The sequence below is a fragment of the Tachyglossus aculeatus genome, chromosome 5, assembly GCF_015852505.1.
Source record: "Tachyglossus aculeatus isolate mTacAcu1 chromosome 5, mTacAcu1.pri, whole genome shotgun sequence".
Taxonomy (NCBI): domain Eukaryota; kingdom Metazoa; phylum Chordata; class Mammalia; order Monotremata; family Tachyglossidae; genus Tachyglossus; species Tachyglossus aculeatus.
In genome coordinates this window covers 14,716,296-14,788,384 of record NC_052070.1, presented here as the reverse complement: position 1 = coordinate 14,788,384, position 72,089 = coordinate 14,716,296, and the positions used below count along the sequence as shown (strand labels likewise).

General features: G+C 47.1%; 1 protein-coding gene across 2 annotated transcripts; it reads left to right on the top strand.

Annotated features, from left to right (window-relative positions):
• Window positions 1–21,597: 21,597 nt before the first annotated feature.
• On the top strand, window positions 21,598–49,518 carry ZBTB14 (zinc finger and BTB domain containing 14). 2 transcript variants are annotated; one of them, XM_038747471.1, is made up of 4 exons: window positions 21,598–21,683; window positions 46,117–46,199; window positions 47,531–47,599; window positions 48,118–49,518. In XM_038747471.1, exons 3-4 carry the CDS (start codon window positions 47,558–47,560, stop codon window positions 49,459–49,461), a joined length of 1,386 nt encoding a protein of 461 aa, XP_038603399.1. In that variant the 5' UTR covers window positions 21,598–21,683; window positions 46,117–46,199; window positions 47,531–47,557; the 3' UTR covers window positions 49,462–49,518. The 2 variants fall into 2 exon arrangements, with proteins under 2 accessions (XP_038603399.1, XP_038603400.1); XM_038747472.1 differs by lacking the exon at window positions 47,531–47,599.
• The last annotated feature ends 22,571 nt before the right edge of the window (window positions 49,519–72,089 follow it).

The following is a 72,089-nucleotide window of genomic DNA, read 5'->3' as shown; positions in this document are numbered from 1 at the left end:
ATAAATACTATCAATCGTTTGATTGGCGAGTCTTTCTCCTTTTTCTTATTTAAAGTGAGATGGGTGTGGCAGGAAACAGGTTTTTTGGGCTGTCGCTAGCAAGCCTTTTTTTCTTTTTTAAAACAGGAAGAAAGGGACAATATAATTTTGATTAATGCTTCAGTATTGTCAAAAGTGAAGAACGGGAAGAAAATGCAACTGTACATTGAAGAATAATGTTAACATTCTGTCTCGTCTGTCATTTTTATTGCTCTGTATTTTGAATGTAGCAGCAGCAGCAGCAGCAACCCAACTGATTCATTTGAATCTTTGCTTGGCACAGTTTTTGCCATGAATTCCTGAATTTTATATTACTGAAAATTGTTTTCAGCTCTACTGCTTAAGGTGCTCTTTTAAGAGTTATAAAATGTGGCATTCATCGCTGGGAAGTTATAGGGCTGAATAAATTTAAGAGAATTACAGCAAACACCTGTTTGCTTCCATGGCAGCTCTTGGGTGGAAGGGGCGTGGGGAGGACACGGGACTTCCTGGTGAAGTTATTTCAGCTTGGTTTTCTGCTTTAGCAGATTTGGTAGGTAGAAAAACACACTCTGCTCCCTCTCCTCCCCAGTTCCTAATGTAGCTGTCCTGCCCCTCCTCTCTGCAGAAAGAACAGGAAGAGTTCAGGAAGAGTTCCCCTGACCCGCCAAACTTCCCTCATTCATTCATTTAATCGCAGTTATTGAGCTCTTTCTGTGTGCAGAGCACTGTACTAAGCGCCTGGGGAATACAAGTCGGACACATATAGAGACGGTCCCTACCCAACAACGGGCTCACAGTCTGGAAGGGGGAGACAGACAACAAAACAAAACATGTAGACAGGTGTCAAAATCGTCAGAACAAATAGAATTAAAGCTATGAGCACATCATTAACAAAATAAATAGAATAGTAGATATGTACAACCTCCTTATGAACTTACGAACTTACCTCCTTCTCTTCCCCACAGCACCTGTATATATATTTGTACACATTTATTACTCTATTTATTTTACTTGTACATATCTATTCTATTTATTTTATTTTGTTAATATGTTTGGTTTTGTTCTCTGCCTCCCCCTTCTAGACTGTGAGCCCACTGTTGGGTAGGGACTGTATATGTTGCCAACTTGTACTTCCCAAGCGCTTAGTACAGTGCTCTGCACACAGTAAGCGCTCAATAAATATGATTGATTGATTGACTGTACAAGTAAAATAGAATAATAGATCTGTACAAATATATATACAAGTGCTGAGGGGAGGGGAAGGAGGTAGGGCAGGAGGGGCGGGGAGGAGGAGAGGAAAAAGGAGGCTCAGTCTGGGAAGGCCTCCTGGAGGAGGTGAGCTCTCAGTAGGGCTTTGAAGGGAGGAAGAGAGCTAGTTTGGCAGAACCTCCTCACCATACTTTCTTTTTTTTTTTTCTTAAACTTTTTCTTCTTTTTTCCCTGGCTGGGCCACCCCAGGCCCCACGATTCACCTGGATTTTTAATTTTTTTTTCCTTTTAATTTAGTAGCCTCACACTGCCAGCACCATACTCCCATTCCCCCGCTTGGCAGCCACCCCCCCATCCCAGGGTGACGGGGTAGGACCAGGGTGGTGGTGGAAGTTGCGGGGGTGAGGAGGTTACCCTCTCCCAACTTTGGGCAAAGCACGGTGCGGGGAGCGTGGCAGGGCCGTGGGGTAGGTGGGAGGCAGGGACAGAGGTGGAAGAGTAGTCAAAATATGGGGATCGTAAATGGGCTGGCCTGGAGCAAGGACTACAGGAGGGCTGGTTGGAGTGGCCATGGATTGAGTTTTAGAAAAAAAAATGAGCAAAGGAGAAGCGGCAGGGAGACTGAGGCAAGGGGAGAGATGGGGCCAAGCAGAGAGCCGGGAATGGGACTTAAGTCCCGAGAAGTCCATTTGGCCCGATGGTGCAGAGGAAGTTGCCCTCTGCCCTGATGCCAGGCTCCAGCACTCGAAACAGTGCTTCGCACATAGTAAGCGCTTAACAAATTCCATCAATATTATTACTACCTAAGGAAAAGTCAAGAGAACACTTTTTTATGGTATTTGTTTGGCAGGGAGACTGAGGCAAGGGGAGAGATGGGGCCAAGCAGAGAGCTGGGAATGGGACTTAAGTCCCGAGAAGTCCATTTGTCCCGATGGTGCAGAGGAAGTTGCCCTCTGCCCTGATGCCAGGCTCCAGCACTTGAAACAGTGCTTCGCACATAGTAAGTGCTTAACAAATTCCATCAATATTATTACTACCTAAGGAAAAGTCAAGAGAATGCTTTTTTATGGTATTTGTTTAGCGCTTACTATGTGCCAGGCACTGTCCCGAGCACTGGGGTAGATACAAACTAATCGAGTAGGACATAACCCCACACGTGGCTCCTGGTTTTAATCCCTATTTGACAGATGAGGGAACCGAGGCACGGGGAACGATAATAATAATAATGATCATCATCATCAATCGTATTTATTGAGTGCTTACTGTGTGCCGAGCACTGTACTAAGCGCTTGGGAAGTCCAAGTTGGCCACATATAGAGACGGTCCCTACCCAACAGTGGGCTCACAGTCTAGAGGGGGGAGACAGAGAACGAAACCAAACATATTAACAAAATAAAATGAATAGACTAGATATGTACAGGTAAAATAAATAAATAAATCAATAGAGTAATAAATATGTACAAACATATATACATATATACAGGTTCTATGGGGAAGGGAAGGAGGTAAGATGGGGGGATGGAGAGGGGGAGGGGGAGAGAACACTTTTTTACGGTATTTGTTTAGCGCTTACTATGTGCCAGGCACTGTCCTGAGCACTGGGGTAGATACAAACTAATCGAGTAGCACATAATCCCACACGTGGCTCCTGGTTTTAAACCCTATTTGACAGATGAAGGAACCGAGGCACAGAGAACAATAATAATAATAATGATGATGATATTTGTTAAGCACTTACTATGTACAAAGCACTGTCCTAAGCGCTGGGGTAGATACAAGGTAATTAGGGTGTCACAAGTAGGGCTCACAGACTTGATCTTCATTTTCACAGATGAAGGAACTGAGACCCAAAGAAGTTAAGCCGTGTGACTGGCAGAGGCGTGATTAGAACCCACAACCTCTGATTCCGAAGCCCAGGCTCTTTCCACTAAGCCACGCTGCTTCTCCGAAGTGCCCAAGTTCAGCCAACAGACAAGTGGCAGGGCAGGGATTAGAACCCAGGTCCCAGGCTTCTGGTCTAGCAACTAGACCATGCTGCTTCTCTGGAGTTAGAGGCTTCCCAATGATCAATCAATCAATCGTATTTATTGAGCGCTTACTGTGTGCAGAGCACTGTACTAAGCGCTTGGGAAGTACAAGTTGGCAACATATAGAGACAGTCCCTACCCAACAGTGGGCTCACAGTCTAAAAGATGCTTCATCCAACCAGAGGCCTTCCCCAATTAAATCCTCTTTCCTCCCTGAATCCCCCTTCCTCGGCATCACCTATGCACTTGAATCGCTACCCTTTAAGCACTTGATACTCATAATAATAATACCGACGGCATTTATTAAGCGCTTATTATGTGCAAAGCACTGTTCTAAGCGCCAGGGAGGTAACAAGGTTGTGCCATGAGGGGCTCACGGTCTTCATTATGAGAAGCAGCGGGGCTCAGTGGAAAGAGCACAGGCTTTGGAGTCAGAGGTCATAGGCTCAAATGCCGACTCCGCTGACTGTCAGCTGTGGGACTTTGGGCAAGTCACTTCACTTCTCCGGGCCTCAGTTCCCTCATCTGTAAAATGGGGATTAAAACTGTGAGCCCCCCGTGGGACAACCTGATCACCTTGTAACCTCCCCCAGTGCTTAGAACAGTGCTTTGCACATAGTAAGTGCTTAACAAATACCATTATTATTATTATCCCCATTTTACAGATGAGGTAACTGAGGCCCAGAGAAGTGAAGTGACTTGCCCAAAGTCACACAGCTGACAATTGGCAGATCTGAATTAGAACCCATGACCTCTGACTCTAAAGCCTGTGCTCTTTCCACTGAGCCATGGTGCTTCTCCTACTCATCCCACCCTCAGCCCCACAGCACTTATATATAATCATTCATTCATTCAATCGTATTTATTGAGTGCTTACTGTGTGCAGAGCACTGTACTAAGCGCTTGGGAAGTACAAGTTGGCAACATATAGAGACGGTCCCTACCCAACAGTGGGCTCACAGTCCCTAAGTTATTTATTAGTTTCTGTCTCCCCACAAGATTGTACGCTTTGTCTTACTGTTCTCTCATTTATTCATTTGTATTTATTGTTAATAATAATAATAATAATGGCATTTGTTAAGCGCTTACTATGTGCAAAGCACTGTTCTAAGCGCTGGGGGCGGATACAAGGTGATCAGGTTGTCCCACGGGGGGCTCACAGTCTTAATCCCCATTTTACAGATGAGGGAACTGAGGCTCAGAGAAGTTAAGTGACTTACCCAAGGTCACACAGCAGACATGTGGTGGAGCTGGGATTCGAACCCACGACCTCTGACTCCAAAGCCCGTGCTCTTTCCAGTGAGCCACGCTGCTCGCTTACTGTGTGCAGAGCACTGTACTAAGCGCTTGGAAAGTACAATACAGCAATATTCATTCTTTTGCTGATGCTTAGTTCAGTACTCCGCACACAGTATGAACTCAATAATTGCGATTGATTGATGGATTTTTTTTTTTTTTAAATGGTATTTGTTAAGTTCTTGCTATGTGCCAGGCACTGTATTAAGCGCTGGGGTAAGAAACAGGCTAATCCGGTTGGACACCAACTTGTACTTCCCAAGCGCTTAGTACAGTGCTCTGCACACAGTAAGCGCTCAATAAATACGATTGATTGATTGACTGATTGACACACGGGGCTCACAGTCTTAATCCCCATTTTCCAGATGAGGTAATTGAGGCATGGAGAAGTGAAATAATAATAATAATAATAATTGGCATTTATTAAGCGCTTACTATGCGCAAAGCACTGTTCTAAGCGCTGGGGAGGATACAGGGTGATCAGGTTATCCCACGTGGGGCTAACAGTCTTAATCCCCATTTTACAGATGAGGTAACTGAGGCCCAGAGAAGTTAAGTGACTTGCCCGAGATCACACAGCAGACACGTGGCGGAGTCGGGATTCGAACCCATGACCTCTGACTCCAAAGCCCGTGCTCTTTCCACTGAGCCATGCTGAAATGACTTGCCCAAGATCCCACAGCAGACAAGTGGCAGAGTCGGGATGAGAACCCATGACCTTCTGGCTCCCAGGCTCCTGCTCTGTCCACTGTGCCCTGCTGTTTCGATAAATTCATTTATTTATTGAGCGCTTACTGTGTGCAGAACACTGTACTAAGCGCTTGGGAAGTCCAAGTTGGCAACATCTAGAGACGGTCCCTACCCACCAGTGGGCTCACAGTCTAGAACTAAAAATGACGGTATTTATCAAGCGCTTACTAGGGGCCAAGCGCTGTTCAAAGTGCCGGGGCTCGTCAGGTTGTCCCAAGTGGGGCTCACGGTCTTCATCCCCATTTTCCAGAGGAGGTAACTGAGGCCCAGAACAGCGAATTGGCTTCCCCAGGGTCACCCTTTTTATTTTGTTAATGTGTTTGGTTTTGTTCTCTGTCTCCCCCCTCTAGACTGTGAGCCCGCTGTTGGGTAGGGACCGTCTCTATATGGTGCCAACTTGTACTTCCCAAGCGCTTAGTACAGTGCTCTGCACACAGTAAGCGCTCAATAAATACGATTGATTGATTGATTGATTGAGTGACAGAGTCAGGATTAGAACCCAGGTCCTCTGACTCCTAGGCGTGTGCTCTATCCACCAGGCCAGTGCTTGGCCCACAGCACGCGCTTAACAAAACTGAGCCCTGACTGAGCCCCCTCCTTCCTCTCCCCCTCCGCATCCCCCGTATATATGTTTGTACAGATTTATTACTCTATTTATTAATTTATTTTACTTGTACACATTTATTCTATTTATTTTATTTTGTTAATATGTTTGGTTTTGTCGTCTGGCTCCCCCCTCTAGACTGTGAGCCCGCTGTTGGGTAGGGACCGTCTCTATACGGTGCCAACTTGTACTTCCCAAGCGCTTAGTACAGTGCTCTGCACACAGTAAGTGCTCAATAAATACGATTGATTGATTGATTGATTGAGTGGCGGAGTCAGGATTAGAACCCAGGTCCTCTGAGTCCTAGGCGTGTGCTCTATCCACCAGGCCAGTGCTTGGCCCACAGCACGCGCTTAACAAAACTGAGCCCAGACTGAGCCCCCTCCTTCCTTTTCCCCTCCGCATCCCCCGTATATATGTTTGTACATATTTATTACTCTATTTTTTAATTTATCTTACTTGTACACATTTATTCTACTTATTTTATTTTGTTAATATGTTTTGTTTTGTCATCTGTCTCCCCCCTCTAGACTGTGAACCCGCTGTTGGGTAGGGACCGTCTCTGTATGTTGCCAACTTGTACTTCCCAAGTGCTTAGTACAGTGCTCTGCACACAGTAAGCGCTCAGTAAATACGATTGATTGATTGATTGATTGATTGAGTGGCGGAGTCAGGATTAGAACCCAGGTCCTCTGAGTCCTAGGCGTGTGCTCTATCCACCAGGCCAGTGCTTGGCCCACAGCACGCGCTTAACAAAACTGACCCCAGACTGAGTCCCCTCCTTCCTCTCCCCCTCCGCATCCCCCGTATATATGTTTGTACAGATTTATTACTCTATTTTTTAATTTATCTTACTTGTACACATTTATTCTATTTATTTTATTTTGTTAATATGTTCGGTTTTGTCGTCTGCCTCCCCCCTCTAGACTGTGAGCCCGCTGTTGGGTAGGGACCGTCTCTATACGGTGCCAACTTGTACTTCCCAAGCGCTTAGTACAGTGCTCTGCACACAGTAAGCGCTCAGTAAATACGATTGATTGATTGATTGATTGATTGAGTGGCGGAGTCAGGATTAGAACCCAGGTCCTCTGAGTCCTAGGCGTGTGCTCTATCCACCAGGCCAGTGCTTGGCCCACAGCACGCGCTTAACAAAACTGAGCCCAGACTGAGCCCCCTCCTTCCTCTCCCCCTCCGCATCCCCCGTATATATGTTTGTACAGATTTATTACTCTATTTTTTAATTTATCTTACTTGTACACATTTATTCTATTTATTTTATTTTGTTAATATGTTTTGTTTTGTCATCTGTCTCCCCCCTCTAGACTGTGAACCTGCTGTTGGGTAGGGACCGTCTCTATATGTTGCCAACTTGTACTTCCCAAGCGCTTAGTCCAGTGCTCTGCACACAGTAAGCGCTCAATAAATACGATTGAATGAATTGAATGAATGAACAAGACCCCCTATTGCTTTTGTTGTTACTATTATTATTATTTCTATCATTTGGCCACCTCCCTGAAGTGAGCCATTTCCCTTCCACTGGTGACGCCTTGAAACAGAGCCCACTCGTCTAGACTGTGAGCCCACTGTTGGGTAGGGACCGTCTCTATATGCTGCCAACTTGTACTTCCCAAGCGCTTAGTACAGTGCTCTGCACACCGTAAGCGCTCAATAAATACGATTGATTGATTGAGAGTAGACCTACTCAATAGAGTCTATTTATTTTATTCTGTTAATATGTTTTGTTTTGTTGTCTGTCTCCCCCGTCCAGACTGTGAGCCCGCTGTTGGGTAGGGGCCGTCTCTATCTGTTGCCAATTTGTACTTCCCAAGCGCTTAGTACAGTGCTCTGTACACAGTAAGCGCTCAATAAATACGATTGAATGAATGAATGAGTCACATCTCCTCCAGAAATATCCCTTGACTAATTTCTCATCCCTCCATCCTACTTTTCCTCCCTACTGCTTCACCTGCGCACTTGAGTCTGTCCCCCATAATAATAACAATAATAATAATAATAATAATAATAATAATAATAATAATAATGGCATCTGTTAAGCGCTTACTTTGTGCGAAGTACTGTTCTAAGCGCTGGGGAGGATACAAGGTGATCAGGCTATCCCACGTGGGGCTCACAGTTTTAATCCACATTTTACAGATGAGGTAACTGAGGCCCAGAGAATAATAATAATAATAATGATGATGGCATTTATTAAGCACTTACTATGTGCAAAGCACTGTTCTAAGCACTGGGGGGGTACAAGGTGATCAGGTTGCCCCACGTGGGGCTCACAGTCTTCATCCCCATTTTACAGATGAGGTAACTGAGGCCCAGAGAATAATAATAATAATAATAATGATTATGGCATTTATTAAGCGCTTACTTTGTGCAAAGCACTGTTCTAAGCGCTGGGGGGGTACAAGGTGATCAGGTTGCCCCACGTGGGGCTCACAGTCTTCATCCCCATTTTACAGATGAGGGAACTGAGGCCCAGAGAAGTGAAGTGACTTGCCCGAAGTCACACAGCTGACTTCTAGCCTGTGAGCCCACTGTTGGGTAGGGATTGTCTCTATATGTTGCCAACCTGTACTTCCCAAGCGCTTAGTACAGTGCTCTGCACACAGTAAGCGCTCAATAAATACGATTGATTGATTGACAAGTGGCGGAGCCGGAATTAGAACCCATGACCTCTGGCTCCCAAGCCCGGGCTCTTTCCACTGAGCCACGCTGCTTCTCATAAGCTCTGCCCAAAACTCCTCCCCAGGCCCCTCCCTTCAGCGCTTAGTACAGTGCCCCCTCCTTCCTCAGCGCTTAGAACAGTGCTTTGCACATAGTAAGTGCTTAACAAATACCATTATTATTATTATTATTATTATTATTCCTCTCCCCCTCCTCCCCATCCCCCACCTTACCTCCTTCATCTCCCCACAGCACCCATATATATATATATATATATGTATATGTGTTTGTACATATTTATTACTCTATTTCACTTGTACATATTTATTCTATTTATTTTATTCTGTTAATACGTTTTGTTTTGTTATCTGTCTCCCCCTTCTAGACTGTGAGCCCGCTGTTGGGTACGAACCGTCTCTAGACGTTGCCAAGTTGTACTTCCCAAGTGCTTAGTACAGTGCTCTGCACACAGTAAGCGCTCAATAAATACGATTGAACGAATGAATGAATAAGCAGATAAGAGGTATTGATCCCCACCAACTCACCCTGTGGCCCTCCCTGTCTGCAGTTGATTTCATTGTCTGAACACCTTTTACCTTCTCACCTTATCCTCCCCCTGACTTTCTCGTCACTGTAGACAATCAATCGATCAATCAATCGTATTTATTGAGCGCTTACTGTGTGCAGAGCACTGTACTAAGCGCTTGGGAAGTACAAGTTGGCAACATATAGAGACGGTCCCTAACCCAACAGCGGGCTCACAGTCTAGAAGGGGGAGACGGAGAACAAAACAAAACATATTAATAAAATAAAATAAATAGAATAAATACGTACAAATTAAATAAATATAAAGTAATAAACATGTACAAACATATATCCATATATACAGGTGCTGTGGGGAGGGGAAGGAGGTAAGGTGGGGGGGATGGAGGAAGGAGGGGGCTCAGCCTAGGTCTAATCCTGGCTCTAGTCTTGGGCAAGTCACTTCACTTCTCTGGGCCTCAGTTCCCTCATCTGTAAAATGGGGATAAAGACTGTGAGCCCCCAGTGGGACAACCTGATCACCTTGTAACCTCCGCAGCGCTTAGAACAGTGCTTCGCACATTGTAAGTGCTTAATAAGTGCCATCATTATTATAGACTGTCCCACTGTTGGGTAGGGACTGTCTCTATATGTTGCCAACTTGTACTTCCTAAGCGCTTAGTACGGTGCTCTGCACATAGTAAGCGCTCAATAAATACGATTGATGAGGATGATGATGATGGTTATACATTCATTCATTCAATCGTATTTATTGAGCGCTTACTGTGTGCAGATCACTGTACTAAGGACTTCATTCATTCATTCATTCAATCGTATTTATTGAGCACTTACTGTGTTCAGAGCACTGTACTAAGCGCTTCATTCATTCATTCATTCATTCAATCGTATTTGTTGAGAGTTTACTGTGTGCAGAGCACTGTACTAAGCGCTTGGGAAGTACAAGTTGGTAACATATAGAGACGGTCCCTACCATATATACTCTCCCCCTCCTAGATTGTGAGCCCACTGTTGGGTAGGGACCGTCTCTATATGTTGCCAACTTGTACTTCCCAAGCGCTTAGTACAGTGCTCTGCACACAGTAAGCGCTCAATAAATACGATTGAATGAACGAATACATATATACAGTTGGTGGAGCTGGGACTGTTGCCACTGATTGATTGAGCCACACTGCTTCTCATGTGGGGCTACGTCCAACCCATTCATTCATTCATTCAATCGTATTTATTGAGCGCTTACTGTGTGCAGAGCACTGGACTAAGCGCTTGGGAAGCCCAAGATGGCAACACCTACCCAACAGCGGGCTCACAGTCTAGAAGGGGGAGACAGAGAACAAAAAAAAATTAACAAAACAAAATAAATATGTACAAATAGAGTAATAAATACGTACAAACATATGTACATATTTACAGGTGCTGTAGGGAGGGGAAGGAGGTAAGGCGGGGGAATGGGGAGGGGGAGGTTATTGAGAATAATAATAATGATGGCATTTATTAAGCGCTTACTATGTGCAAAGCACTGTTCTAAGCGCTGGGGGGCTACAAGGTGATCAGGTTGTCCCATGGGGGGCTCACAGTCTTCATCCCCATTTTACAGATGAGGGAACTGAGGCCCAGAAGCAGTGTGGCCCAGCTCTCAGTACAGTGGCTGGCACATAGTAAGCGCTCAACAACTCCCACAGTTATTATTGTCCTTTATTGTCCACACTGTCATCATCATCATCATCAGTCGTATCTATTGAGCGCTTACTATGTGCAGAGCACTGTACTAAGCGCTTGGGAAGTACAAATTGGCAACATATAGAGACGGTCCCTACCCAACAGTGGGCTCACAGTCTAAAAGGGGGAGACCAAGTACACGGTAAGGGCTCAATCAACGCGACGGAAAGAGTGTCTGAATGTGGTCAGAAAATGAATGGATGTCAGAAGGAATGAATGAATGTCAGAATGAATGAACATATCTATTCTATTCTATTAATTTTATTTTGTTAGTATGTTTGGTTTTGTCCTCTGTCTTCCCCTTTTAGACTGTGAGCCCACTGCTGGGTAGGGACCGTCTCTATATGTTGCCAATCATCATCATCAATCGTATTTATTGAGCGCTTACTGTGTGCAGAGCACTGTACTAAGCGCTTGGGAAGTACAAATTGGCAACATATAGAGACAGGCCCTACCCAACAGTGGGCTCACAGTCTAAAAGTTTATAATGATAGCATTCACTAAGCACTTACTATGTACTTCCCAAGCGCTTAGTACAGTGCTCTGCACATAGTAAGCGCTCAATAAATACGATTGATGAATGGATGAATGTCAGAATGAATGAATGAATGAATGAATGAATGAATGAATGAATGAATGAATGAAGGGTGGAGCGCCCCCCGGGGGACGCGGTCCGAAAGGCGCGTGCGCGGGAGCCGGCACGCACGCGCCGGCGCGGCCACGGCCCTGGCGCTCCCGCGCATGCGCGCACTCCCTGGGCCTGGAGCGGGCCTCTACGCGCATGCGCGAGCCCGCCTCACAGCATGGGTGGGAGGGGGCAGGAAGGGCGCGCGCGAGGAAGCGCCTTACCAAGCGCTTAGTACAGTGCTCTGCACACAGAAGCGTTCAATCAATCAATCAATCGTATTTATTGAGCGCTTACTATGTGCAGAGCACTGTACTAAGCGCTCGGGAAGCACAAATTGGCAACATATAGAGACAGTCCCTACCCAACAGTGGGCTCACAGTCTAAAAGTTTATAATGATAGCATTCACTAAGCACTTACTATGTACTTCCCAAGCGCTTAGTACAGTGCTCTGCACGTAGTAAGCGCTCAATAAATACGATTGATGAATGGATGAATGTCAGAATGAATGAATGAATGTCAGAATGAATGAATGAATGAATGAATGAAGGGTGGAGCGCCCCCTGGGGGACGCGGTCCGAAAGGCGCGTGCGCGGGAGCCGGCACGCACGCGCCGGCGCGGCCACGGCCCTGGCGCTCCCGCGCATGCGCGCACTCCCGGGGCCCGGAGCGGGCCTCTACGCGCATGCGCGAGCCCGCCTCACAGCATGGGTGGGAGGGGACAGGAAGGGCGCGCGCGAGGAAGGGCCTTACCAAGCGCTTAGTACAGTGCTCTGCACACAGAAGCGTTCAGTCAATCAATCAATCGTATTTATTGAGCGCTTACTATGTGCAGAGCACTGTACTAAGCGCTTGGGAAGCACAAATTGGCAACATATAGAGACAGTCCCTACCCAACAGTGGGCTCACAGTCTAAAAGAGTGGGCTCACAGTCCAGCTCTATACGTTGCCGATTTGTATTTTCCAAGCGCTTAGTCCAAAGTAAGCGCTCAGTCAATACGATTGAATGAATCGATATTGCTGTAATGTAGTTTCCAAGCGCTTAGTCCAGTGCCCCGCACACAGTAAGCGCTCAAAATATGAATGAATGACTGTTAAAAGCATTGTGGACAGGGATTGTCTCTCTTTAGAGAGGCAGCGTGGCTCAGTGGATAGAGCACGGGCTTTGGAGGTAGAGGTCATGGGTTCAAATGCCGGCTCTGCCAATTGCCAGCTGTGTGACTTTGGGCAAGTCACATAATAATAATAATAATAATGATGGCATTTGTTAAGCGCTTACTATGTGCAGAGCACTGTTCTAAGCGCTGGGGGGGATACAAGGTAATCAGGTTGCCCCTCGTGGGGCTCACAATCAATCTGCATTTTACAGAGGAGGTAACTGAGGCTCAGAGAAGTTAAGTGACTTGCCCAAGGTCACACAGCCATCGTATGGTGGAGTCGGGATTCGAACCCATGACCTCTGACTCCAAAGCCCGTGCTCTTTTCACTGAGCCATGCTGCTTCTCAATAATAATGATGATGATGACATTTGTTAAGCGCTTACTATGTGCAAAGCACCGTTCTAAGCACTGGGGGGCATACAAGGTGATCAGGTTGTCCCACATGGGGCTCACAGTCTTCATTCCCATTTTACAGATGAGGTAACTGAGGCACAGAAATTAAGTGACTTGCCCAAGGTCGCACAGCTAACTGGTGGAGTCAGGATTTGAACCCATGACCTCTGACTCCCAAGCCCTTGCTCTTTCCATTGAGCCACGCTGCATAACTTCTCTGTGCCTCAGTTCCCTCATCTGTAAAATGAGGATTAAGACTGTGAGCCCCCCGTGGGACAACCTGATCATGTTGTAACCTCCCCAGCGCTTAGAACAGTGCTTTGCACATAGTAAACACTTAATAAATGCCATTATTATTATTATTATTATTATTCTTGTGCTTTCCAAGCACTTAGTCCAGTGCTCTGCCCACAGTAAGCATTCAATAAATACGAGTGAAGGAATCAATGATTCTTAAACCCACTGTGGACAAGGACTGTCCCTCTTTATTGCTGTATTGTGCTTTCCAAGCGCTTAGTAGTGCTCTGCCCACAGTAAGCGCTCAATAAATACGTGTGAAGGAATAAATAAATGATTCTTAAACCCACTGTGGACAGGGATTGTCTGTATTGCTGCATTGTGCTTTCCAAGCGCTTAGTCCAGTGCTCTGCCCACAGTAAGGGCTCAATAAATAGGAGTGAAGGAATAAATTATGATTAAACCCATTGTGGACAAGGATTATCCCTCTTTATTGCTGTATTGTGCTTTTTAAGCACGTAGTACAGCGCTCTGCACAGTAAGCTCTCAATCAATCAATCAATCAATCGTATTTATTGAGCGCTTACTATACGAGTGAATGAATAAATGATTATTAAACCCATTGCGGACAGGGATTGTCTGTATTGCTGCATTGTGCTTTCCAAGCGTTTAGTCCAGCGCTCTGCCCACAGTAAGCGCTCAATAAATATGAGTGAAGGAATAAAAAATTCTTAAACCCATTGTGGACAAGGATTGTCCCTCTTTATTGCTGTATTGTGCTTTCCAAGAGCTTAGTCCAGTGTTCTGGCCACAGTAAGCGCTCAGTAAATAAAAGTGAATGAATAAATGATTATTAAACCCACTGTGGACAGGGATTGTCTGTATTGCTGCATTGTGCTTTCCAAGCGCTTAGTACAGGGCTCTGCCCACAGTAAGCTCTCAATAAATATGAGTGAATGACTAAATGATTACTAAACCCATTGTGGACAGAAATTGTCCCTCTTTATTGCTGTATTGTGCTTTTCAAGCGCGTAGTACAGCGCTCTGCACACAGTAAGCTCTCAATAAATACGAGTGAATGAATAAATGATTATTAAACCCATTGTGGACAGGGATTGTCTGTATTGCTGCATTGTGCTTTCCAAGCATTTAGTCCAGTGCTCTGCCCACAGTAAGCATTCATAAATTCGAGTGAAGGAATAAATGATTCTTAAACCCATTGTGGACAAGAATTGTCCCTCTTTATTGCTGCATTTTGCTTTCCAAGCACTTAGTCCAGTGCTCTGCCCACAGTAAGTGCTCAATAAATACGAGTGAATGAATAATAGTTATTAAACTCACTTTGGACAGGGATTGTCTGCATTGCTGCATTGTGCTTTCCAAGCGCCTAGTACAGTGCTCTGCCCACAGTAAGCTCTCAATAAATATGAGTGAATGACTAAATGATTACTAAACCCATTGTGGACAGGGATTGTCCCTCTTTATTGCTGTATTGTGCTTTTCAAGCACGTAGTACAGTGCTCTGCACACAGTAAGCTCTCAATAAATACGAGTGAATGAATAAATGATTATTAAACCCATTGTGGACAGGGATTGTCTGTATTGCTGCATTGTGCTTTCCAAGCTTTTAGTCCAGTAAGCGCTCAATAAATACGAGTGAAGGAATAAATGATGATTAAACCCGTTGTGGACAAGGATTGCCCTTCTTTATTGCTGTATTGTGCTTTCCAAGCGCTTAGTCCAGTGCTCTGCCCACAGTAAGCGCTCAATAAATACGTGTGAAGGAATAAATGATTCTTAAACCCACTGTAGAAAGGGATTGTCTGTATTGCTCCATTGTGCTTTCCAAGCAATTAGTCCAGTGCTCTGCCCACATTAAGCGCTCAATAAATACGAGTGAAGGAATAAATGATGATTAAACCCATTGTGGACAAGGATTGTCCCTCTTTATTGCTGTATTGTGCTTTCCAAGCGCTTAGTCCAGTGCTCTGCCCACAGTAAGCTCTTAATAAATACGAGTGAATGAATAAATGATTCTTATACCCACTGTGGACAGGGATTGTCTGTATTGCTGCATTGTGCTTTCCAAGCATTTAGTCCAGTAAGCGCTCAATAAATACGAGTGAAGGAATAATAATAATAATAATAGCATTTATTAAGCACTTACTATGTGCAAAGCACTGTTCTAAGCGCCAGGGAGGTTACAAGGTGATCAAGTTGTCCCACGAGGGGCTCACAGTCTTAATCCCCCCATTTTCCAGATGAGGGAACTGAGGCTCAGAGAAGGAAAGTGACTTGCCCAAAGTCACACAGCTGACAACTGGCGGAGCCAGGATTTGAACCCATGACCTCTGACTCCAAAGCCCGGGCTCTTTCCACTGAGCCACACTGCTTCTCAGGCCTGGAAAGGATTAGATCTGGAAAGGGTCCCAAAGTAACTCATCCAAATCAATCTGCAAAAAAGGAAAAACAAGCAGGGGTATGGGGACCATCTATCCCCCAACTAACTCTTTTTTATAATAATAATAATAATAATGATGGCATTTATTAAGTGCTTACTATGTGCAAAGCACTCCAGTAAGCGCTCAATAAATACGAGTGAAGGAATAAATGATGATTAAACCCATTGTGGACAAGGATTGTCCCTCTTTATTGCTGTATTGTGCTTTCCAAGCGCTTAGTCCAGTGCTCTGCCCACAGTAAGCGCTCAATAAATACGAGTGAAGGAAGAAATGACTATTAAACCCATTGTGGACAAGGATTGTCCCTCTTTATTGCTGCATCGTGCTTTCCAAGCGCTTAGTCCAGTGCTCTGCCCACAGTAAGCGTTCAGTAAATAAGTGAATGAATAAATGATGATTAACCCCATTGTGGACAAGGATTGTCCCTCTTTATTGCTGCAGTGTGCTTTCCAAGCGCTTAGTCCAGTGCTCTGCCCACAGTAAGTGCTCAATAAATGCGAGTGAAGGAATAAAAGATTCCTAAACCCACTGTGGACAAGGATTGTCCCTCTTTATTGCTGCATTGTGCTTTCCAAGCGCTTAGTCCAGTGCTCTGCCCACAGTAAGCGCTCAGTAAATAACAAGTGAATGAATAAATGATGATTAACCCCATTGTGGACAAGGATTGTCCCTCTTTATTGCTGTATTGTGCTTTCCAAGCGCTTAGTCCAGTGCTCTGCCCACAGAAAGCGCTCAATAAATGCGAGTGAAGGAATAAATGATTCTTAACCCCTTGTGGGCAAGAATTGTCCCTGTTTATTGCTGCATTTTGCTTTCCAAGTGCTTAGTCCAGTGCTCTGCCCACAGTAAGCGCTCAATAAATACGAGTGCAGGAATAAAGGATGATTAAACCCATTGTGGACAAGGATTGTCCCTCTTTATTGCTGTATTGTGCTTTCCAAGCGCTTAGTCCAGTGCTCTGCCCACAGAAAGCGCTCAATAAATACGAGTGAAGGAATAAATGATTATTAAACCCACTGTGGACAGGGATTGCCCCTCTTTATGGCTATATTCATTCATTCAATCAATCAATCGTATTTACTGAGCGCTTACTGTGTGCAGAGGACTGTACTAAGCGCTTTATTACTCTATTTATTTATTTATCTTGTACATTTCTATCCTATTTATTTTATTTTGTTGGTATGTTTGGTTCTGTTCTCTGTCTCCCCCTTTTAGACTGTGAGCCCACTGTTGGGTCGGGACTGTCTCTATGTGTTGCCAATTTGTACTTCCCAAGTGCTTAGTACAGTGCTCTGCACATAGTAAGCGCTCAATAAATACGATTGATTGATTGATTAGGAAGTACAAGGTATATTGTGCTTTTCAAGCGCGTAGCACAGCGGTCTGCCCCCAGTAAGCGCTCAATCAATACGAACGAATGCTGATTGAACCCACTGTGGAGACTGCCTGCCGCCTTGGGCTTTCGGGGCGGTTAGTACATAGGCGCCCCGCCCCCCAGTAAGCGCTCCCTACATAGGCCCTTCGGCCCGTCAGGCGGAGGCTCCCTCAGCTCCATGGGCGGCCGGCCGGCTGGCCGTTCGCGCGCTTTTCCCCTCAGCTTCCCGCGCGCGCCCTTTGGCGCGCACGCGCGGCGCGAGGCCCTATGTCCACCAGGGGCCGCCCACGTTACGTGCCCTTTAGCGCGCACGCGCGGCCTCCCTGGCGCGCCAGGGGCCGCCCCCCCCGCCCACGTAACGTGCCCTTTAGCGCGCACGCGCGGCCCTCCCGGCGCGCCAGGGGCCGCCCCCCGTCACGTGCTCTTTGGCGCGCACGCGCGGCCTTCCCTTCCCCACAGCACCTGTATATATGTCTATATATTTGTACATATTTATTACTCGATTTATTTTACTTGCACATATCTATTCCATTTATTTTATTTGGTTAGTCTGTTTGGTTTTGATCTCCGTCTCCCCCTTTTAGACTGTGAGCCCACCGTTGGGTAGGGACCGTCTCTATATGTTCCTGGCTTGTACTTCCCAAGCGCTTAGTACAGTGCTCTGCATCATCATCATCATCATCATCAATAGTATTTATTGAGCGCTTACTGTGTGCAGAGCACTGTACTAAGCGCTTGGGAAGTACAAGTCGGCAACATATAGAGACGGTCCCTACCCAACAGCGGGCTCACACTCTAGAAGAGGGAGACAGATAACAAAACAAAACGTGTAGACAGGTGTCAAAATCATCAGAAAAAAATAGAATTAAAGCTATATGCACATCATTAACTAAATAAACAGAACAGTAAATATATACAAGTAGAGTAATAAATCTGTACAAATATACATACAAGTGCTGTGGGGAAGGGAAGGAGGTAGGGCAGGGGGGAAGAGAGGAAAAAGGGGGCTCAGTCTGCGAAAGCCTCCTGGAGGAGGTGAGCTCTCAGTAGGGCTTTGAAGGGAGGAAGAGAGCTAGCTTGGCGGATGTTCGCATATGACAGAAGGAGGCCCAAAATGGAGCACCTCTATATCCAGACTTGAATAATCCTAATCTTTTCTGTCAGCCCTGACTATTTTTGCTGCTCTTCTCTGTCCCTGCCCCAGCCCTATTATATCCTTCATGACATGCAGCAGCAACCAATAGCGGACAGAGCAGTCTAGATGTGAGTATGTCATGCATTTATGTGAAGGTACATATGTGTCTCCATCTTGGCTCGGTTTGCTAGGTTCTTCCTGAAAGTGCCAGGGCTCTGGGCTAGCTCCTGCAGGTTGGATGGGTCGGTATTTGGGAGGAGGGAGTCAGGTAGTGGTTGAAGACATAGAAACAATGGGCCCCCACCACTTTCTCAACTGGACCCCGAGGCCTGAGCAGCCTAGGTTTCTGACAAGACCCAAGAGTTTCTATCCAGGGCCAAAAAGACTGAAAAAATAGTGGCTTTCTAGTCTAAAGGCTCTGAGAAGCCTGCTCTCCCCACCCAGTCCCTGCCCTCCAAAAATATCCCCGTCCCCCTCACAACCCCATGTTCATAATGAAAAGTTGGCACCTACAATCTGGGAATAAGGCAGGAGGCAGAAAAGGGAGGATCACTCATGCATACAAAATGGGTGCAGCTGAGGGCAAGAGCAGGGATGAGTGTGGCTGTGTGCAGCTCAAGGACAGAAGAGTGCCCCTCCAGCAAGGCCTGACCCACAGGGCAAGGTTAATGGCTTGGGAGAGAATTTCTGAGGGAAGAAGAGTTTTTGCATTGGCTGCACTGAATTCTCGGAGATCTGAGTGGGTATCTCTTTCCCAAGACAGGCAAGGATCTGCAATCCAGAGGGAGTCTTATAGACTTGTCCATAGGTGCCATTGCCAACCACTTCCACAAGCTCAAAAATCCCAGCAGGATCCCTCAAAGAAGAGAGGTCTATGTCCACCAGACTTTTCGCAGGAGAGTCGTTCGCCATCTTCCCTTCTTGCGGGAATCAAAAAAGGAAAAATCTCGATCACCGTGCCCACCCCCGCGCTCGGCTCCGGTCAGGCTGTGAGCCCCGCCGGGCCTGGCCGGCTCTTCATCGGGGGGGGGGGGGGTCCCCGCACCCTGCGGACGATCGCCGGCCTGCTCCGCCCTACAGGCCGCCGCTCACCGGTAGCGCTCAATAAATACGATTGGTGATGACGATGGTACATAGTAAGCGCTTAACAAATGCCGTCATTATTGTTGTCATTAGACCCGCAGGCATTGTCCTGGGCTGTAGCAAGGAGGCTTGGGGGTGAGCTCCCCTCCTCCAGGAGGCCTTCCCAGACTGAGCCCCTTCCTTCCTCTCCCCCTCGTCCCCCTCTCCATCCCCCCATCTTACCTCCTTCCCCTCCCCACCCCCCCATCTTACCTCCTTCCCCTCCCCACAGCACCTGTATATATGTATATATGTTTGTACATATTTATTACTCTATTTTACTTGTACATATCTATCCTATTTATTTTATTTTGTTAGTATGTTTGGTTTTGTTTTCTGTCTCCCCCTTTTAGACTGTGAGCCCACTGTTGGGTAGGGACTGTCTCTATATGTTGCCAATTTGTACTTCCCAAGCGCTTAGTACAGTGCTCTGCACACAGTAAGCGCTCAATAAATACGATTGACTGATTGATTGATTGACGCGCCAGGGGCCGCCCCCGCCCCCCCTCCCGTTACGTGCCCTTTGGCGCGCACGCGCAGCGCGCGGCCTTTTTGGCGCGCCAGTTCTGCCCCCCCCGTTACGTGCCCTTTGGCGCGCACGCGCAACGCGCGTCCTTCCTGGCGCGCCAAGGCCTGCCCCCCCCCCCCGTAACGTGCCCTTTGGCGCGCACGCGCAGCCTTTCTGGCGCCGCAGGCCCCCCCCCCCCCCGTTAGGTGCTCTTTGGCGAGCCAGGGGCCGCCCCCCCGTTAGATGATCTTTGGCGCGCACGCGCAGCGCGAGGCCTTCCTTGCGCGCCATGGCCCCCCCCCCCCCCAGTTACGTACCCTTTGGCGCGCACGCGCAGCGCGCGGCCTTTTTGGCGCGCCAGTTCTGCCCCCCCCGTTACGTGCCCTTTGGCGCGCACGCGCAACGCGCGTCCTTCCTGGCGCGCCAAGGCCTGCCCCCCCCCCGTAACGTGCCCTTTGGGGCGCACGCGCAGCCTTTCTGGCGCCGCAGGCCCCCCCCCCCCCCCGTTAGGTGCTCTTTGGCGAGCCAGGGGCCGCCCCCCCCGTTAGATGATCTTTGGCGCGCACGCGCAGCGCGAGGCCTTCCTTGCGCGCCAGGGCCCCCCCTCCCCCAGTTACGTACCCTTTGGCGCGCACGCGCAGCGCGCGGCCTTTTTGGCGCGCCAGTTCTGCCCCCCCCCGTTACGTGACCTTTGGCGCGCACGCGCAACGCGCGTCCTTCCTGGCGCGCCAAGGCCAGCCCCCCCCCCCCGTAACGTGCCCTTTGGCGCGCACGCGCAGCCTTTCTGGCGCCGCAGGGCCCCCCCCCCCCCCCCCCCCCCCCCGTTAGGTGCTCTTTGGCGAGCCAGGGGCCGCCCCCCCGTTAGATGATCTTTGGCGCGCACGCGCAGCGCGAGGCCTTCCTTGCGCGCCAGGGCCCCCCCCTCCCCCAGTTACGTGCCCTTTGGCGCGCACGCGCAGCGCGCGGCCTTTCTGGCGCGCCAGTTCTGCCCCCCCGTTACGTGCCCTTTGGCGCGCACGCGCGGCCTTCCTGGCGGGCCAGGGGCCGCCCCGCCCCCCCATTACGTGCCCTTTGGCGCGCACGCGCGGCGCTCGTCCTTCCTGTCGCGCCAAGGGCTGCCCCCCCCCCGTTACGTGCCTTTTGGCGCGCACGCGCAGCCTTTCTGGCGCGCCAGGGGCTCCTCCCCCGTTACGTGCCTTTTGGCGCGCACGCGCAGCTTTTCAGGCGCGCCAGGGGCTGCCCCCCCGTTACGTGCCTTTTGGCGCGCACGCGCGGCCTTCCCTGCGAGCAAAGCCTCCCCCCGGTTAGGTGCTCTTTGGCGAGCACGCGCAGCGCGCGGCCTCTCTGGGGCGCCAGGGCCGCCCCCCCCGTTAGGTGCTCTTTGGCGCGCACGCGCGGCGCGAGGCCTTCCTGGCGCGCCAGGGCCCGCCCCCTCCCCTAGTTACGTGCCCTTTGGCGCGCACGCGCAGCGCGCGGCCTTTCTGGCGCGCCAGTTCTGCCCCCCCCCCCTTACGTGCCCTTTGGCGCGCACGCGCGGCCTTCCTGGCGCGCCAGGGGCCGCCCCCGGCCCCCCCGTTACGTGCTCTCTGGCGCGCACGCGCGGCGCGCCCCCTCCCCCCCCGTTACGTGCCTGCGCGAGTCGGCGGCGCGCCCGCTCCCAGCCCGCACCGCGCATGCACGGGGCGGGCGCTCGCGGCCAGCTCGGCACTCGGGGCTCGTGCAGGAGGAGGGCGAGGGGCGCCGCCGACGCCGCCGGGGACCCGCACGGTGCCCCCCCCCCCCCCACTCTCATCCCGCCAAAAGGAGGCGCGGCCGGCCTGCAGGTAAGAGCCGGGGTCGGATGGGGTGAGGGGGGGGGGGGGTCGGGGGCGCGCGTGCGCGCGCCCTCTGCGTCGTCGTCCTCGTCCCTTTGTGTGGCGGCCCGGCGGGGGCGCGCCACCGCTCTCCCGCCCGCGCGCGTGCGCGCGCGTTTTCGCGCGCCCTCGCCCGGCCTGACGGCCGCCCCTCCTCCTTCTCCTCAGGAGAATAATGATGATAATTTGGGTAGTCATTAAGCGCTTACTACGGCCCCAGCACCGTTCTGAGCGCTGGGGGAGACGCAGGTTGTCCCCATGACGGGGCTCACAGGCTTCACCCCCATTTTCCAGATAATAGTAATAATAACGATGGCATTTGTTGTTTTTCCAGACAGTAATTATGATGATGGCATTTATTATGATTGATAATGACATTTATTAAGCGCTTGCGATGTCCCCAGCACCGTTCTGAGCGCTGGGGGTGATACAGGTTGTCCCATGACGGGGCTCACAGGCTTCACCCCCATTTTCCAGATGATGATAATAATAATAACGATGGCATTTATTATTTTTCCAGACAATAATTATAATGATGGTATTTATGATTATTATTAATAATAATGGCATTCATTAAGCGCTTACTATGGCCCCAGCACCGTTCTGAGCGCTGGGGGAGATGCAGGATGATCAGGTTGTCCCATGACGGGGCTCACAGGCTTCACCCCCATTTTCCAGGTAATAGTAGTAATAACGATGGCATTTATTATTTTTCCAGACAATAATTATAATAATGGTATGTATTGTTATTATTAATAATAATGGCATTTATTAAGCGCTTACTATGTGCCAAGCACCGTTCTTAGTACGGGGGGAGATGCAAGATAATCAGGTTGTCCCATGACGGGGCTCACAGGCTTCACCCCCATTTTCCAGATAATAGTAATAATAGCGATGGCATTTATTACTTTCCTAGACAATAATGGTAATGATGGTATTTATCATTATTATTATTAGTTATAATAATATATCAATTAATATTGTTAATATTATCAATATTATTATTATTATATTATTATTAGTTATAATAATAATAATGGCATTTATTAAGCGCTTACTATGTCCCCAGCACCGTTCTAAGCGCTGGGGGAGATACAAGTTGTCCCATGACGGGGCTCACAGGCTTCACCCCCATTTTCCAGATAATAGTAATAATAATGATGGCATTTATTATTTTTCTAGACAATAATTATAACGATGGTATTTATTATTATCATTATTGATGGCATTTATTAAGCGCTTGCGATGTCCTCAGCACCGTTCTAAGCGCTGGGGGAGATACAAGTTGTCCCATGACGGGGCTCACAGGCTTCACCCTCGTTTTCCAGATAATAGTAGTAATAATGATGGCATTTATTATTTTTCCAGACAATAATTATAATGATGGTATTATTATTATTACTAATGACGGCATTTATTAAGCGCTTACTATGGCCCCAGCACCGTTCTGAGCGCTGGGGGAGATGCAGGATGATCAGGTTGTCCCATGACAGGGCTCACAGGCTTCACCCCCATTTTCCAGATAATAGTAATAATAACGGTGGCATTTATTATTTTTCCAGCCAATAATTATAGTGATGGTATTTATGATTATTAATAATGATAATGGCATTTATTAAGCGCTTACTATGTCCCCAGCACCGTTCTAAGCGCTGGGGGAGATACAAGTTGTCCCATGACGGGGCCCACAGGCTTCACCCCCATTTTCCAGATAATAGTAATAATAACGATGGCATTCATTGTTTTTCCAGGCAATAATTATAATGATGGTATTTGTTGTTGTTACTAATAATAATGGCATTTATTAAGCGCTTACTATGTCCCAAGCACCATTCTGAGCGCTGGGGGAGATGCAAGATAATCAGGTTGTCCCATGACGGGGCTCACAGGCTTCACCCCCATTTTCCAGATAATAATAATAACGATGGCATTTATTGTTTTTCCAGACAATAATTATAATGATGGTATTTGTTGTTATTAATAATGATAATGGCATTTATTAAGCGCTTACTGTGGCCCCAGCACCGTTCTGAGCGCTGGGGGAGATGCAGGATAATCAGGTTGTCCCATGACGGGGCTCACAGGCTTCACCCCCATTTTCCAGATGATAATAATAATAACGATGGCATTTATTATTTTTCCAGGCAATAATTATAATGATGATATTTGTTGTTATTAATAATAATAATGGCATTCATTAAGCGCTTACGATGTCCCCAGGACCGTTCTAAGCGCTGGGGGAGATACAAGTTGTCCCATGACGGGGCTCACAGGCTTCACCCTCATTTTCCAGATAATAGTAGTAATAACGATGGCATTTATTATTTTTCCAGACAATAATTATAATGATGGTATTTATTGTTATTATTGGTAATGATAATGGTATTTATTAAGCGCTTACTATGTCCCCAGCACCGTTCTGAGCGCTGGGGGAGATGCAGGATAATCAGGTTGTCCCATGACGGGGCTCACAGGCTTCACCCCCATTTTCCAGATGATAGTAGTAATAACGATGGCATTTATTATTTTTCCAGACAATAATTATAATAATGGTATGTATTATTATTAATAATATTGGCATTTATTAAGCGCTTACTATGTCCCCAGCACCGTTCTGAGCGCTGGGGGAGATGCAGGATAATCAGGTTGTCCCATGACGGGGCTCACAGGCTTCACCCCCATTTTCCGGATAATAGTAATAATAACGATGGCATTTATTATTTTTCTAGACAATAATTATAACGATGGTATTTATTATTATTATTATTGATGGCATTTATTAAGCGCTTGCGATGTCCTCAGCACAGTTCTAAGCGCTGGGGGAGATACAAGTTGTCCCATGACGGGGCTCACAGGCTTCACCCCCATTTTCCAGATAATAGTAATAATAATGATGGCATTTATTGTTTTTCCAGACAATAATTATAATGATGGTATTTATTGTTATTAATAATAATAATGGCATTCATTAAGTGCTTACTATGGCCCCAGCACCGTTCTGAGCGCTGGGGGAGATGCAGGATGATCAGGTTGTCCCATGACGGGGCTCACAGGCTTCACCCCCATTTTCCAGATGATAATAATAATAACGATGGCATTTATTATTTTTCCAGACAATAATTATAATGATGGTATTTATTGTTATTAGTAATAATAATGGCATTTATTGAGCGCTTACTATGTCCCCAGCACCGTTCTAAGCGCTGGGGGAGATGCAGGATAATCAGGTTGTCCCATGACGGGGCTCACAGGCTTCACCCCCATTTTCCAGATGATGATAATAATAACGATGGCATTTATTATTTTTCCAGGCAATAATTATAATGGTGATATTTGTTGTTATTAATAATAATAATGGCATTCATTAAGCGCTTACGATGTCCCCAGCACCGTTCTAAGCGCTGGGGGAGATACAAGTTGTCCCATGACGGGGCTCACAGGCTTCACCCTCATTTTCCAGATAATAGTAGTAATAACGATGGCATTTATTATTTTTCCAGACAATAATTATAATGATGGTATTTATTGTTATTATTGGTAATGATAATGGCATTTATTAAGCGCTTACTATGTCCCCAGCACCGTTCTGAGCGCTGGGGGAGATGCAGGATAATCAGGTTGTCCCATGACGGGGCTCACAGGCTTCACCCCCATTTTCCAGATGATGATAATAATAACGATGGCATTTATTAGTTTTCCAGCCAATAATTATAATGATGGTATTTATGATTATTAGTAACAATAATGGCATTTATTAAGCGCTTACTGTGTCCCAGGCGCCTTTCTAACCACTGGGGGAGATGCAAGTTGTCCCATGATGGAGCTCACAGGCTTCACCCCCATTTTCCAGATAATAGTAATAATAACGATGGCATTTATAATTTTTTCCAGACAACAACTATAATGATGGTATTTATGATTATTATTAATAATAATCGCATTTATTAAGCGCTTACTATGCCCCCAGCACCGTTCTAAGCGCTGGGGTAGATACAAGTTGTCGGATAACGGGGCTCACAGGTTTCACCCCCATTTTCCAGATAATAGTAGTAATAACGATGGCATTTATTATTTTCCCAGACAATAATTATAATGAGGGTATTAATTGCTATTATTAATAATTATGGCATTTATTAAGCGCTTACTATGTCCCAAGCACCGTTCTGAGCGCTGGGGGAGATACAAGTTGTCCCATGACAGGGCTTACAGGCTTCACCCCCATTTTCCAGATAATAGTAATAATAACGATGGCATTTATTATTTTTTCCAGACAACAACTATAATGATGGTATTTATGATTATTATTATTAATAATAATGGCATTTATTAAGCGCTTACTATGTCCCCAGTACCGTTCTAAGCGCTTGGGGAGATACAGGTTGTCCCATGACGGGGCTCACAGGCTTCACCCCCATTTTCCAGATAATAGTAATAATAACGATGGCATTTATTATGTTTCCAGACAATAATTATAATGGTGGTGTTTATTGTTATTATTAATAATAATGGCATTTATTAAGCGCTTACTATGTGCCAAGCACTGTTCTAAGCCCTGGGGGAGATACAAGGTAATCAGGTTGTCCCATGATGGGGCCCACAGGCTTCATCTCATTTTCCAGATAATAATAATGATGGCATTTATTATTTCCAGATAATAATAATGATCATGGCATTTATTATGCGCTTACTATGTGCCAACACCGTTCTAAACGCTGGGGGAGTTACAAGGTAATCAGGTTGTCCCATGACGGGGCTCACAGGCTTCATCCCATTTTCCAGATAATAATAATGACAGCATTTATTATTTCCATATAATAATAACAATGATGATGGCATTTATTAGGCGCTTACTATGTACCAAGCACCATTCTAAGCGCTGGGGGAGATACAAGATAATCAGGTTGTCCCATGACGGGGCTCACAGGCTTCATCCCCATTTTCCAGATAATAATAATGATGGCATTTATTATTTTCAGATAATAATAATAATGATGGTATTTGTTAATAATAATAATAACGATGATGGCATTTATGAAGCACTTACTATGTGCCAAGCACCATTCTAAGCGCTGGGGGAGATACAAGGTGATCAGGTTGTCCCATGGCGGGGTTCACAGGCTTCATCCCCATTTTCCAGATAATAATAATGATGGCATTTATTATTTCCAGATAATAATGATGGCATTTATTAATAATAATAATAGTACTACTACTAATAATAATCATAATGACATTTATTAAGCACTTACTATGTGCCAACCACCGTTTTAAGCACTGGGGGAGATACAAGGTAATCAGGTTGTCCCATGGCGGGGCTCACAGGCTTCATCCCCATATTCCAGATAATAATAATAATAGTAATAATAATAATGGCATTTATTATTTTTCCAGGTAGTAATTATAATGATGGTATTTAATAATAATAATTATGGCATTTGTTAAGCGCTTACTATGTGCCAAGCACCGCTGGGGGAGATACAAGGTGATCAGGTTGTCCCATGGTGGGGCTCACAGGCTTCATCCCCGTTTTCATTCATTCATTCATTCATTCATTCATTCATATTTATTGAGCGCTTATAGTGTGCAGAGCACTGTACTAAGCGCTTGGGAAGGACAAGTTGACAACATATAGAGATGGTCCCTACCCAACAGTGGGCTCATAATAATAATGATGATGGCATTTATTAAGCACTTACTATGTGCCAAGCACCGTTCTAAGCACTGGGGGAGATACAGGGTAATCAGATTGTCCCATGGTGGGGCTCACAGGCTTCATCCCCATTTTCCAGATAATAGTAATAATAATGATAATAATAATAATGATGATGATGATGATGGCATTTATTAAAGCGCTTACTGTGTGCCAATCACCTTTCTAAGCACTGGGGGAGATACAAGGTGGTCGACCAGGTTGTCCCATGGTGGGGGGCTCACAGGCTTCATCCCCATATTCCAGATAATAATAATAATAATAATGTTGGCATTTATTAAGCGCTTACTATGTGCCAAGCACCGTTCTAAGCACTGGGGGATACAAGGTGGTCAGGTGGTCCAACGGGGGGCTCACAGTCTTAATCCCCATTTTACAGATGAGGGAACTGAGGCACAGAGAAGTGAGTCGGCTTTCCCAAAGTCACACAGCGGCTAAGTGCCCCTTCCTTCCTCTCCCCCTCCCCATCCCCCTCACCCTACCTCCTTCCCCTCCCCACAGCACCTGTATATATGTTTGTACAGATTTATTACCCTCTTTTACTTGTACGTATTTACTGTTCTATTTATTTTATTTTGTTAATATATTTTGTTGTCTGTCTCCCCGTTCTAGACTGTGAACCCATTGTTGGGTAGGGACCGTCTCTATATGTTGCCAACTTGTACTTCCCATGAGCTTAGTACAGTACTCTGCACACTGTAAGCGCTTAATAAATACGATTGAATGAAAGTGGCGGGGTCGGGATTAGAACCCGTGACCTCTGACCTCCTACTGAGAGCTCACCTCCCCCAGGAGGCCTTCCCAGACTGAGCCCCATTTTTCCTCTCCTCCTCCCCATTCCCCCCGCCCTACCTCCTTCCCCTCCCCACAGCACTTGAATATATATTTGTACAGCTCTATTATTCATTCATTCATTCAGTCGTATTTATTGAGCGCTTACTGTGTGCAGAGCACTGTACTAAGCGCTTGGGAAGCACAAGTCGGCAACAGATAGAGACGGCCCCTACCCAACAACGGGCTCACAATCTAGAAGGGGGAGACGCAACAAAACAAAACACGTGGACAGGTGTCAAAATCGTCAGAACAAATTATTACTCTGTTTTACTTGTACATATTTACTATTCTATTCATTTTGTTAATGATGTGCATATAGCGTTAATTCTATTTGTTCTGTCCAGTGCGCTGCACACAGTAAGCGCTCAATAAATACGATTGAATGAATGAATGAGCCCTAAGCCTGCGCTTTCCACTGAGCCTCGAATAATAATAATAATAATAATAACAATAGTAGTAATAATAATAATAGTATTTGTTAAGCGCTTACTATGTGCAAAGCACTGTTCTAAAGTAGCTGTGGTATTTGTTAAGTGCTTATTAGTCGCTTATTAGCGCATATAGTGTACTAAGCGCCGGGGTGGAGCCGAGCCCGTCCCGGCCCCCCTTCAGCCTCAACCACCCCATTCTCCGGATGAGGGAGCCGAGGCCCGGAAAATAATAATGGTGGTCTTTGTTAAAGCGCTTACCGTGCGACGTGCACTGTTCTAAGCGCTGGGGGAGGCGCGAGGTCGTCGGGTTGGCCCACGTGGGGGTCCTTCATCCATTTAATCGTATTTATTGAGCGCTGACTGTGTGCAGAGCACTGGACTAAGCGCTTGGGAAGTACAAGTCGGCGACACATAGAGACGGTCCCTACCGAACACCGGGCTCACAGTCTAGAAGGGGGAATCAGACAGCAAAACAAATATTCATTTATTCATTCACTCAGTCATATTTATTGAGCGCTTACTGCGTGCAGAGCACTGGGCTACGTGCTTGGAAAGCACAGTTTGGCAATAAAGAGAGACCGTCCCCGCCCACAACGGGCTCACAGTCTAGAAGGGGGAGACAGGCAACAAAACATGTGGATGGGATCACGGTCTTCATCCCCATTTTACAGATGAGGGAACTGAGGCCCAGAGAAGGGACTTGCCCGAGGTCCCACAGCGGACACGATTAGAACCCAGGACTGCCTGAGCTCAGACTGAGCCCCCCCTTTTTCTCTGCTCCTCCTCCCCATCGCCCCCACTCCTCCCTCTGCCCTACCCCCTTCCCCTCCCCGCAGCACTTGCGTGTATTTGTACATATTTATTATTCTGTTCATTTTATTACCGATATATATAAATCTACTTATCCCGGCTCTGCCAATTGTCAGCTGTGTGACCTTGGGCAAGTCACTTCCTCACTGTTCCTTGTTCTCTCCTGTCCCGCCGTTGACCCCCATCCCACATCCTTCCCCTGTCCCGGAAATCCCTCCCGCCACACATCCTCAAAGCTAGCTCTCTTCCTCCCTTCAAATAGTAATAATAGTAATAATAATGGCATTTATTAAGCGCTTACTATGTGCAAAGCACTGTTCTAAGCGCTGAGAGCTCACCTCCTCCAGGAGGCCTTCCCATTCTGAGCCCCCTTTTCCTTCTCCTCTTTCCCATGCCCCCCGCCCTACCTCCTTCTCCTCCCCACAGCACTTGTATATATTTGTACAGATTTATTAATCAATCAATCGTATTTATTGAGCGCTTACTATGTGCAGAGCACTGTACTAAGCACTTGGGAAGTACAAGTTGGCAACATATAGAGACAGTCCCTACCCAACAGTGGGCTCACAGTCTAGAAGGGGGAGACAGAGAACAAAACCAATTTTACTCTATTCATTTTACTTGTACATATTTACTATTCTATTTATTTTGTTAATGATGTGCATAGAGCTTTAATTCTATTTGTTCTGATGATTTTGACACCTGTCTACATGTTTTGTTCTGTTGTCCGTCTCCCCCTTCTAGACTGTGAGCCCGTTGTCGGGTAGGGACTATCTCTATACATTGCTGACTTGTACTTCCCAAGCGCTTAGAACAGTGCTCTGCGCACAGTAAGCGCTCAGTAAATCCGATTGAATGAATGAATGAATGAACTTCTCTGTGCCTCAGTTCCCTCATCTGTACAATAGGGATGAAAAATATGAGTCCCCGTGGGACAACCTGATCACCTTGTAAGCTCCCCAGGGCTTAGAACAGTGGTAGGCACATAGTAATTGCTTAATAAATGCCATTATTATTGTTATTACTATTTTGATGGTATTGACACCTGTTCACATGTTTTGTTTGGTTCTCTGTTTCCCCCTTCTAGACGGCGAGCCCGTTGTTGGGTAGGGACCGTCTCTACATGTTGCCGAATTGTACTTTCCAAGCGCTTAGTACAGTGCTGCGCACATAGTAAGCGCTCAATAAATACTATTGAATGAATGAATTCAATCATATTTATTGAGCGCTTACTGTGTGCGGAGCACTGTAGTAGTCCCAGGCCCAGGCTGCAGGTAATCCACCACGCCGGAGCCGGCCAGCGGCAGCGAGGGACACCGGATGATGCTATTTGCTAAGCTCTTACTATGTGCCAAGCACTTTTCTAAGCGCTGAGGGGGGATACAAGGTGATCAGGTTGTCCCCCATGGGCATCCCAGTCTTCATCCCCATTTTGCAGAGGAGGGGACTGAGGCCCAGAGAAGGGAAGGGACTTGTCCCAGGTCCCGCGGCAGACAAGGGGTGGGGGCGGGATTAGAACCCAGGGCCTCGGACTCTGAGGCCCTGGCTCTACCCACTGGACCACGCTGCTTCCCAGGAGGGAAGGAGGGCGGGTCCGGACCTGCCCTGCCTGCCCCGCCGCCCCGTGGGGCCCGGTGCCAAGAGAAGCAGCGTGGCTTAGTTGATAGAGCCCGGGCCTGGGAGTAATTCATTTATTCAATTGTATTTATTGAGTGCTTACTGTGTGCAGAGCACTGTACTAAGCGCCTGGGAAGTACAAGTTGGCAACATATAGAGACGGTCCCCACCCGACAGCGGGCTCACAGTCTACAAGGGGGAGACAGATAACAAAACGAAACATATTATCAAAATAAAATAAATAGAATAAATACGTACAAATAAAATAGAGTAATAAATACGTACAAACATATATACATATATGCAGGTGCTGTGGGGAAGGGATAGGAGGTAAGGCGAGGGGGAGGAGGGGGAGAGGAAGGAGGGGGCTCAGACTGGGAAGGCCCTGGTTTCTAGTAATAATAATAATAACAATAATAATAATAATAATAATAATAATGGTGGCATTTGTTAAGCACTTACTATGTGCAAAGCTCTGTCCTAAGCGCTGGGGAGGATACAGGGTGATCACGTGGGGCTCACAGTCTTCATCCCCATTCTACGGATGAGGGAACTGAGGCCCCAGAGAAGTGAAGTGACTTGCCCAAAGTCACACAGCTGACAATTGGCAGAGCCGGGATTTGAACCCATGACCTCTGACTCCCAAGGCCGGGCTCTTTGCATTGAGCCATGCTGCTTCTCTTGCCCTGGCTCCGCCACTTGTCTGCTGTGTGACCTCGGGCATGTCACTTCACTTCTCTGGGCCTCAGTTCCCTCATCTGGAAAATGAGACTATGAGGACAATGTGATGAGTTTGTAAGCGCTTAGTACAGTGCTCTGCACCCAGTAAGCACTCAATAAATACGATTGATGATGAGTTTGTATGTGCCCCAGTATGTTGAGCAGTGCTTGGCACCTAGGAAGCGCTTCATAAATACCATCATTTTTATTTATTGAAGCAGCATGGCACAGTGGGTAGAGCTTGAGCCTAGGAGTCAAAAGGGCGTGGGTTCTAGACGGCTCTGCCGCTTAAAAATAATAATAATGATAGCATTTGTTAAGCGCTTACTATGTGCAAAGCACTGTTCTAAGGGCTGGGGGGATACAAGGTGATCAGGTTGTCCCACATGGGGCTCACAATCTTAATCCCCATTTTCCAGATGAGGTAACTGAGGCACAGAGAAGTTGTGACTTACCCAGAGTCCCACAGCTGACAATTGGCGGAGCCTGGATTTGAACCCATGTCCTCTGACTCCAAAGCCTGTGCTCTTTCCACTGAGCCACGCACTTATCTCCTGTGGCACCTTGGGCAAGTCACTTCACTTCTCCCGGGCTCAGTTCCTTCACCTGTAAAATGGGGATTGAGACTGTGACCCCTACATGGGGCAAGGACCATGCCCAGTCTGATTTGTGCATATCCACCCCAGGGCTTAATACAGTGCCTGGCACACAGTAAGTGCTTAACATTCATTCATTCCTTCAATCGTATTTATTGAGCGCTTACTTTGTGCAGAGCACTGTACTAAGCGCTTGAGAAGTACAAGTTGGCCACATATTATTATTATTTATTTGGGAGGCGTCCAGAGGTTGCCACCCCCACCAGTTGGGCCCGCTGTGTTTCCAGACAAACTCATTTGGAAGCAGCGGGGCCTAGCGGCTAGAACTCAGGCCCGGGAGTCAGAAAGTCATGGGTTCGAATTCCCGCCTCCACCAGTGGTCTTCTGCTGGGTGACCTTGGCCAAGTCACTTCACTTCTCTGGGCCTTAGCATGCTCAGCTGGAAAATGGGGACTTAAGCCATGAGCCTGACGGTTATTGTATGGTGCTAAGCGCTTAGTGCAGTGCTCTGCACACAGCGCTCAATAAATACGATTGATTGATTGATTGATTTCCTGTCCACAACTAGCTTACATAGTAAGCTCTCTAATTCTAATTGTATATCTCTAATTCTATTAATTTATAGTGATGCCTGTTTACTTGTTTTGATGTCTGTCTCCCCCGTTCTAGACTATGAACTCGTTGTGGGCAGGGATTTTCTCTGTTGCCGAATTGTACTTTCCAAGGGCTATGTACAGTGTTCTGCACATGATAAATGCTCCATAAATACTATTGAATGAATGAATGAATAGTAAGCGCCTAACAAATATCCTTTTTTTTTTTTTAAAAAAAAAAGGGGGAGCAAGATAGTGCACTTTAGGTGTAAACCAGCAAATTATCCAAGGGAAAATCATCATCATCATCAATCGTATTTATTGAGCGCTTACTATGTGCAGAGCACTGTACTAAGCGCTTGGGAAGTACAAATTGGCAACATATAGAGACAGTCCCTACCCAACCGTGGGCTCACAGTCTAAAAGGGGAAGACAGAGAACAAAACCAAACATACTAACAAAATAAAATAAATAAATAAATAAATAAATATGAATTATATCAAAGATTCAACATCCTCAAAAGCGGGCCTTGGCCGTACTTATTCTAGTATTTGTTTTGAGTCAGCAACGTGGTATCTGACCTTATTAGCAAAACAAATCTTAGTTGCATCATTGGAAGAGTGACATGAGATTGAGAAGCAGCGTGGCTCAGTGGAAAAAGCACGGGCTTTGAAGTCAGAGGTCATGGGTTCAAATCCCGGCTCCACCACCTGTCAACTGCGTGACTTTGGGCAAGTCACTTAGCTTCTCTGGGCCTCAGTTCCGTCACCTGTAAAATGGGGATGAAGACTGTGAGCCCCACGTGGGACAACCTGGTCACCTTGTAAATTCCCCAGCGCTTAGAACAGTGCCCTGCGCATAGTAAGCGCTTAATAAATGCCATTATTATTATTTTTATTATTATGTAATGCTAATTGTGGTATCCGTTAAGCGCTTACTATGTGCCATCCCGGTGCTCCTGCTTGAGGCAACAGCTGATTAATCAATCGATCGATAGTATTCATTCATTACTGCGCACTCAGCACTGAACTGGGCATTTGGAAGCGTACGTTAGACATGGTAGAGGGTCCCCGAGGAGCGTCCTCTAGATTGCAAGCTCACTGTGGGCAGGGACTGTCTACCAACTCTGATGCATCTTATTCTCTCCCAAGTGTTTAGGAGCAGTTTTTTTGCACACAGCAAGTGCTCAGTAAATGCCAGTGATTGATTATAGTCTGGCGGGGGAGACAGGCGGTAAACTAAATTACAGATAGGGAAAGCAAGCCGAGTTTGAAGATACGTGTGGGGTGGGCGGAGAGGGGAAAGAATAAGTACCCAGATGCTGAAGTCACGCGGAAGTGCAGAAGTGACAGTCGGTGGGGAGCGGAGAGATGAATCAGGCAAGGCCTGCTGGAAGGACTGTGATTTCAGAAGGGCGGTGGGGACGTGGGGCGAGCAATGGTCTACTGGGTGGAAGGTAACAAGCAGCGTGGCCCAGTGGAAAGAGCACGGGTTTTGGAGCCAGAGGTCACGGGTTCAAATCCCAGCTCCACCAGTTGTCAGCTGTGTGACTTTGGGTAAGTCACTTAACTTCTCTGTGCCTCAGTTACCTCATCCGTAAAACGGGGATTAAGACCGTGAGCCCCCCGGGGGACAACCCGATCACCTTGCAACCTCCCCAGCGCTTAGAACGGTGCTTTGCACATAGTAAGCGCTTAATAAATGCCATCATTATTATTATTATTGTTATTGAGGGGGAGGGACTTCCAGGCGTGAACACACAGAGAAAAGGGAACAAGGCACGACGAGTAGATTGGCGCCGGAGGAGCGAAACCCCGGAGGCGGGACGGAGTTGTCGACCGTCAAGGATTTCTGCCTGATCCAATCAATCAATCAATCAATCAATCGTATTTATTGAGCGCTTACTATGTGCAGAGCACTGTACTAAGCGCTTGGGAAGTACAAATTGGCATCACATAGAGACAGTCCCTACCCAACAGTGGGCTCACAGTCTAAAAGGGGGAGACAGAGAACAGAACCAAACATACCAACAAAATAAAATAAGTAGGATAGAAATGTACAAGTAAAATAAATAAATAAATAAATAAATAAATAGAGTAATAAATATCCAGAGAGGAATGGGCAGCCATTGGAAGGTCTTGACAGGCGGAGACTTGGGCAGAATGGCATTTTAGGAAAATGGTCTCTGGACAGCAGATTGGAAGGTGGATTGGAGGCAGGGAGGTCGGCAAGGAAGCTGTTGCCATCGTCAAGCCGGAATAGGATAAGCGCGTAGACCAGCGTGGAGGCGGCTTGAATGAGAAGCAATGTAGCTCAGTGGAAAGAGCGCGGGCTTGGGAGTCAGAGGTCATGGGTTCGAATCCCGCCTCCCCCACGTATGCCGTGTGACCTTGGGCAAGTCACTTCCCTGTGCCTCGGTTCCCTCATCTGTAAAACGGGGATTAAGACTGTGAGCCCCACATGGGACAACCTCCTCTCCCTGTGTTCGCCCCGGCGCTTAGAACAGTGCTTTGCGCATAGTAAGCGCTTAACAAATACCAACATTACAGGGGGCGTTGGTGGTTCAGTGGTAGCGTTCTCGCCTCCCACGCTGGAGACTCGGGTTCGGTTCCCGGCCAGTGCAGCTGGATTTTAATTTAAGCGCTTAATAAAGTGCTCTGCACGCAGTAAGCGCTCGATAAATACAATTGATTGATTGATTGAATGGAGAGGAATGGTCTGTTTCTGCAAGTTTTGTGAAGGAAGAACTGACTGACGGGATTTGGGAACAGAAGCAGCATGGCCTCATGGAAGGATCGTGAAGGATTTTAGACTGTGAGCCCACTGTTGGGTAGGGACTGTCTCTATATGTTGCCAATTTGTACTTCCCAAGCGCTTAGTACAGTGCTCTGCACATAGTAAGCGCTCAATAAATACGATTGGTGATGATGATGATGATCATCATCAGGGGACTGGGGTTCTAACCCTGGCTCTGCCTTGTGCCTAATACGATTGAATGAATGAATGCTGTGTGACCTTGGGCAAGTCACTTAACTTCCCTGGGCCTTAGGTACCTCATCTGTAAAATGCGGATTAAATCCTCCTCCCTCCTACTTAGACTGTGAGCTGCATTTGGGACAGGGACTGTGTCCAACCTGATTAACGGGTATCGACTCCAGTGCTTTGTACAGTGCCTGGCACATAGTAAGCCCTTAATGAGTACTCTATTATTGGAGGAGGCGGGGAGTCAAGGATAATGCCACATTCATGAGCTTGAGGGTTGGAAGGATGGTATTGTCGACTGAAGGAAAAGTTGGGTGGAGGAGAGGATTTGGGAGGGAAGAGAAGATCAGCATGAGCTGCTGTTAGGACATCCTGAGTGGGCTTTTTTCTAGTCTTTGTCAAGCGCTTTCCCCTAGGCTATGCTGCTTCTCTGAGTTGAACCTGGAGGAACACCCCGAATTAGGGAATGGAAGGCAGAAGCAGAGCTAGTGGAGGACCTGTATATATGTATATATGGTTGTACATATTTATTACTCTATTTATTTATTTATTTTACTTGTACATATCTATCCTATTTATTTTATTTTGTTAGTATGTTTGGTTTTGTTCTCTGTCTCCCCCTTTTAGACTGTGAGCCCACTGTTGGGTAGGGACTGTCTCTATATGTTGCCAATTTGTACTTCCCAAGCGCTTAGTACAGTGCTCTGCACATAGTAAGCGCTCAATAAATACGATTGATGAGGATGATGATGATGATCGTCAGGGGACTGGGGTTCTAACCCTGGCTCTGCCTTGTGCCTAATACGATTGAATGAATGAATGCTGTGTGACCTTGGGCAAGTCACTTAACTTCCCTGGGCCTTAGGTACCTCATCTGTAAAATGCGGATTAAATCCTCCTCCCTCCTACTTAGACTGTGAGCTGCATGTGGGACAGGGACTGTGTCCAACCTGATTAGCGGGTATCGACTCCAGTGCTTTGTACAGTGCCTGGCACATAGTAAGCCCTTAATGAGTACTCTGATTATTATTGGAGGAGGCGGGGAGTCAAGGATAATGCCACATTCATGAGCTTGAGGGATGGAAGGATGGTATTGTCGACTGAAGGAAAAGTTGGGTGGAGGAGAGGATTTGGGAGGGAAGAGAAGATCAGCATGAGCCGCTGTCGGGACATCCCGAGTGGGCTTTTTTCTAGTCTTTGTCAAGCGCTTTCCCCTAGGCTATGCTGCTTCTCTGAGTTGAACCTGGAGGAACACCCCGAATTAGGGAATGGAAGGCAGAAGCAGAGCTAGTGGAGGACCTGTATATATGTATATATGGTTGTACATATTTATTACTCTATTTATTTTACTTGTACATATCTGTCCTATTTATTTTATTTTGTTAGTATGTTTGGTTTTGTTCTCTGTCTCCCCCTTTTAGACTGTGAGCCCACTGTTGGGTAGGGACTGTCTCTATATGTTGCCAATTTGTACTTCCCAAGCGCTTAGTACAGTGCTCTGCACATAGTAAGCGCTCAATAAATACCATTGATGATGATGATGAGGAGAAGGAGTCTGAGGAGGACCAGCCAGAGAAGTAAGAGGAGAACCTGGATGGGATGGTGTCGGGAAAACCATTGGAAGAAAGTGTTTCCAGGGAAAGGGAGTGATCCATCATCCTCATCACTCATTCAATCAATTGTATTTATTGAGCTCTTACTGGATGCAGAGCACTGTACTAAGCATTTGGGAGAGTGCAATACAACAGTAAACAGACATATTCCCTGCCCACAACGAGCTTACAGTCTAGAGGACTCATCATCTTTAATGGCATTTGTTGAGAGCTTACTACGTGTAGAGCACTTATTATTATTATTATTATTATTACTACCACCAAGCAGTTGGGAGAGTGAAACCCATGCCAGCTTACTCACTGTGCCCCGATTTCATCCATCTTGCGACAGACATATTCCCTGCCCACAACGAGCTTACAGTCTAGAGGACTCATCATCATTAATGGCATTTGTTGAGAGCTTACTACGTGTAGAGCACTTATTATTATTGTTATTATTACTACCACCAAGCAGTTGGGAGAGTGAAACCCCGTGCCAGCTTACTCACTGTGCCCCGATTTCGTCCATCTTGCGACAGACATATTCCCTGCCCACAACGAGCTTACAGTCTAGAGGACTCATCATCATTAATGGCATTTGTTGAGAGCTTACTATGTGTAGAGCACTTATTATTATTATTATTACTATCACCAAGCAGTTGGGAGAGTGAAACCCGTGCCAGCTTACTCACTGTGCCCCGATTTCGTCCATCTCGCGGCTGACCCCTTTTCCACATCCTCCTTACCTGGAACACTTTCCCTCTTTGTATATGCCAGACCCACCACTGTCTCCACCTCCAGAGCATTATTAAGTCCACATCTCCTCCCCGAAGAAGCCCTCTTTTAATAATAATAATAATAATAATAGTGACTGGTTTTCTTAAGCACTTACTATGTGCCGAGCACTGTCCTAAATGCTGAGATAGATACAAGGTTATCGGATTGTCCCCATGTGGGGCTCACAGTCTTACTCCCCATTTTACAGATGAGGGAAATGAGGCACAGAGAAGTTAAGTGACTTGCCCAGAGTCACGCAGCTGACAAGTGGCGGTGGCAGGATTAGAACCCACAACCTCTCACTCCCAAGCCCACTAAAGCCACGCTGCTTCCGTTTTCCCTGGCTCATTTTCCTTTCTGCATTGTCGGTGCACTTGGATCTACGACCTTTGGACATTTGATATTACCCGCAACCCCTTAGCACTTATGTACATATCTTTAAACTATGTAATTATAAATTACTTATTCTTTCATATCACTGTCTGCCTTCCCCTCTAGACTGTAAGCTAAACTGTAAGAGAAGCAGCGTGGCTCAATGGAAAGAGCCTGGGCTTTGGAGTCAGAGGTCATGGGTTCAAATCCTGGCTCCGCCAGTTGTCAGCTGTGTGACTTTGGGCAAGTCACTTCACTTCTCTGGGCCTCGGTTCCCTCATCTGTAAAATGGGGATTAAAACTGTGAGCCCCCCGTGGGACAACCTGATCACCTCGTAACCTCCCCAGCGCTTAGAACAGTGCTTTGCACATAGTAAGCGCTTAACAAATACCATCATTATTATTAAGCTCCTTCTGGGCAGGGAATGTGCTAATTCTGTGGATTGTACTATCCCAAGTGCTTAGCCCAGCGCTTAGAACAGTGCTTTGCACATAGTAAGCGCTTAATAAATGCCATCATCATTATTATTATTATGATTACAGTAACAGCGTGAAGCAGCTGAAGCACGAGAAGCAGCGTGACTTAGCGGCAAGAGCCCGGGCTTGGGAGTCAGAGGTCGTGAGTTCTAATCCCGACAGCGTCACTTGTCAGCTGTGTGACTTTGGGCAAATCACTTAACTTCTCTGCGCCTCAGTTACCGCATCTGTAAAATGGGGATTAAGACTGTGAGCCCCACATGGTACAACCTGATAACCTTGTATCTTCGTCCCCCTCTCCATCCCCCCCATCTTACCTCCTTCCCTTCCCCACAGCACCTGTATATATGTATATATGTTTGTACATATTTATTACTCTATTTATTTATTTCTTTATTTTGCTTGTACATATCTATTGTATTTATTTTATTTTGTTAGTATGTTTGGTTTTGTTCTCTGTCTCCCCCTTTTAGACTGTGAGCCCACTGTTGGGTAGGGACTGTCTCTATATGTTGCCAATTTGTACTTCCCAAGCGCTTAGTACAGTGCTCTGCACATAGTAAGCGCTCAATAAATATGATTGATTGATTGATTGTATCTATCCCAGCACTTAGGACAGTGCTTGGTACATAGTAAGCGCTTAACAAATACCATCTTTTTTTAGAGAAGCAGCGTGGTGTAGTGGATAGAGCATGGGCCTAGGAGTTAGAAGGTCATGAGTTCTGATGATGATGATGGAATTTATTCTAATCCCAGCTCTGCCCCTTGTGTGCTGTGTATCTTTGGGCAAGTCACTTTGCTCTCTGGGCCTCAGTCCTCTTATCTATAAAATGGGGATTGAAACCGTGACCCCCATGTGGGACAGGGACTGTGTCCAACCCAATCTGCTTGTATCCACCCCAGCGCTTAGTACAGTGTCTGGCACATAGTTGAGCACTTAACAAGTACCATTATTATTATTATTACTACAGTTCTCTGCACGTAGTAAGCACTCGGTAAACACTATTTATTGATTGATTACAATGCAACAGAGTTGCAATACACGGTCCCTGACCCCAACGAGGTCCATAGTGTCCAAGACCGCTGAGAGGTTGAGGATATTTAAAGCCGAGAAGAGTCCCTAAGATTTGGCAGGAGGAGGGCATATGGGGGACTTGGAAAGACTCCCTCTTGCCCAAGAGAACATCCTGGGTGCAATTCACCATTTTAAGTACTTGGGACTTACTAAACAGAGGTTGTACGTTTCCTGTCCCTTGGAGGCTTGCTTTCCATCGGGGGAGACGGCAGAAAAGTACTTACTTGAGTGCTTACTGTGTGCACAACACTGTATTAAGCACTCGTCCTCCTCTCCATCCCCCCCCATCTTACCTCCTTCCCTTCCCCACAGCACCTGTATATATGTTTGTACATATTTATTACTCTATTTATTTATTTATTTTAGTTGTACATATCTATTCTATTTATTTTATTTTGTTAGTATGTGTGGTTTTGTTCTCTATCTCCCCCTTTTAGACTGTGAGCCCACTGTTGGGTAGGGACTGTCTCTATATGTTGCCAATTTGTACTTCCCAAGCGCTTAGTACAGTGCCCTGCACACAGTAAGCGCTCAGTAAATACGATTGATGATGATGATGATGATTAAGCACTTGGAAAGTACAATTCAGCGGGCTCACAGTCTAGAAGCGGGGAGACAGGCATCAAAACAAACAAACAGGCATCAATAACGTCAATATAAGTGGAATTATTAATATATGCACAGTAACACATAGAAAAGCGCTCAGGGTTAGCGTAAATCGGTGCCTAAGTGCCGGTGGCGTGTATGACTTGGGATGGTGGGAAGGAATCAGGGAAGGCCTGCCGGAGGCGGAGGGGGGGCTGGAGAACTGGAAGGGAGTTCTGGATCAGGGAACGGCTTGGGAGAGGGGATGAAGGCGGGTGGGAGAGGCAAGAGAGAGGTGCAGCTTGGAGGGGAACTGGAAGGAGCCAAGTGAGAATATGCGGCCCCGTCCCGCAGCTCCCTGGGCTTGTGGCCATCAATCAATCAATCAATCGTATTTATTGAGCGCTTACTATGTGCAGAGCACTGTACTAAGCGCTTGGGAAGTACAAATTGGCAACACATAGAGACAGTCCCTACCCAACAGTGGGCTCACAGTCTAAAAGGGGGAGACAGAGAACAGAACCAAACATACCAACAAAATAAAATAAATAGGATAGAAATGTACAAGTAAAATAAATAAATAAATAAATAAATAGAGTAATAAATATTTACAACCATATATACATATATACAGGTGCTGTGGGGAAGGGAAGGAGGTAAGATGGGGGGATGGAGAGGGGGACGAGGGGGAGAGGAGGGAAGGGGCTCAGTCTGGGAAGGCCTCCTGGAGGAGGTGAGCTCTCAGCAGGGCCTTGAAGGGAGGAAGAGAGCTAGCTTGGCGGATGGGCAGAGGGATTGGGGGCATTCCAGCCCCGGGGGATGACGTGGTCCGGGGGGTATTGTCGACAGCTGTGTGACTTTGGGCAAGTCACTTTGCTTCTCTGTGCCTCAGTTCCCTCATCTGCAAAATGGGGATTAAGACCGCGAGCCCCCCGTGGGCCAGCTTGATCACCTTGTAACCTCCCCAGTGCTTAGAACAGTGCCTTGCACATAGTAAGCGCTTAATAAATGCCATCATCATCATCATCTTGAGCTCTTCCTGTATGCAGTACACTGGATCAAGCGCTTGGGAGAGGACGGTAGAACAATGAACGGACACATTCCCTGCCCACAAGGAGCTTACAGTCTGGAGGGGTGTGTCTGCATCCCTGGCTGGGACTGCAGCTGCGCTTCCCCCTGCATGGCCACCTTCCCAGGCGCAGCTAGCTCCTTATGTACTGGCCGTCTCCAAGGGCTCCCAGCCCTGCGCCCTCAAATTCCCCCCCGCCCCAGCGCAGCAGGACCTTTTACTTACTTCTAGCTTGTCCTCCTAACTCGCTCCTGGAATTGCAACAACTCCACAACCCGCTGCAGGCTGCCACCTCTGAATGTGGAAGGAAAAAATAAGCCCAACACGACTCTTAAAACACTGTCTCTTTTCAGCATTTTGTACAGGGCGGAAAGTGTAACATCAGTAACCCAGCCGAGTTTTGGTTATTAATAATAATAATGGCCTTTATTAAGCACTTACTATGTGCAAAGCACTAATTGGTCCTACACCTACCCCAGCACTTAACGTAGTGCTTGGTCCATAAAAAAAAAAGCCCAACACGACTCTTTTAAAGCACTGTCTCTTTTCAGCATTTTGTACAGGGTGGAAAGTGTAACATCAGTAACCCAGCTGAGTTTTGGTGATTAATAATGGCCTTTATTAAGCACTTACTATGTGCAAAGCACTAATTGGTCCTACACCTACCCCAGCACTTAACGTAGTGCTTGGGCCATAAAAAAAAAAGCCCAACACGACTCTTTTAAAACACTGTCTCTTTTCAGCATTTTGTACAGGGCGGAAAGTGTAACATCAGTAACCCAGCCGAGTTTTGGTTATTAATAGTAATAATGGCCTTTATTAAGCACTTACTATGTGCAAAGCACTAATTTGTCCTACACCTACCCCAGCACTTAACGTAGTGCTTGGTCCATAAAAAAAAAAGCCCAACACGACTCTTTTAAAACACTGTCTCTTTTCAGCATTTTGTACAGGGCGGAAAGTGTAACATCAGTAACCCAGCCGAGTTTTGGTTATTAATAATAATAATGGCCTTTATTAAGCACTTACTATGTGCAAAGCACTAATTTGTCCTACACCTACCCCAGCACTTAACGTAGTGCTTGGTCCATAGTAAATACTTCACAAATGGCACAGTTCTTGTTACGGGAGGATTTGGAGGGGAGGGAGAGAGAGAACGCGAACAAGAACAAATGAACACTCTCCTTTTTTCCCCAACTCAATCTTGGTGGCACGGCAGTTTACTGTGTCTTGTCGGACATATCCTTGTCTCTATCGTATCCCCTGCCTTCCCATTTGTAAAATTCACTTGGTGGTGTGTGTATACAGGGGGAGCGGACTGAGTTGTGTGTGTGTGCTGGGGGGAAGGGACACCTCTGCCCCAACAGCAGGTTGTGTGAGAGAGCTGAGTGGATCACCCCCATAGAGTCGGTGTTTGGGGCTGGGTAGGGATCGTCTCTATATGTTGCCAGTTTGTACTTCCCAAGCGCTTAGTACAGTGCTCTGCACACGGTAAGCGCTCAATAAATACAATTGATTGATTGAGGGGGGGCCTGCCATTTGCTTAAAGCATTTCGTCCCCCCTCGAAATCCGAGGCGCCGGAGTTGCCCGTGAGCCCCGTGATGGGAGGGAGAGCGGGTGCCAGCAAACGGAGAAGCAGCCTGGTCCTTGTGGAAAGAATGTGGAGTTGGGAGAACGGGATCTAGCCCCAGCTCAGGTACCGCTCTGCTGGGACATCTTGGGCAAGTCCCTTGCTCCATCTGGGCCTCAGTTTCTTTATTGGTCAAGGGGGAGTGAAATAGAGTGGGTGCCCCATGCGGGACAGGAACTGTGTCCAATTTGATAGCCAGGTGTCCGCCCCAGCACATAGTAAGCCCAGGGATTAATTAGAGTTCATTCTTCATTCATTCATTTGCATTTATTGAGTGCTTACTGTGTGCAGAGCACTGTACTAAGAGCTTGGGAAGAACAAGTCGGCAGCATATAGAGACAGTCCCTACCCAACAACGGGCTCACAGTCTAGAAGGGGGAGACAGACAACAAAACAAAACATGTAGGCAGGTGTCAAAACCATCAGAATAAATAGAATTACAGCTATATAATAATGGTGGCATTTGTTAAGCGCTTACTATGTGCAAAGCACTGTTCTAAGCGCTGGGGGGGGATACAATGTGATCAGGTTGTCCCACGTGGGGCTCACAGTCTTCATCCCCATTTTTACGGATGAGGTAACTGAGGCTCAGAGAAGTTAAGTGACTTGCCCAAGGTCACACAGCAGGCTTGTGGTGGGGCCGGGATTCGAACCCACGACCTCTGACTCCAAAGCCCGGGCTCTTTCCACTGAGCCACGCACATCATTAATAAAATAGAGTAGTAAATGTGTACAAGTAAAATAGAGTAATATGTACAAATAATATTTAAGTGCGGTAGGATGGGGGGGCGTTGGATGGGGAGGAGGAGAGGAAAAAGGGGGCTCATTCTGGGGGAGAAAGAGGGCTCAGTCTGGGCAGAGTGATGACCTCTGCCACTTGTCTGTTGCGAGTTTGCTTCTCTGTGCCTCAGTGGCCTCAGCTGTAAAGTGGGGATGAAAACTGAGCCCTTAGTACAGTGCTCTGCACACAGTAAGTGCTCAATAAATACGATTGAATGAATGAATAGGGACCGTGTCCTACCTGATTAGCTTGTATCTACCCCAGAACCTGGTACAGTGCCTGGCCCGTAGTAAGCGCTTAACAAATGCCATTCAAAACAAAGCAAACCCAGAGGAACAGCAACTAGAAAGGGATGACTAGACCGAGGAAGGTAGGGAGAAGAGTTGGCTGTGGTAACCACTTAGTAGAGTGCTTTTCACACAATAGGCGCTTCAGTACAATCGAATGAATGAGTGAATGGTGAATGAGGATGTTAGTCAAGCGGGATGCTGTTTTTGAACCTGACCCAGGGCTGGCTGGAAACCCTAAGTCTTCTCTGTGGTTATTGCATTCATTCATTCACTCATTCAGTTGTATTTACTGAGCGCTTACCGTGTGCAGAGCATTGTACTAAGCGCTTGGGAAGTCCTTGGGAAGTGCAGAGGGTCCTCAGGAATTGGGACTGCTCGCTAAGAGGATGCAGGGAGGTAGGCTGCAGGGGAAGTGGGAGGAGGGGGAGAGAGGTCAAGAGGAGAGAGATAGGGAAATGCGATTGATGATGATGGAGCACGTATATAAGGGAAAACAGGCAGTGCCCCTGGGCTCTTGGGAAGGAGAGGTTTACAAATTTTGTTTTCCCTTTTATGGGATTTGTTAAATGCTTACTATGTGTCAAGCACTGTTCTAAGTATTGGGGTAAAGGCGAGATCATCAGGTTGTCCCATATAGGACTCACGGTGTTAATCCCCATTTTACAGATGAGGTGACTGAGGCACAGAGAAAATAACCAGCTTGCCCAAGGTCACCCAGCAGACAAGTGGCGGAACCGGGATCGGAATCCAGGCCCCTCCAACTCCCAGCTCCGTGCTCCATCTATTAGCCTATACCACTTCTCAACTTGAAAGGGGGATAGACGCTTCGAAGTGTAGACGGGAGACGTAAAGTGGCCTTCAGCGGGAAAAGTTTGGGGACCACGGAATCGTATTTTAAAATAGTCTTAAAACCCTCATTACCCACTCATCTGAGCCATTCAGCTCAAAACCTTGATCTGCTTTTCTAGGTGCGTGGTGGGGGTGAGAGAAAAGATTAGGTGAGGAATGGGTTGGCAGGTCCAACCCGTGTGTGTGTGTGTGTGTTTGTGTATCTGTGTGTGCTGGAGGGGGAAGAAGACCGTGTGGTCCATCTGCCATCTGGGGTGGGATTTTGACCGGAGCGGAGGGGCCAGGTTTGAGCTGCCGCTAATACTGCAACCCCTTTCCTGGGGGTTCAGAAGGCCTATGCTTCACGAGAAAGGAAAGCCTCTTTGGCGCCCTGGCTCCTCTCCTCCTTCCTGAGAAAGTGGGCTGAAATGAGGCAGTGTCTAGACAGGTAAGTATGTGTCGTCGTCGGGTTGCGTGGAAGGTTTAAACTCCCCATTCAGCAAATCCTCTCTAGTTTCAAGTCCAGTCAAAGACCTAATGCTTTCAAGTACAGTGAACTGTATAGAATGAGTTCACCCCCAGTGCAAGACGTAATACTCTTTTCTTTTCCCTTTTCTTCTTTCTGTTCTGCAGGTTCGCAGTATTCCCGATCAGTCAGTCTGATCAGAAGAATTCGATGTTTCTAAACGGTCAGATAACCGCCTGAATCGTTCATGGTAAATATGACGTTGGGTTTCCGTTTAAGTTCTTGAGCCGCGACCCAGGGTTTGCTCTAAAAGTGTCCGTCGTAAATGTAGAGCGGGAAGCTGTCGAGTCCCATTCCTGCGGTAAGACGTTCAGATCCCCCGTTCTGGATCACACCCTTCCTCTGATAATGAGTAGTCGTGTTGCAGAGGAGCGGAAGGGAGGTGGCCCCTGATCAAAAAAGGCTTTGTGAATTGAGTGCTTCCCAAAACCGCTGGGAGCAGGTGATGCCAAACACTCTTGGCAGCTCACCTCCACGGGGGCCCGGGGGAGGGGGTGTCCTGGGCTCATTCATTCATTCATTCAATCATATTTATTGAGCGCTTACTGTGTGCAGAGCACTGTACTAAGCGCTTGGGAAGTACAAGTCAGCAACGTATAGAGACGGTCCCTACCCAACAAGGGGCTCACAGTCTAGAAGGGGGAGACAGACAACAGAACAAAACATGCAGACAGGTGTCAGAATCGTCAGAACAAATAGAATTAAAGCTCTATGCACATCATTAACAAAATAAATAGAATAGTAAACATGTACAAGTAAGATAGAGTAATAGATCTGTACAAATATATCCAAGTGCTTTGGGGAGGGGAAAGAGGTGGGGATGGGGAAGAGGAGATGAAAAAGGGGGCTCAGTCTGGAAAGGCCTCCTGGAGGAGGTGAGCTCTCAGGGCTTTGAAGGAGGAAGAGAGGTAGCTTGGCGGATGTGCGGAAGGAGGGCTTTTGGGACAGACGGGACAGAAGAACGCCATCTACCAAGAGAAGGCCCCCTCTACGGAATTTTAAAATGATCATTTGGGGCTCTGGGCCCCACTGGGTACGTGAGGAGGAGGAGCGTTTCATCCCCTTACCTGTGGGAAAGAATTTCGGGATTTGGAAAGATTGGACTCCCTGTCCGGGGGGGAAGAGTTTTCTCGTCTTGCCTCTGCCACCACTGTGGCTCCGCGTCTCTGTAGCGCTCGATCCCTGCCGAGTCACCCGTTCCGACCTGCTCCCCAAACCTTTATGAGATGGAATCCCTTGGGGCCCGGAGAGCCGATGCCAGGGGCGCCCCGAGCAGCAGCTCCAAGGACGCCCGGGGGGCTCGGCGGGCTAACGACCCCCCGCCGCTAAAGGCCGGCGCCCTCGGGGGCCGCCCCAGAGAGTCCTTCCTCTCCCTTAGCCCGGGGTCGCGTCTCCTTCCATCTGCTCGTCCCCTGGGGACCTCTGGACTTCCCTCGGCTCCCCCCGCCCCTCCTTCCCTTCCCTCCCCCCCAACCCGGGAGTAGATCCTTCCCCTCCTCCAACTCCCTCTCCTGCCCGTAGGAGCTGCCTTGAACCAGAACCTCCAAAATGGCCCCAGACTGGACCACCTACAGGTCTGCCAGCCTTCACGTGAGTGGCGTACTTGGCCCGTTTGCCTCCCAGGCAGCTTTCCCTCGGCTCCCCGGGGGAACCTGGGTTTGGGGATCGGCTCCCTCCCGCTCGCTGAGGAGGCCCCCGGCCGGCAGGCCCGTCGTAGGCAAGTGAGGGATTAGATCTCGGGGCCCGGGGCTCAGCCCTCCCGAACCGCAGAGCTTCGGGTTAAAGGCCTCGTTCCGGTCAGCTGCTCCGAGGTCCGGAGGGCCTCCCTTTCCTCGCCCCCCGGCCCCGATCTCCGCGCAGCGGCTGGCACCCGGGGGATCCCCGTGCCCTCGACTCCCGGTCCCCGTCCGAAGGTACCCGGAGAATGGGAACCCGGCTCGCCCTCGGATCCCGGCTCCGCGTCCCTCGGCGGCCCGTCCCCGGCGGGAAACGCGCTCCGGGCTGCCGTCCGGGAGAAGCTGAGACCGGTCTCTTCCTTTCTTTCCTTTTTTTTTCTTTTCTTTCTCCCCCCCCCCCCGCCCCCAAATCCCCTCCTCTCTCCCCCTCAGGAGTTTTTCATCAGCATGTCTGAAACCGTCAAGTACAACGACGACGATCACAAGACGCTGTTCCTGAAGACCCTGAACGAACAACGGCTGGAGGGGGAGTTCTGCGACATCGCCATCGTGGTGGAAGACGTGAAGTTCCGGGCTCACCGTTGCGTGCTGGCGGCCTGCAGCACCTACTTCAAGAAGCTGTTCAAGAAGCTGGAGGTGGACAGCTCGTCGGTCATCGAGATCGACTTCCTGCGCTCGGACATCTTCGAGGAGGTGCTGAACTACATGTACACGGCCAAGATCTCGGTGAAGAAGGAGGACGTCAACCTGATGATGTCGTCGGGCCAGATCCTGGGCATCCGCTTCCTGGACCGGCTGTGCTCGCAGAAGCGGGACGTGTCGAGCCCCGAGGAGCACGGCGCCGCGCCGAAGGGCAAGTACTGCCTGAAGCTGAACCGGCCGGTCGGGGAGCCCGCCGACCCCCCGGACGACGAGGTGGAGGAGATCGGCGACCCGGACGACAGCCCCTCGGACGACACGGCCGAGGGCACCCCGCCCAGCCAGGAGGACGGCAAGTCGCCCACGGCCACCCTGCGGGTGCAGGAGGCCATCCTGAAGGAGCTGGGCAGCGAGGAGGTGCGCAAGGTCAACTGCTACGGCCAGGAGGTGGAGGCCGCGGAGGCGGCCGACGCGAAGGACCCGGGCTCGCAGACGCCCCAGGCCCTGGCCTTCGGCGACGGCGTGGGCGAGGTGAAGGACGAGCAGCCGCCCGGCTGGCCGGCGGCGCCCGGCGACCTGAAGTTCGAGTACCTCCTGTACGGGCACCGGGAGCAGGTGGGCTGCCGGGCCTGCGGCAAGACCTTCTCGGACGAGGCCCGCCTGCGCAAGCACGAGAAGCTGCACACGGCCGACCGGCCCTTCGTCTGCGAGATGTGCGCCAAGGGCTTCACCACCCAGGCCCACCTCAAGGAGCACCTGAAGATCCACACGGGCTACAAGCCGTACAGCTGCGAGGTGTGCGGCAAGTCCTTCATCCGCGCCCCGGACCTGAAGAAGCACGAGCGGGTCCACAGCAACGAGCGGCCCTTCGCCTGCCACATGTGCGACAAGGCCTTCAAGCACAAGTCGCACCTCAAGGACCACGAGAGGCGGCACCGCGGCGAGAAGCCCTTCGTCTGCGCCTCCTGCACCAAGGCCTTCGCCAAGGCCTCGGACCTCAAGCGCCACGAGAACAACATGCACGGCGAGAGGAAGCAGGGCCCCGCCGGCGCCGGCCAGAGCGAGACGGAACAGTTGCAGGCGGCCGCCATGGCCGCCGAGGCCGAGCAGCAGCTGGAGACCATCGCCTGCAGCTAGGGAGGGGCGCGGGTCGGGCCCGGGAGCCGGCCCGGTCGCCCGGGTTTGGGGGGAGCGCCTCGGGTCCCGTCCGGGGCCCCAGGTCTTTTATCTGGGCGGAGGAGAGCTCTCCCGGAGGTCGGGACGTCCGCTCGGCCGCCCGCGTCTCGAAACGGTTTTAATTCGACGCCCCTGCCGTCGGGCAGCCCGGCGGAGACACCTCCCCTTTTAACGGACTCCTCCGGCCTTTTAAGCCCGGTCTGTACTCGTACGGACAGGACCGGCGGGGGACGTCGGCTCCCCCGGTCCCTCCCCGTGCCGACCGGACCGTCCGAGCGGCTTCGCCTGAAGCCCAGGAGACCGGAGGGGTCGGGCCGCGGACGGGTCGGCCGGGCCCCAACGCGAGGATCCGGATCTCCGAACTGCGACGCGTGGGGTGGGTCTGGATTCGCGTCTGGTCCTCTAAGCCTACGTGGCGTGCGGGTTCCCGGGACTCCGTCTCCCGAGGTCACCCCCTCGCCCGGCGGCCCGGGAACGTGCTCGGTGGGCGAGGCCTGGTCCTCCGGGTCGACGCCCCTCATCCAGAAGACTGGCGTGCCGATTTGGGAAACGCCGGTTCCCGTCGGCCTTGAAATTCCCCCCCCGCATCGCCTCTTTGGCCCGGAACAGAGACCCCCCGGGGGGAGAGTAGCGGGACGGTGCCGGCGGCGGGACGGCGGGGGGATGCCGGCGGGGCGGAGGGGTGGGTTTTCCCCGTTCACCTCGATTCCCCGGCGATGTAGTCGGACTCTTCGAACGAAGAGGTGTGTACTGTGTTCGAAAGAGGAGCGTTCAGTGACTGGATCCCCGCCCGTCTCTCGGGACGTGCACCCGGGCGGCCCTTCCGACCCGCGTCCGGCTTCTGAGCCGGCCCCGGCGCGGGACGAACCCGCAAGGAGAAGCCACGGGGTCGCGGCGTCCTCAATAAAGAGTGTAAAGTATTTTATCTCAAAGCCGTGTACATAGCGTAGAAGTGTCATCGTTCCGTATTTCGAGTAAAAATGGAGAGGACTGCACTTTTCTTTCTTTGCACATTGGGTTGGAATAAATTTTCAGTTAGTAACAAAGGCTTGGGGTGTTTGTGACCAATTCCACACAGGGTATTTTCTGCATTTCGGAGGCCCTACTTCCGTTCCCAAGCTGGAGCTCGCCGTTGTGATACCGTACGAGGCTTTTTCAGGGAAATATCCCTTTTTGCCGCCATTCTGCCGAACGTTGGGCCAGTCGGACGCTCGTGGGAGCGTGCCGTCGTAGACGAGCTCGGTGTTTTTCGTGACACCTGGCCTTTGGCGTCCCTCTGGGCCCTCGGATCTGGGCCTTGAGTCCATCAACCAGATGTTTCTGTCACACTCTCCCAAGTGCCTGGTTTGGTGCTCTGCTTGCAGTAAGTGCTCAGTAAATCCCCTCGATCGATCGATCGATGGGCAGGACTCCCGGGCCTCCCTTCCTTCTCTTTTCCCGCCCCTTTCCTCTTTTCCCACTCCCTTTCCTGTTGCCGTGACTGGCTTCCCTTATCCCCTCTCCCAGCCCCACAGCACTTGTGTACAATATCGTTCATTTTATTAATATTAATGTCTGTCTCCCCCTCTAGACTGGGCAGGGAGTGTGTTGTATTGTTTTATTATATTCTCTCGAGTGCTTAGTCCAGTGCTGTAGTGAGCGCTCAGTAAATCCGACCGACAGACTGATGGGATCTCTGCCCTTGAAGGCAGCCTGGGTTGTCCCCTCCCGTGGGGTGGCGGGGTCTGTGGCCTCGCCTCCTGCCCCGATATCAATCAATCAATCAATCAATCGTATTTATTGAGCGCTTACTATGTGCAGAGCACTGTACCGGAGGAGTCGGGAGGATATCAGCATGGCTGCAGCATGGCTCAGTGGATAGAGCCCCGGCTTTGGAGTCAGTGGTCATGGGTTCGAATCCCGGCTCTGCCACATGTCTGCTGTGTGACCTTGAGCAAGTCACTTAACTTCTCTGAGCCTCAGTTACCTCATCTGTAAAATGGGGATGAAGACTGTGAGCCCCCATGTGGGACAATCTGATTAGCTTGTATCCCACCCAGCGCTTAGAACAGTGCTTTGCACATAGTGCTTAACAAATGTCATTATTATTATTCTTTTAGACTGTGAGCCCACTGTTGGGTAGGGACTGTCTCTATGTGATGCCAATTTGTACTTCCCAAGCGCTTAGTACAGTGCTCTGCACATAGTAAGCGCTCAATAAATACGATTGATTGATTGATTGATTGATATCAGTCAAACTACCTGCCTCTTAAGTCCCAGGTGGAGGCGTCGAGCTAATTAATCGATCAGGTAATCATTGAGCTCTTGCTAGGTCCAGAGCGCTGTACTGAGCACTTGGGAGAATACGCTATAACGGAGTTGGTAGATGTGTTCCTCACCCTCCCGGCTCTGCCAGTTGTCAGCTGGGTGACTTCGGGCAAGTCACTTAACTTCTCTGTGCCTCAGTTCCCTCCTCTGTAAAATGGAGATTAAGACTGGGAGCCCCACGTGGGACAACCTGATCACCTGGTGGCCTCCCCAGCGCTTAGAACGGTGCTTTGCACATAGTAAGCGCTTAAGAAACGCCGTTAAAAATACCATCATTCCGGCGCTTAGAACAGTGCTTTGCACATAATAAGCGTTTAACGAATGCCATCGTTATTATTATTCACCCACAAGGCGTTAACAGGCTAGAGGTTATGCTTGAGAGCACACAGGAAGCGCTCAATAAATACGATTGAATGAACGAATGAATGAATTGGCACAGCTCAAAGTCTTACGAGTCCCGCAATAAACGCGCGGGGGACGGAGGCGGGCTCATTTTTTCTGGATCAGGCTACTGGCCCGGGGCTGCCCGGCCCTCGGTGATTCTAGACGTCAGGATCGTCTAGACTAGAGGTTAGAGAAGCAGCACGGTGTAGTGCCTAGAGCCTGGGCCTGGGCGTCAAGGAGGTCATGGGTTCTAATCCTGGCTCCACCACCGGTCTGTCGTGTGACTTTGGGCAAGCGCTTCCCTTCTCCACGCCTCAGTGACCTCATCTGTAAAATGGGGATTGAAGCGGCGTGGCTCAGTGGAAAGAGCCCGGGCTTTGGAGTCAGAGGCCGTGGGTTCGAATCCCGGCTCCGCCGCATGTCCGCTGTGTGACCTTGGGCAAGTCACTTCACTTCTCTGGGCCTCAGTTCCCTCATCTGGAAAATGGGGGTGAAGACTGGGAGCCCCACGTGGGACAACCTGATCACCTTGTAACCCCCCCCCCCCCAGCGCTTAGAACAGTGCTTTGCACATAGTAAGCGCTTAACACATGCCATCAACAACAACAACAACTGTGCACCCCACGTGGTGCCGGGACTGGGTCCAACCTGATCACCTTGTCATCGACTCCAGCGCTTAGAACAGTGCTTGGCGCGTAGAAAGCGCTCATCAGATACCGTAGTAATTATTATTATTAGATCCTGGCTTGGAGCGGAGGGGTAAAGAGGCCAGCGATCCCACGTCGCCGGGAAGAAGCAGCGTGGCTTAGCGGATCGAGCGCAGGCCTGGACGTCAGGAGGACCTGGGTTCGAATCCCAGCTCTGCCACACGTCTGCTGCTGTGTAACCTTGGGTAAGTCACTTAGAAGCAGCGTGGCTCAGTGGAAAGAGCACGGGCTTGGGAGTCAGAGGTCATGGGTTCAAATCCCGGCTCCGTCGCCTGTCAGCTGGGTGACTTCGGGCAAGTCACTTCACTTCTCTGGGCCTCAGTTACCTCATCTGTAAAATGGGGATGAAGACTGCGAGCCCCATGTGGGCCAACCTGATCGCCTTGTATCCTCCCCAGCGCTTATAGTGAGCGCTTAACAAATGCCATCAGTATGGCTCCGTCGCTTGTCAGCTGGGTGACTTCGGGCAAGTCACTTCACTTCTCTGGGCCTCAGTTACCTCGTCTGTAAAATGGGGATGAAGACTGCGAGCCCCACGTGGGACAACCTGATCGCCTTGTATCCTCCCCAGCGCTTATAGTAAGCGCTTAACAAATGCCATCAGAATTAGTATTATTCTCTGGGCCTCATTTACACCGTCTGTATAATGGGGGTTAAGAGTGTGAGCTCCATGTGGGTCAGGGATTGGGTCCAGCTTGATTAACTTGTATCTCTACCCTAACGTTTAGTACAGTACTTGGCACCTAGTAAGCGCTTAACAAGTTCCCTAATTATTATTATTAATTATTATGTTGGGGCCAAGTGTTCATGGGGCCAGTGATCCTTCCCGTGACCTGCGGTCTCAGTGTCCGTGCAGGTCCAGGTGAGCACTTGAGGGAGGCGGTTCTGCTCCCATGAACTCTGCCCCCGGTCTTTTTTTTTGGTCCCTAGGCCCTGCTTTGTTTGTTTCTTTAAAACAAGAACAACAACAATAATAATAATAATAATAATGGCATTTATTAAGCGCTTACTATGTGCAAAGCACCGTTCTAAGCGCTGGGGAGGTTACAAGGTGATCAGGTCATCTCACGTGGGCTCACAGTCGTAATCCCCATTTTACAGATGAGGTAGCTGAGGCACAGAGAGGTTAAGTAACTTGCCCAAAGTCACACAGCTGACAGTTGGCGGAGCCGGGATTTGAACCCAAGACCTCTGACTCCAAAGCCCATGCTCTTTCCACTGAGCCACACTGCTTCTATCTGTTGAGTGCTTACTATGTGCCAGACACTCTACTAAGTGCTGGGGCAGGTACAACCTTATGGGGTTGGACACGGTCGCTGTCTCACATGGGGCTCATAGTCTTTATCCCCGTTTTTCAAATGGGATAACTGAGGCCCGGAGAGGTGAAGTGACTTGCCTCTCCATCCCCCCGCCTTACCTCCTTCCCTTCCCCACAGCACCTGTATGTATGTATATATGTTTGTACAGATTTATTACTCTATTTTACTTGTACATATTTATTCTACTTATTTTATTTTGTTAATATGGTTTTTTAAATAAATAATTATAAATAATGATGGCATTTATTAAGCGCTTACCGTGTGCAAAGCACTGTTCTGAGCGCTGGGGAGGATACAAGGTGATCAGATTGTCCCACGGGGGGCTCACAGTCTTCATCCCCATTTTACAGGTGACAGAACTCAGGCCCAGAGAAGTGAAGTGCCTTGCCCAAAGTCACACAGCTGACAGTTGGTGGGGTCGGGATTTGAACCCGTGACCTCTGACTCCAAAGCCCGGGCTCTTTCCACTGAGCCACGCTGCTTCTCCCCTTTGTTGTCCGTCTCCCCCTTCTAGACCGTGAGCCCGCTGTTGGGTAGGGACCGTCTCTGAATGTTGCCAACTTGGACTTGCCAAGCGCTTAGTCCAGTGCTGTGCACACAGTAAGCGCTCAATAAATACGAATGAATGAATGAATGAGCGGCAGAGCTTGGAGTAGGACCGGGTCCTTGTGACTCTGGGGCCTGTGGTGGCCATCCCGTGCTCCCGGATTGCAGTGTCTCCCCTGGTCTTGGGGTGGGTGGGTAGGATGCTTTAGACTGTGAGCCCGCTGGTGGGTAGGGACCGTCTCTATATGTTGCCATCTTGTACTTCCCAAGCGCTTAGTACAGTGCTCTGCACACAGTAAGCGCTCAGTAAATACGATTGATTGATTAATTGATGCTCAGTTCCACCTGTTGTCGAGAGTCAGGGTTCCCCACCCTCCAAAAAGACGCCCAGGGGACGCCTGGGGCGATGGCCAGCCCCTAGCCGCGGCGTGGCCTAGTGGAAAGAGCCCGGGCTTTGGAGTCAGAGGACACGGCTTCTAATTTCGGCTCCGCCACTTGTCTGGTGCGTGACCTTGGGCAAGCCGCTTAACTTCTCTGTGCCTCACTTACCTCATCTGTAAAATGGGGATTAAGGCCGTGAGTCCCGCACGGGACAACCTGATTACCTTGTACCTACCCCAGCGCTTAGAACGGTGCCTGGTACTGTGAGCCCACTGTTGGGTAGGGACTGTCTCTATATGATGCCAATTTGCACTTCCCAAGCGCTTAGTACAGTGCTCTGCACACAGTAAGCGCTCAATAAATACGATTGATGATGACGATGGTACATAGTAAGCGCTTAACAAATGCCGTCATTATTATTGTCATTAGACCCGCAGGCATTGTCCTGGGCTGTAGTAAGGAGGTTTAGGGGTGAGCTCACCTCCTCCAGGAGGCCTTCCCAGACTGAGCCCCCTCCTTCCTCTCCCCCTCGTCCCCCTCTCCATCCCCCCATCTTACCCTTCCCCACAGCACCTGTATATATGTATATATGTTTGTACATATTTATTACTCTATTTTATTTGTACATATCTATTCTATGTATTTTATTTTGTTAGTATGTTTGGTTTTGTTCTCCGTCTCCCCTTTTAGACTGTGAGCCCCCTGTTGGGTAGGGACCGTCTCTATATATATGTTCCCAACTTGTACTTCCCAAGCGCTTAGTACAGTGCTCTGCACACAGTAAGCGCTCAATAAATATGATTGATTGATTGATTGATTGGGCTTGCCAGGATCCTGACTTGTACCCCCACATTGGTTGGAGTGGGCTGCTTTACAGCGGGAGAGGGGTTCCCCCAGGACTGGTATGTAATTTCCAAGGTTATAAAGGAGGACACTGAGGCACGGAGAGATTAAGTGACTTACCCAAAGTCAGCAGGCGAGTGACGGAGGCAGGATTAGAACCCGGGTCTCCCGACTTCCAGTCCTGTGCTCTTTCCACTAAGTCACGACACCGGCATCTAGTCGGTGTCCGATGGCTGGCTGGATCAATCAATCAATCAATCGTATTTATTGAGCGCTTACTGTGTGCAGAGCACTGTACTAAGCGCTTGGGAAGTACAAGTTGGCAACATATAGAGACGGTCCCTACCCAACAGTGGGCTTACAGTCTAGAAGATGGCCTTGGGGAAGCAGCGTGGCTCAGTGGAAAAGAGCCCGGGCTTTGGAGTCAGAGGTCGTGGGTTCAAATCCCGGCTCCGCCACTTGTCAGCTGGGTGACGTTGGGCAAGTCACTTCCCTTCTCTGGGCCTCAGTTGCCTCATCTGGGAAATGGGGATTAAAACCGTGAGCCCCCTGTGGGACAACCTGGTCACCTTGTAACCTCCCCAGCGCTTAGAACAGTGCTTTGCACGTAGTAAGCGCTTATCAAATACCGTCAAAAAAGAAAAAAGCCTTCGTGACGGGGCACGGGGCCTGACCTCCCGCAGAAGAGCCACCTCGGCTACCTGTTGCTGAAGATGGTCTCCCGATTCTGCAGAGATCTTGAAGGCCGCCGGCTCCCTGGGGACCAGACAGGCCCGCTCCAGATAGGTCTGCTGGCCTTTCTTAATAATAATAATAATAATAATAATAATAATGATGGCATTTGTTAAGCGCTTACTATGTGCAAAGCACTGTTCTAAGCACCGGGAGGGGTACAAGGTGATCAGGTTGTCCCACATGGGGCTCACAGTCCTAATCCCCATTTTACAAATGAGGTAACAGGCTCAGAAAAGTTAAGTGACTTGCCCAAGGTCACACAGCACATTATTGATTCATTCATTCATTTAATGGTATTAATTGAGCGCTTACTGTATGCAGAGCGCTGCACTAAGCGCTTGGGAAGTACAAGTTGGCAACATATAGAGACGGTCCCTACCCGACAATGGGCTCACGGTCTAGAAGGGGGAGACAGAGAACAAAACATATTAACAAAATAAAATAAATAGAATAAATATGTACAAGTAAAATAGAGTAATAAATATGTACAAACATATATACGTATATATAGGTTCTAATCCTGGCTCTGCCATTTGTCCACCATTCATTCAATCATATTTATTGAGCGCTTTTTGTGTGCAGAGCACTGTACTAAGCGCTTGGGAAGCACAAGTTGGCAACATATAGAGACAGTCCTTACCCAACAGCGGGCTCACAGTCTAGAAAGGGGACACACAACAAAACATTAACAAAATAAAATAAATAGAATAAATATGTACAAGTAAAATAGAGTAATAAATATGTACAAACATATATACAGGTTCTAATCCTGGCTCTGCCATTGGTCCGCTATTCATTCATTCAATTGTATTTATTGAGCGCTTACTGTGTGCTTGTGCTTGGGAAGTACAAGTTGGCAACATATAGAGACGGTCCCCACCCGACAGCGGGCTCACAGTCTAGAAGGGGGACACACAACAAAACAAAACATTAACAAAATAAAATAAATAGAATAAATATGTACAAGTAAAATAGAGTAATAAACCTGTACAAACATATATGCAGCTTCTAATCCTGGCTCTGCCATTGGTCCGCTATTCATTCATTCAATCGTATTTATTATTATTACTGTGTGCTTGTGCTTGGGAAGCACAAGATGGCAACATCTAGAGACGGTCCCCACCCAACAGCGGGCTCACAGTCTAGAAGGGGGACACACAACAAAACAAAACATTAACAAAATAAAATAGAATAAATATGTACAAGTAAAATAGAGTAATAAATATGCACAAATATTTGTACGTATTTACTCCACTTCATTCAATCGTATTTATTGAGCGCTTACTGTGTGCAGAGCACTGTACCAAGCGCCTGGGAAGCACGAGCCGGCGACACGTAGAGACGATGCGGCCGAGCCGGGATTCGAACCCGTGACCTCTGACTCCAAAGCCTGTGCTTTTTCCACTGAGCCACGCTGCTTCTCTTCTCGCCACGCGGTCTGGGCCCAAGGAAGCTGTTAGTGTGCAGGGGCCATGGCTAGCAGTCCTTTTAGACTGTGAGCCCACTGTTGGGTAGGGAATTTCTCTATATGTTGCCAACTTGGACTTCCCAAGCGCTCAGTACAGTGCTCTGCACACAGTAAGCGCTCAATAAATACGATTGATGATGATGATAGCGGGGCCGTGGGAGTTAGGCACCGGGCGACCTTGAGACCCCACCTCCAGGGTCATTAAAGCCCCCCTGAAGTCAGGGAGCAGGAGGAAAGGAAAAGGCCTGGAAAGTGGGCGGGATTGGAACAGATCTATGACTCATCATCATCATCATCAATCATATTTATTGAGCGCTTACTGTGTGCAGAGCACTGTACTAAGCGCTTGGGAAGTACAAATTGGCAACATATAGAGACAGTCCCTACCCAACAGTGGGCTCACAGTCGGAAGATCACAGTTACGAGAAGCAGCGTGGCTCAACGGAAAGAGCCCGGACTCTGGAGTCCGAGGTGGCGGGTTCAAATCCCGGCTCCGCCAACTGTCAGCTGTGTGACTGGGCAAGCGCTCACTCTGTGCCGAGCGCTGTCCCAAGCACCGGGAGGGGTACGAGGTGATCAGGTTGTCCCACGTGGGGCTCACAGTCCTAATCCCCATTTTCCAGATGAGGGGACTGAGGTCCAGAGAAGTGAAGCGACTTGCCCAAAGTCACACAGCTGACAAGCGGCAGAGCCGGGATTTGAACCCGTGACCTCCGACTCCAAAGCCCGGGCTCTTTCCACTGAGCCACACTGCTTCCTAAATGCCGTGGATCGATTGATCTATTGAATGAGCGAATAATGCGCTTGATTTCAAGTTATTTAATCACGCTTGGCTATGAACTGCAGCCCACAGTGCTTATGTAAGTGTTTTTACACTCTACTATGATTTCAAGTTATTTAATCACACTTGGCTAAGAAGTGCAGCCCACAGTGCTTATGTAAATGTTTTTACGCTCTACTATTTCCCCCATCCATAATCTTTATAGATCATCTAGAGAAGCAGCGTGGCTTATTGGAAAGAGAACGGGCTTTGGAGTCAGAGGACGTGGGTTCTAATTTATTTTAGTTTCTGCCTCCCTTGGAGCTCCTGAAGGAAAATAATAATAATAGTGACGGTATTTGTTAAGCACTTACTATGTGCCAAGCACTGTCCTAAGCATTGGGGTAGATACAAGGTAAGCAGGTTGTCCCCCGTGGGGCTCACAGTCTTAATCCCCATTTTCCAGATGAGGTCACCGAGGCTCAGAAAAGTTAAGTGACTTGCCCAAGGTCACCCAGCAGATTATTGATTCATTCGTTCATTTAATCGTATGATTCCCTGTGCCTCAGTGACCTCATCTGTGAAATGGGGATTCAGCCCGCGAGCCCCCCGTGGGACAACCTGATCACCTTGTCACCTCCCCAGTGCTTAGAACAGTGATTGGCATATAGTAAGCGCTTAATAAACGCTATCATTATTATTATTGCGTGGCTCGGTGGAAAGAGCACGGCCTTGGGAGTCAGAGGTCATGGGTTCAAATCCCGCCTCTGCCGCTTGTCAGCTGTGTGACTCTGGGCAAGTCACTTCACTTCTCTGGGCCTCAGTTACCTCATCTGTAAAATGGGGATTAAAAGTGTGAGCCCCCCCGTGGGACAACCTGATTACCTTGTAACCTCCCCAGTGCTTAGAACAGTGCTTTGCACATAGTAAGCGCTTAACAAATACCATTATTATTTATTATTATTATTAGTATTTACCTCAGGGCTTAGAACAGTGCCTAGCGCATAGTAAGTGCTTAACAAATACCATTTAAAAAAAAAAGAGAAATGTGGAGAAGAGAGGCAGTAGAATTCCCAGAACTCGTTTTTCTCTCATTTGTGCTTCTCTACATCTCTGGGACTTCAAGGAGTTCTCTTCCTTGTGTGAGGACTATATCAGTGAACTTTCATTCATTCAATCGTATTTATTGAGCATTCACTGTGTGCAAAGCACTGTACTAAGCACTAGGGAGAGTACAATAAAACAGACACAATCCCTGCCCACAATGAGCTCAGAGTCTAGAGGGGGGACAGAAATTAATATACATAAACATATAAATTGCAGATATACACATACGTGCGTTGGGGATGTGAGGAAGGATGAATGAAGGGAGCAAGTCAAGGCAATACAGAAGGGAGTGGGAGAAGATGAGAGGAGGGAAGGCTTCTTGGAGGAGATGTGCCTTCAATAAGCGCTTAACAAATACCAAAATTATTATTATTATTATTATTATTATTATTATTATTATTATTATTATTATTACAGTTGGTCAGCCCCCCCCACCTGTCCATCAAGCAATGAATGGGATTTGCTGTGCACTTATCATATGCAGGGCACTGTACTGAGCACTCGGGAGGGTACGATGCCACGGAAGTGGAAGTCATATTCCCTGGCCTGGTTCTTTGGAAATCAATCAATCAGTCGTATTTATTGAGCGCTTACTGCGTGCAGAGCACTGTACTAAGCGCTTGGGAAGTCCAAGTTGGCAACATATAGAGACAGTCCCTACCCAACAGTGGGCTTACAGTCTAAAAGTCGGGGGGAAGCTCACCGAGCCCTTTTGCTACTCCTACCGTAGTGGATACCCTTCTTGCTTCAATACCCAAGTCAAACAGTGGTATTTTTGGAGCGCTTACTGTATGCAGAGTTCTGTATTATTATTATTATTATTATTTTATTTTATTATGGTATTTGTCAAGCGCTTACTATGTGCCAAGCACCGTTCTAAGCGCTGGGGTAGATACGAGGTGATCAGGTTGTCCCACGTGGGGCTCGCAATCTTTATCCCCACTTTCCAGATGTGGTAACTGAGGCACAGAGCAGTGAACCTGCTTGCCCGGGGTCACACAGCCGACAAGTGGCGGAGCCGGGATTAGAACCCGTGTCCTCCGACTCCCGAGCCCGTACCCTTGCAACTAAGCCACGCTGCTTCTCCACTTAGTGAGTGTACTAAACGCTTAGCCGAGCACAGTGCGATCCTAAGCTTACGGTCAGGGAACAGGCCTGCCAACGTGTCTACCAACTGGACGACGAGAAGCAGCGTGGCCCAGTGGGTAGAGCACAAGCCTGGGCGTCAGAAGGACCTGGGTTCTAATTCCCGCTCCTCCACCTGTCTGCTGGGAGACCGTGGGCAAGTCACTTCCCTTCTCTGGGCCTCAGAGAAAATGGGCGTTAAGACTGAGCCCCATATGGGACGGGGACTGTGCCCAACCTGATTACTTTGTATCTACCCCAGCGCTTAATCAATCAATCAATCAATCAGTCGTATTTATTGAGCGCTTACTATGTGCAGAGCACTGTACTAAGCGCTTGGGAAGTACAAATTTGGCAACACACAGAGACAGTCCCTACCCAGCAGTGGGCTCACAGTCTAAAAGGGGGAGACAGAGAACAGAACCAAACATACCAACAAAATAAAATAAATAGGATAGAAATGTACAAGTAAAATAAATAAATAAATAAATAAATAAATAAATAGTGCCTTAAAACAGTGCTTAAAACAGTGCCTGGCACATAGTGAGCACTTAACCTCAGTTACCTCACCTGTAAAATGGGATGAAGACTGTGAGCCCCCCGTGGGACAACCTGATCACCTTGTAATGTCCCCAGCGCTTAGAACTGTGCTTTGCACATAGTAAGCGCTTAATAAATGCCATCATTATTATTATTATTAAATACCTTAAAAAAGACCTTTTGTTATATCGTGCTCTCTCCAGCGCTTAGTACAGTGCTGTCTGCATAGTATGTGTTGGTTGGGAGAAGCGGCGTGGCTCAGTGGAAAAGAGCCCGGGCTTTGGAGTCAGAGGTCGTGGGTTCAAATCCCGGCTCCGCCAATTGTCAGCTGTGTGACTTGGGGGCAAGTCACGCTTCTCTGGGCCTCAGTTACCTCATCTGTAAAATGGGGATGAAGACCGTTGTCCCCGTGGGACAACCTGATCAGCATGTAAAGACTGTGAGCCCCGCGTGGGACAACCTGATCACCTTGTAACCTCCCCGGCGCTTAGAACAGTGCTTTGCATGTAGTAAGCGCTTAATAAATGCCACTATTATTATTATTATTATGTAACCTCCTCAGCACTTAGAACAGTGCTTTGCACATAGTAAGCGCTTAATAAATGCCATTATTATTATTATTATTATTTTGTAACCTCCTCAGCACTTAGAACAGTGCTTTGCACATAGTAAGCGCTTAATAAATGCCATTATTATTATTATTATTATGTAACCTCAGTGCTTAGAACAGTGCTTTGCATGTAGTAAGCGCTTAATAAATGCCATTATTATTATTATTATTATGTAACCTCCTCAGCACTTAGAACAGTGCTTTGCACATAGTAAGCGCTTAATAAATGCCATTATCATTATTATTATTATGTAACCTCCTCAGCGCTTAGAACAGTGCTTTGCACGTAGTAAGCGCTTAATAAATGCCATTATTATTATTATTATTATTATTATGTAACCTCCTCAGCACTTAGAACAGTGCTTTGCACATAGTAAGCGCTTAATAAATGCCACTATTATTATTATTATTATTATGTAACCTCCTCAGCACTTAGAACAGTGCTTTGCACATAGTAAGTGCTTAATAAATGCCATTATTATTATTATTATTATGTAACCTCCTCAGCACTTAGAACAGTACTTTGCACATAGTAAGTGCTTGATAAATGCCATTATTATTATTATTATTATTATGTAACTTCCTCAGCACTTACAACAGTGCTTTGCACATAGTAAGCACTTAATAAATGCCATTATCATTATTATTATTATGTAACCTCCTCAGCGCTTAGAACAGTGCTTTGCACGTAGTAAGCGCTTAATAAATGCCATTATTATTATTATTATTATTATGTAACCTCCTCAGCACTTAGAACAGTGCTTTGCACATAGTAAGCGCGTAATAAATGCCATTATTATTATTATTATTATTATTATTATGTAACCTCCTCAGCACTTAGAACAGTGCTTTGCACATAGTAAGCGCTTAATAAATGCCATTATTATTATTATTATGTAGCCTCCTCAGCACTTAGAACAGTGCTTTGCCAGTAGTAAGCGCTTAATAAATGCCATTATTATTATTATTATGTAACCTCCTCAGCACTTAGAACAGTGCTTTGCATGTAGTAAGCGCTTAATAAATGCCATTATTATTATTGTTATGTAACTCCTCAGCACTTAGAACAGTGCTTTGCACATAGTAAGCGCTTAATAAATGCCATTATTATTATTATTATTATTATGTAACCTCCTCAGCACTTAGAACAGTGCTTTGCACATAGTAAGCGCTTAATAAATGCCATTATTATTATTATTATTATTATGTAACCTCCTCAGCACTTAGAACAGTGCTTTGCCAGTAGTAAGCGCTTAATAAATGCCACTATTATTATCATTATTATTATGTAACCTCCTCAGCACTTAGGACAGTGCTTTGCACATAGTAAGCGCTTAATAAATGCCATTATTATTATTATTATTATTATTATGTAACCTCCTCAGCACTTAGAACAGTGCTTTGCACATAGTAAGTGCTTAATGAATGCCATTATTATTATCATTATTATTATGTAACCTCCTCAGCACTTAGAACAGTGCTTTGCACATAGTAAGCACTTAATAAATGCCATTATTATTATTATTATTATTATGTAACCTCCTCAGCACTTAGAACAGTGCTTTGCACATAGTAAGAGCTTAATAAATGCCATTATTATTATTATGTAACCTCCTCAGCACTTAGAACAGTGCTTTGCACATAGTAAGTGCTTAATAAATGCCATTATTATTATTATTATGTAGCCTCCTCAGCACTTAGAACAGTGCTTTGCCAGTAGTAAGCGCTTAATAAATGCCATTATTATTATTATTATTATGTAACCTCCTCAGCGCTTAGAACAGTGCTTTGCACATAGTAAGCGCTTAATAAATGCCATTATTATTATTATTATGTAACCTCCTCAGCACTTAGAACAGTACTTTGCACGTAGTAAGCGCTTAATAAATGCCATTATTATTATTATGTAACCTCCTCAGCACTTAGAACAGTGCTTTGCACATAGTAAGCGCTTAATAAATGCCATTATAATTATTATTATTATTATTATTATAATTATTATTATGTAACCTCAGCACTTAGAACAGTGCTTTGCACATAGTAAGTGCTTAATAAATGCCATTATTATTATTATTATTATGTAACCTCCTCAGCGCTTAGAACAGTGCTTTGCATGTAGTAAGCGCTTAATAAATGCCATTATTATTATTATTATTATTATGTAACCTCCTCAGCACTTAGAACAGTGCTTTGCATGTAGTAAGCGCTTAATAAATGCCATTATCATTATTATTATTATTATGTAACCTCCTCAGCACTTAGAACAGTGCTTTGCCCGTAGTAAGCGCTTAATAAATGCCATTATTATTATTATTATTATGTAACCTCCTCAGCACTTAGAACAGTGCTTTGCACGTAGTAAGTGCTTGATAAATGCCATTATTATCATTATTATTATTATGTAACCTCCTCAGCACTTAGAACAGTGCTTTGCACATAGTAAGCGCTTAATAAATGCTATTATTATTATTATTATTATGTAACCTCCTCAGCACTTAGAACAGTGCTTTGCCAGTAGTAAGCGCTTAATAAATGCCATTATTATTATTATTATTATGTAACCTCCTCAGCGCTTAGAACAGTGCTTTGCACATAGTAAGTGCTTAATAAATGCCATTATTATTATTATTATTATTATTATTATGTAACCTCAGCACTTAGAACAGTGCTTTGCACATAGTAAGCGCTTAATAAATGCCATTATTATTATTATTATTATTATGTAACCTCCTCAGCGCTTAGAACAGTGCTTTGCATGTAGTAAGCGCTTAATAAATGCCATTATTATAATTATTATTATTATTATGTAACCTCCTCAGCACTTAGAACAGTGCTTTGCATGTAGTAAGCGCTTAATAAATGCCATTATTATTATTATTATTATGTAACCTCCTCAGCACTTAGAACAGTGCTTTGCACATAGTAAGTGCTTAATAAATGCCATTATTATTATTATTATTATTATTATTATGTAACCTCAGCACTTAGAACAGTGCTTTGCACATAGTAAGTGCTTAATAAATGCCATTATTATTATTATTATTATTATGTAACCTCCTCAGCGCTTAGAACAGTGCTTTGCATGTAGTAAGCGCTTAATAAATGCCATTATTATTATTATTATTATTATTATGTAACCTCCTCAGCGCTTAGAACAGTGCTTTGCATGTAGTAAGCGTTTAATAAATGCCATTATTATTATTATTATTATTATGTAACCTCAGCACTTAGAACAGTGCTTTGCACGTAGTAAGCGCTTAATAAATGCCACTATTATTATTATTATGTAACCTCCTCAGCACTTAGAACAGTGCTTTGCACATAGTAAGCGCTTAATAAATGCCATTATAATTATTATTATTATGTAACCTCCTCAGCGCTTAGAACAGTGCTTTGCACGTAGTAAGAGCTTAATAAATGCCATTATTATTATTATTATTATTATGTAACCTCCTCAGCACTTAGAACAGTGCTTTGCCAGTAGTAAGCGCTTAATAAATGCCATTATTATTATTATTATTATGTAACGTCCTCAGCACTTAGAACAGTGCTTTGCACATAGTAAGCACTTAATAAATGCCATTATTATTATCATTATTATTATTATGTAACCTCCTCAGCACTTAGAACAGTGCTTTGCACATAGTAAGCGCTTAATAAATGCCATTATCATTATTATTATTATGTAACCTCCTCAGCACTTAGAACAGTGCTTTGCATGTAGTAAGCGCTTAATAAATGCCATTATTATTATTGTTATGTAACTCCTCAGCACTTAGAACAGTGCTTTGCACATAGTAAGCGCTTAATAAATGCCATTATTATTATTATTATTATTATTATGTAACCTCCTCAGCACTTAGAACAGTGCTTTGCACATAGTAAGCGCTTAATAAATGCCATTATTATTATTATTATTATTATGTAACGTCCTCAGCACTTAGAACAGTGCTTTGCACATAGTAAGCGCTTAATAAATGCCATTATTATTATCATTATTATTATTATGTAACCTCCTCAGCGCTTAGAACAGTGCTTTGCACGTAGTAAGAGCTTAATAAATGCCATTATTATTATTATTATTATTATGTAACCTCCTCAGCACTTAGAACAGTGCTTTGCACATAGTAAGCGCTTAATAAATGCCATTATTATTATTATTATTATGTAACGTCCTCAGCACTTAGAACAGTGCTTTGCACATAGTAAGCGCTTAATAAATGCCATTATTATTATCATTATTATTATTATGTAACCTCCTCAGCACTTAGAACAGTGCTTTGCACATAGTAAGCGCTTAATAAATGCCATTATTATTATTATTATTATTATTATTATTATGTAACCTCCTCAGCACTTAGAACAGTGCTTTGCACATAGTAAGCGCTTAATAAATGCCATCGTTATTATCATTAGCCCTCACGGGGTTTCCAGTCTGGCCTGGCGGAGGTGTAGTGGGAGTCTTTGCTGCCTTTTTTTCCTTTTTGTCATCATCATCATCATCATCAATCGTATTTATTGAGCGCTTACTATGTGCAGAGCACTGTACTAAGCGCTTGGGAAGTACAAATTGGCAATATATAGAGACAGTCCCTACCCAACATTGGACTCACAGTGTCCTTTACTGAGACGGCTCGGGAGATGTTCTCCTTTGAGTAGAGACCGGCAGTCATTCCGGACAGGGAACGGGTCTCCTGATCCTGTTGTAAACCACTCTCCCAGGCACTTAGTACAGTGCTCTGACCGCAGTAAGCACTCAAATACCATTGATATTCTTGTTGTAATTGTTAAGTGCTTAATATCAATCAATCAATCAATCGTATTTATTGAGCGCTTACTGTGTGCAGAGCACTGTACTAAGCACTTGGGAAGTACAAGTTGGCAACGTATAGAGGAGCAGCGTGGCTCAGTGGAGAAGAGCCCGGGCTTTGGAGTCAGAGGTCATGGGTTCGAATCCCGGCTCCGCCACGTGTCTGCTGTGTGACCTTGGGCAAGTCACTTAACTTCTCTGAGCCTGTTCCCTCATCTGTAAAATGTGGATTACGACTGTCAGCCCAACGTGGGACAACCTGATCTCCTTGCTTAGAGCTGTTAGAACAGTGCTTTGCACATAGTAAGCGCTTAATAAATGCCATTATTATTATTATAGAGACAGTCCCTACCCAACAGTGGGCTCACAGTCTAAAGGACTTAATATGTGGCAAGTAGCGTGGCTCAGTGGAAAGAGCACAGGCTTGGGAGTCAAAGGTCATGGGTTCAAATCCCGGCTCCTCCAATTGTCAGCTGGGTGACTTCGGGCAAGTCACTTCACTTCTCTGGGCCTCAGTTACCTCATTTAAGTGCTTCCTATGTGTGAAGCACTGTTCAAAGCACTAAGCACTAAGAAGCAGCGTGGCTCAGTGGAAAGAGCCCAGGCTTTGGAGTCAGAGGTCATGGGTTCGAGTCCCGGCTCCGCCACATGTCTGCTGTGTGACCTTGGGCAAGTCACTTAACTTCTCTGAGCCTCAGTTCCCTCATCTGTAAAAAATGGGGATGAAGACTGTGAGCCCCACGTGGGACAACCTGATCACCTTGTATCCCCACCCAGCGCTTAGAACAGTGCTCTGCACATAGTAAGCGCTTAACAAATGCCTTGATTACATTACACTGGAGGGGATACAAGGTGATCGGGTTGTCCCACTTGGGGCTCACAGTCTTCATCCCCATTTTACAGATGAGGTCACTGAGGCTCAGAGAAGTGGAGTGACTTGCCCGAGGTCACGCAGCAGACACGTGGCAGAGGTGGGATTCGAACCCATGACCTCTGACTCCCAAGCCCGGGCTCTTTCCCCTGAGCCACGCTGTACTCTCCAGTCACCAGTGATCTACTCACCAAATCTAGGGGTCTTCATCCTAATCCTCCTTGATTTCTCAGACCCCTCTAACATTGTGGGCCACTTTCTCCTACTGTTAACACAGTCTCATCATGGTGTAACGAATACAGCCCGGGTCTGGGCATAATAATAATAATAATAATAATAATGATGATAATAATAATAATAATAATAATAACAATAATAATAATAATAGCATTTATTAGGTGCTTACTATGTGCAAAGCACTGTTCTAAGCGCTGGGGAGGTTACAAGGTGATCAGGCTGTCCCACGGGGGGCTCACAATCTTAACCCCCATTTTACAGATGAGGTAACTGAGGCCCAGAGAAGTGAAGTGACTTGCCCAAAGTCACACAGCTGACAATTGGTGGAGCCGGGATTTGAACCCATGACCTCTGACTCCAAAGCCCGGGCTCTTTCCACTGAGCCACGCTGCTTCAGAATGTCATGGATTCTAATCCCGGCTCTGTCACTGGTCCGCTGGGTGACCTTGGTCAAGTCGCTTCACTTCTTTGGCTCAGTTAACTCGTTTATAAAAAAAAAAGATGCAGGTTGAGAGTGTGAGTCCTGTGTGGGACAGGGACTGTGTCCAATCAATCAATCAATCAATCGTATTTATTGAGCGCTTACTGTGTGCAGAGCACTGTAGTAAGTGCTCGGGAAGAGAAGCAGCGTGGCTCAGTGGAAAAGAGCCCGGCTTTGGAGTCAGAGGTCATGGGTTCAAATCCCTACTCCACCGCGTGTCTGCTGTGTGACACTGGGCAAGTCATCTCTCTGAGCCTCAGTTACCTCATCTGGAAAATGGGGATTAAGACTGTGAGCCCTATGTGGGACAACTTAATCACCTTGTATAATAATAATAATAATAATAATAATAATGTTGGCATTTGTTAAGCGCTTACTATGTGCAAAGCACTGTTCTAAGCACTTGGGGGGATACAAAGTGATCAGGTTGTCTCATGTGAGGCTCACAGTCTTAATCCCCATTTTACAGATGAGGCAACTGAGGCTCAGAGAAGTTAAGTGACTTGCCCGAGGTCACACAGCAGACATGTGGCGGAGCCGGGGCTCTGCACATAGTAAGCGCTTAACAAATGCCATTATTATTATTATTATTATTTTTATTGGGAAGTACAATCAATCAATCAATCAATCGTATTTATTGAGCGCTTACTGTGTGCAGACCACTATACTAAGTGCTTGGGAAGTACAAGTTGGCAACATATAGAGACAGTCCCTACCCAACAGTGGGCTTAACTTGTATCTACCACAGCGCTTAGAACAGTCCTTGGCACATAGTAAGCGCTTAACAAGTACCAATATTATTATTCCCTTCCCCTTTTCAATCTTTTGTGACAATTTGCGGGTGTCCCTCAAGGCTTTCTTATGGGTCCTTTACCCTTCTCATCGAGCCCCATGTGGGACGAGGACTGTATTCAACCTGCTTATCTTGTATCTATCCTAGCGCTTAGTAATAATAATAATCATGACGATGGCATTTAAACGCCGGGGTACATAGAAGTGAATCCTTTTGAACACAGTCCCTGTCTCACACAGGGCTCACAGTCTCAACCTACAATTTTTTAAATAAATGAGTTAACTGAGCCAAAGAAGTGAAGCAACTCGACCAAGGTCACCTTGTAACCTCCCCGGCGCTTAGAACAGTGCTTTGCACATAGTAAGCGCTTAATAAATGCCATCATCATTATTATTAATCCCCGTTTTACAGATGAGGGAAGCGAGGCGAGGAGAAGTGAAGTACTTTGTACTTCCCAAGCGCTTAGTACAGTGCTCTGCACATAGCGCTCAATAAATACAATTGATGATGAAGTGAAGTGACTGGCCCAAGGTCACACAGCAGACGAGTGTGCAGAGCTGGAATTAGAACCCAGGCCCTTCTGGGGCCCGGGCCTGGCTCCATCCACCATACCATGCTGCTGGTCATCATCATCATTCGTATTTATTGAGCGCTTACTGGGTGCAGAGCACTGTACTAAGCGCTTGGGAAGTACAAGTTGGCAACATATAGAGACAGTCCCTACCCAACAGTGGGCTCACATCATCAATCGTATTTATTGAGTGCTTACTGTGTACAGAGCACTGTACTAAGCGCTTGGGAAGTACAAGTTGGCAACATATAGAGACAGTCCCTACCCAACAGTGGGCTCACATCATCAATCGTATTTATTGAGCGCTTACTGTGTGCAGAGCACTGTACTAAGCGCTTGGGAAGTACAAGTTGGCAACATATAGAGACAGTCCCTACCCAACAGTGGGCTCACATCATCAATCGTATTTATTGAGCGCTTACTGTGTGCAGAGCACTGTACTAAGCGCTTGGGAAGTACAAGTTGGCAACATATAGAGACAGTCCCTACCCAACAGTGGGCTCACAGTCTAAAAGAACTAATGAACTAATAACATAATATTCATAACATAACATGGTGAACTAATAACAAAATAAGAACTGGGGTACTGTAGTAAGCAAAGTACAATTCATTCACTCAATCGTATTTATTGAGCGCTTACTGTGGGTAGGGACCGTCTCTATATGTTGCCAACTTGTACTTCCCAAGCGCTTAGTACAGTGCTTTGCACACAGTAAGCGCTCAATAAATACGATTGATGATGATGCAGAGCACTGTACTAAGTGCCGTTTCAAGCGCTCTACTAAGTGCTGGGCTAAATACAAGTTAATCAGGTCAGACACAGTCCCCATACCCCATATCACAGTCTAAATAGGTGGGAGAATCAGTATTTGATACCCATTGTACAGATGAAGGCAGTGAGATCCAGAGAAGTTAAGTGGCTTGCCCAAGGTGGCAGAGCAGGCAAGAAGTAGAGCTGGGATTAGAACACAAGTCCTCATTCATTCATTCATTCATTCATTCATTCATTCATTCATTCATTCAATTGTATTTATTGAGCGCTTACTGTGTGCAGAGCACTGTACTGAGCGCTTGGGAAGGACAATTCAGCAACAGATAGAGACGGTCCCTACCCAACAACAGGCTCACAGTCTAGAAGGGGGAAACAGACAACGAAACAAGTAGACAGGCATCAATAGCATCAAAATAGATAAGTAGAATTATGGATATATACACATCATTACTCTATTTATTTTACTTGTACATGTCTCTTCTATTTATTTTATTTTGTTAGTATGTTTGGTTTTGTTCTCTGTCTCCCCCTTTTAGACTGTGAGCCCACTGTTGGGTAGGGACTGTCTCTATATGTTGCCAATTTGTACTTCCCAAGCGCTTAGTACAGTGCTCTGCACATAGTAAGTGCTCAATAAATACGATTGATGATGATGATGATGATGATGATGATGAAGACAGTGAGATCCAGAGAAGTTAAGTGACTTGCCCAAGGTGGCAGAGCAGGCAAGGAGTAGAGCTGGGATTAGGACACAAGTCCTCATTCATTCATTCATTCATTCAATTGTATTTATTGAGCGCTTACTGTGTGCAGAGCACTGTACTAAGCGCTTGGGAAGGACAGTTCAGCAACAGAGACGATCCCTACCCAACAACAGGCTCACAGTCTAGAAGGGGGAGACGGACAACGGAACAAGTAGACAGGCATCAATAGCATCAAAATAGATAAGTAGAATTATAGATATATACACGTCATTACTCTATTTGTCTTACTTGTACATATCTATTCTATTTATTTTATTTTGTTGGTATATTTGGTTTCGTTCTCTGCCTCCCCCTTTTAGACTGTGAGACCACTGTTGGGTGGGGACTGTCTCTATATGTTGCCAACTTGTACTTCCCAAGCGCTTAGTACAGTGCTCTGCACATAATAAGCGCTCAATAAATACGATTGATGATGATGATGATGGTCATTAATAAATGACGTCATTTCCAGGCCTGTA

Excerpts from the sequence above, each read along its gene's own strand:
- ZBTB14 (XM_038747471.1), top strand. The coding sequence starts at position 47,558 with ATGGCCCCAGACTGGACCACCTACAGGTCTGCCAGCCTTCAC. Across the intron at positions 47,600-48,117 it reads ACAGGTCTGCCAGCCTTCAC|GAGTTTTTCATCAGCATGTC; the intron begins GTGAGTGGCGTA and ends TCTCCCCCTCAG.